Here is a 65,000-nt window from a genome sequence, read left to right as displayed (position 1 = left end):
AAGATGACAGGTGCTTTCTACCCTGCTTCCTTCTGTCGGACTGAATTAGGGCCGCGCGCTCCACTGCAGGGCGACTTTGCGTCTAATCCTGATAAGACAGAATCATGGAAAACTGCTCATTGCGTTTGGAGTGCCATCAGAGTGCTTACAACGTGACCTGAGCTTTTTTTTTTTTTTTTTAAAAAAGAAAATAATTTTTTTATTTTCTTCTACTGCAGGGTCTAGAAATGTTAAATAATTAAAAACGAATAATAAAATGTCAGAGGGTCAAGTAACAGAAGCTACTGTATTCGTACTTTGTTTTCCTGACTTTATTTTCTGTTTTTTATTATGTTATAGCTTCATCATTTTGAAACAGTTCCATACGTACATTAAATCTATAACTTATGTGCTCTGAAATCCCACTTTTGCATTTTTGCATTAACCCTTTCATTCCATAATTACTTTAGTCTGTAAAACTCACACTCCAGCAGTTGGCAATAGTATAATACCCAAAAAACTTCATGAACCGTGTCCATGTAAGGTTTGAATCTTTGGGTTCTACCAAAGCCCTTACATTCTAAAAGAGGAGGAGGCCATTCACTAGTTGAAAATCAGCTTGGTATTTGTTTATTGGGAAAGCCCTTCATTAAAAAAAAGCCAATTGCCTTTCTGGTGAAGCTGCAAATGGGAAACATGGCAACATGAGAGCTTAATTGACTCCGCTACATTTACCTGTGCCGGCTCCAGGAACATCAGCAGGACTTTTTTCTGAGGCAGAGCCTTCCTGATAGCTGATGTCCTGTAAAAGTACATTTCATGCAATTGGCTGCAAATGGACGCACACAGGTGAAAGTCTACAAAGTCTACATCACGGCTGTGGTTGTATTAAGCCTGTCTAAGTTGAACCGGGATCTTTAAACAGACCCCAGATCCATTACTTCTTATTGTCCAACTAGAAGCCAAAACAATTGGAATAACATCAACACCAAACAGTTATGATTTTTCCCTCACTCAAGCATCTTTGACAACACAATGGCATTAATAATAGTCCAAAAGTTGTTAGAGGGCCCAGTAGCCACCCGCAGAGGCCTAAGCAGCTGCTCATGTCACTTGTCAAGTAGAGCGGCCACTAATCAGCTGGCCACTTTTACGTAAAGGCAAAGCTAGGAAATGCCTTTTAAAGTGTTAGCAGCACTAAAACCAGCTCTTAACTCTAATTACATCTAAAATGAGTAAAAACATCACTAAACTCTGGTTTAGCTCTTCTTGTGGAGGAGAAATCGTCACTTGTGGATTCAGAAAGCTCATTTGAACTTTACCGTTCTTCTAAGGTCTGTCATGGTTTCCTGCTTGGCATCTGTTATGATATGGCACAACTTTGCTGACTGAGTCAGAAGCTTGAAATGGAGTGAAAGCCACACCCGCATGGCACATGTGTGGGGGTGGATTTTTGGCTTTCATACTCACATTTTAGTGATATTACATTAGATCTATTACCCTCTCCCATTACACAGCCTCCCCCCTTCCTTTAGGTCCGTTCCCAAATCCGTTTCCAGCCCGTGCGCTCTGCGCTGTATTACAGGCGGAACGTCCCATGTTAGATTAGCGGCCCCTGACACTCTCTGGCCCCGTAAATCACCTTTGGATTTGGATGATCACTCAGCTGCTCCCCGTCACCCCTCCCCATTGCCCTGCTGTCCCAGACCCCCCCGACACCCCCCCTACCCCACGACCCTCCAGGGCCTGGCTGGGTGAGAGGAGGTTGGGCCAAGTGTTATTAAGCCTCAATCGTCCCTCGGCTAGCTCACTCTCTCCTCCCATTCCCCAGTGAGCGGTAGAAGCATCTCAGCTCGGGCCGCGTCTCTGCTTTCATGTCTGAGATCAGGGTGGTGGGGGTGGTGTTGGTGGGGTTTCGGGGGGGTCGTGGTTCTCTCTTTCTCACCGAATATGTAATAAGTGGAAGGGCCCTCAGGGGAAAGAGAGCGCAGCAGAGAGAGGAGGACGTGGTGGCTTTTTTCAGTGGTGGAGGGTGTGGTGGGGGGACTTGGGGGGGTGCTAGTAGGACTCGGAGAACCAAACTAGGCCAGAAATGGCAGTGAGTATATGTCTCCTGCTTAGTATTGCATTAAGTAGGCTGGGATTCTGAAGGGAAACACACTCATTGCTCAGATAGCAACCTAACCAGACCAGTTCAGCAATAAAATGGTAGCCTGACAAGAGATTTTCTCCCTCATCCCAAATGCAGCCAATGTGTCAAGACATGGTCTCCAAAGTTGGCTTCTTTAGTTTTACACTGGAGAGACAAGGTTAATGTACAGTACTCTGCAAAAGTCTTAGGCACCAAAGCTGGTTTAACTGTCTAAAACCATTTCTTTGGATGAATACATTGAAATAAATATCTTGTAGATGTTCTGATGATACATTACTTACGTTAAGTAGCTGTTTTGTTAGTTACTTCCATTATGCAAAACCTAATCTTACCCAATGCCTAATCCTCACCCTGTCCCTAATCCTAACTTTAATCTCAACCTAAAACCTAATCCTAACCCTCACCGTGGCCCTAATCCTAACCTTAACCATAACCTGAGCCCAAAACCTAATCCTAACCCTCACCCTGGCCCTAATCCTAATATTAACCATAACCTCGACCTAGAACCTCACCCTGGCCCTAATGTTAACCCTCACCTTAACCTCAACACAAAACCTAATCCTAACCCTCACCCTGGCCCTAATCCTAACCTTAACCATAACCTCAACCCAAAACCTAATCTTAACCCTCACCTTAACCTTAACTCAAAACCTAATGCTCACCCTGGCCCTAATCCAACCTCAAGCTTAACTCAAAACCTAATCCTAACCCTCACCCTGGCCCTAATCCTAATCCTAACCTTAACCATAACCTCAACCCAAAACTTAATCTTAACCCTCATCTTGCTCCTAATCCTAACCATAACCTCAACCCAAAACCTAATCCTAACCCTCATATGTTTGGGACTATGAGAGTCCAGACTATGCATGTGAGAGTCCATTGAGTGTTTCATCTAAAAAGGTCCACTCAAAATAAAGTGTCGGTCATTTATTTATTTATTTATTTTTATTTGATTGAAAAGAGGAGCATTCAGGGCTGAACTGAAGGACATACAGAGCAGACCTGAACTGCATTTTATGGAATCAATAATCATGTTTTGATTTACAGTAGGTGGGACCAACTGCATGAAACAAATGTCCTCAGTCCTAAACCTGGAGATCTACCTCCCAGCAGGATTTAGGTCCAGTCCTAATCTGACACACTTAATCCAGGTAATGAAGACCTTCTGGGACATCTGAATATTTGAGGCAGGTGAGGCTGGTAGATCTCCAGAACCAGAAGTGCTCTAGGCCATCTGAAAGCCATAGATACATTAATGTTTGCAAATATGAATGGTAACCTAACCAGGTTGTGGTGAGAAATGGAAAACAGCAGCACCTCCACACCAGGACTACTTACTGAAACTACAAAGTAAAATATAGATATAAAATATAAAATATACGTCTTTTGCAAGTTCAAATAAAAATATAGAGGCTTTTACAAGCGTCAAATATTCGTAGTAGTAGAATGTTCATTCGCAGCACCAGTGTTAGCTTAGCACTAACATACAACTATAAATCCAATAGAGGCGCTAGCAGAGGTGGGTTTTTCACGTTTTTTGACATTTAAAGCTTTGAAACAAGAGCTGCTCAAATGTTCACCGAGCTATTTGGAAAGAAATAACTATGAAGCAGCACATTTGTTGGCTGAAGTGTGGATCGGCCAAAAGAATTCAGTCCAGGGTGGATTACTGTCAACCAGTAGCTTAACTCTGCAACCTCAATTTCCTTCTCTCCTCAATTTTCCCTCTTTATTTATTCCTTAATTTATTTCGCGTCGTATTGGATGAAGTGAATTTACACCTTACACACACTTCACCTCATTCACATTCCCACTGAACTCAGCTCCAGGGACATTAGCACACCAGCTTGTTATTACTCATATTTATAATATCATTTTTCGCTGCAAATAAGTATTGGCATGATGATGTGCTCTGTCAGTTCCAGCCCTCCAGCATGTTTTGGTTGAAACGTGTCATCTGGCATATTGTCACTTTTTTTCCCCAAATGGCTCAGTGCATTTTTTTCTTAATGTTAATTGCTTCAGCAGAGAGGACGGCGCAGTATCACACACCTAATCACACTCTTTCATCTGCGATATTACAGAAACCTGCCGGTGTTCGGAGATACTAAACCACTTTGGCTTCAGTTAAAATCAGACTTACTGTCATTTCACCTGTACAGCACAAGCTTTCTCACGTATTCTCACTGGGACAGCAGGCAGGGTCATCACAACAACAGAACAAAACAGAGCAGACCAGAGGTCTGCAAGTTCATGAGGGTGTGCATTTTAATGGCTGTCACATTACTGAGGAATCAGGTTATATTTCAAAAATATAAAAAAAAAAACAAATATTCAGTTAAGAAATTAAATCAAAACATGTCATGGAACCAAAAACTTCGCCATAAAATTCACTATTTCGGTATGGTGTTCTCAAGACTGATGCTTTGGAATTAACTAGAAAACAATGAGCCTACTTTTAGTAGCCTTAATGCTAAATAAAAGTACAGCAAACATCCCCATTCGCAACTTCTTTTTCAGTATCTGATAAAATTGTTAATGATGTAGGCTTAAAAATGTATCACATTAGTAATGCAGGCATTATAGGCTTACAGTGATATTTTCAGTGATTATGTCTGAAAAGGCCTGGCAAATACTTATGAAAGTGCAAAAGAAAAAAAAACAAGAAAATGCAATATCACATAAAGCTAATTGTAACGTGTGGGAGCTATAATGAGGCGGACGCATATGCGAAGAAAAAAAGTGAGATTTATTTGGGGCAAATCCATAATCAGGGTCAAGACAGTTCACGGTCAGAGAGCCAACACGGATAGAACGAGGGACAGACGTAAGCAAAAGAAACACAGACACAGTGAAATATAACAGAGACCAGAAGAACAAACACCAAACAATACCATACAAAGACCAAACAATATACTACAAAGACCAGCAAACAGCTAGGGAAAAACACAGGGCTTAAATACAGCAGCGTCAACAAGACACAGGTGGTAAACACAGGTGAGAACAATCAGGGGCAGGGTCTGGAAACATGGGGGCAGGACTGGGAAGAAACAAAACAAAAGCACATGGACAAGACTAAAAGGTAAACACAAGCACATGGACAGGACTAGGAGGAGCCAATCGTGACACTAATGAAATATTATGTTAAACATCAATGTATTAAATGCACAGTGCCTGATTTCCTCTATTTTATGTATTTGCCATGCTAAATAGTTTCAGATCCTTACACAAAATGTAAATAGACTAGGAGAACATGATGAAACACAACAGTTTTAAATGATCTTTTCTTTTACTGAAGGAAAGATCAGACTTTGAGATCACTGTGAAACCTTTGGCTCAGTCCTCTTTGCAGAATTGCTTGAATCCTGTCACATTTAGGGGTTTTTGAGTATGAACTGCCCATTGAGGGTCCTGCCACAGCATCTCAATGGGGTTCAAGTCAGCCACTCCAAAACCTTAATTTAGCTTCTTTTGAGCCCTTCAGATGTGAACTTGCTCTTGCTCTTCAAATTGTTGTCTTGCTGTATAACCCGACTGTGCTTGAGCTTCAGATCACAGACGGAGTACTGGACATTCTCCTGCAGAATTTTCTGGTAGGTAGCAGAATGTATGGTTCTGTTAATTATGGCAAGTCATACAGGTGCTGAGGCAGCAAAGGATCCCCACACCATCACACTACCAGCATCCTGTTTCACAGTCGGTGTGATGTTCACATTGTGGGATGCTATGTTAGCTTTTTACCAGATAATTGGACCACAGTGTCTACCAAAAGGTCCCACTTTTGACTCATCAGCCCACAGAACACTATTCCAAAAGCCTTGGGGGCCATCAAGGTGTTTCTTTGGGAAATTTGAGTTGAGTCTTTTGGTTAGCAGTGGTGTTTGGCTTGCAGCTTTTGCCTGAGTGTGACTTTTGACTAGGCTATTTGCTAATGGTGAAATCATGAGCACTGACCTTATCTGAGGTGAGTGAGACCTGCAGTTCCTGAGATGTCTGGGCTCTTTTGTGACCACCTTGGGGGAATTTTGGTAGGCCGGACACGTCTGATAATATTCACGGTTTCTCCATTTGGAGATAATGGCTCTCACTGTCATTCACTGGAACCCTTTAGAAATTGCTTTCACTTGACATATTTGATTACTTTGGTCTTATTAAAATTTATCCTAAAGATTATTTTTATGTAACTGGATCAAATAAGCTGCATATAAAATTATATGTAATAGGTCCAAAATAATCAAAGTGCACTTTAACTATTTCAATAATAACTTTTCTCATGTGAAGGCTCACATGAACATGAAAATCTCCATATAGTGAAGTGTTTCAGGTTTTCATCATCAGCATCCAGTAAGAGCAACAATGGCTGAATGTTCCAATCAATAAGCATATATATTATTTGTCATATATACAGTCAATGGTTCCTACAGCTGGTGGATTCTCGAGGAGAAAAGAGCAGTTGCTTTTGTTAGTTTGCTGCTCATTCATTTATTCATGACTGAAGAAGTATATACTGTGAAATGTGTCGTGTTTTGCCCCTGTGCTTTTTATATTTCTCCACAGTGCACTTATAAGGGCCTTTATGAAGGCATCATGCATTTCAACAGATTTTTAAGGCATGCAAAACCAAAATGCAACCGGCACTTAAGCAGTTCCTTTCTCAGTGCCATACCTCTGCTCAACCAGCATCCTTCAGTAAGAACAATGCATTGAGGCAGACAAATGCTGAAACTTTAAACACGGCTGATGTGCCTCACACAGGCTGCACAACTGAACTGAAGTGTCTGTGATGTTTTGCACATTTGATTTTGCGTACAGAAATCACTGTCGTATCAAAGCCTTCATCTTTTTTTTTATTTCTTAACACCATTTAAAAATTCCTGATGAATGGATCAATAGAAATGCTCCAAAATTGAAATAGAATCTTATTATCTTCAGAAGTGACCAGCGTAGACAAGGCTTTATTAAGTTTTGTTGTCTGCCTGGTCCTTGTATACAGTCGTATGACACCTCCAATCAAATGACATGTTTTGTTGATCTTCTAAGTGAAAATTGGTAAAAAATAAAACATAAAATATTTTTCCAGTATGTTAATCTCAGCAAATAAATGGTAATTGTGCATTTAAATATACAGAAATGTGAGGATATATAAGTTATTTTTCATTAGAAAATCAATTTTGGGGCAGCCAAACTTTTGCATATGGCTTTATGTATCCGATCAGTATTTTATGGTCCAGTGAGTGAAGATATTTCTGTTGTGCAGGTTTTCAAGATGCCAAACCAAACTGCTGTGCCTGATGTGTTCTGGTCAACAGTGATTCTCATTCTGATGATGATACTGGACGAATTGGAACAGCGGACAACACTATCAGTACAGAATGTATAAAAAGCATTATACCAGCAGAGATGCAGTCTACATGATAAGCAGATTTACACCTCATAACCAGAGGCAACAGCAGGATTTCTCACTCAAAAACAGACAGTGATTTTAAAAAATATCATGTACTTCACTCTTACTACCCTCCTACTACGATTTTGATGCAAGAAAGATATAACAAATTAACACTGAGGCCTAATTATGATCTGCCCTTACACGTTAATCCAGCTGCTGATTAATTAAAAACAAGACAAATTTGACTCACATAGGACACAAAAAGCTGATCCCCCTCTAAAACCTTGATATCTCCCATCATATCAGAGTTTAACACAAATCACTTTCTGACTCCAAGTGAGTTAACATTGCACAGTCACAAAAAAGCAAGAAAAATGTTTAATTTTGGTTAATGTTAGACTATACTGTCTAACTGGGAAGGTTTACAAGACAGTAGTGCGTCCTGCTATGATGTGTGGTTTGGAGACTGTGGCTCTGTCTAAAAGACAGGAGGCTGAGCTGGAGGTGGCGGAGATGAAGATGCTGAGATTTTTCTTGGGAGTGACAAGGATGGACAAGATTAGAAATGAGCAGATCAGAGGGACAGTGAAGGTGGAGCAGTTTGGAGATAAAGCCAGAGAGGCCAGGTTGAGATGGTTTGGACATGTGTTGAGGAGGAATAGTGGATATATTGGTCAAAGAATGTTGGAGATGGAGCTGCTGGGCAGAAGGAGAAGAGGTACATCTCAGAGAAGGTTTATGGATGTAGTGAAGGTGGACATGGTTGGTGTGAAAGTAGAGGAGGCAGTGGATAGGGCAAGATGGAAGCAGATGATCCGCTGTAGTGACCCCTAAAGGGAGCAGCCGAAAGAAGAAGAAGAAGTTAGACTATACTGACTTTACATTAATTAATTACAGCTACATAAGTGTGTTACCAGCTGGAGCTTTAGTTATTTTGCTAAGTGTCATAGTTACTTTGTCATTTACTTGCTAGACTAATCTTGTTAACTGTGATCAAAGTTCTGCTATGTAAATGAATGTTAATGTTAACTACTAATAGCTTTTATAAGTAGCCTTTTATGTTGTGGTTGAATTTTAACTAACCTTGTAAATAAGTGATACTTTTTTATTCCCACAAATGGGGAAATTCCACCTCTGCATTTAACCCATCCATGAAGTGAAACACTACATACACACTAGGGGGCAGTGAGCACACTTGCCCGGAGCGCTGGGCAGCCCTATCCACGGAACCCGGGGAGCAATTGGGGGTTAGGTGTCTTGCCCAAGGACACTCAGTCATGGACTGTCGGCACTGGGGATCGAACTAGCAACCTTCCAGTCACAGGGCCAGTTCCCTACCCTCCAGCCCACGACTGCCCCAACCGCAGCACCCCGGGTTGGCGAGGATTGGCTGGACCGCCTACGATCCATCATGTAAATAAATATTCATAGAAAATAGAAAAGTAAGCAAAATACTTAATGTTAGTTTCACTAAATGAAAACATTCAGGACTATATTGACTTTACACTATAAATGTAACCTTAATTAGTTACTGCTACATAAGTATTTATACAAAAGTATTTATGTTGCCAGCTGGTGTTTCTGTTACTTTGCCTTGTTACTATGATCACAGTTCTGCTATATAAATGTTATATGAATGTTAATGTTATCTACTAATATCTATTATGAGTTGCTTTTCATGTTGTGGTTGAATTTTGCCCATAATAGACCATATTAATTAATCTATTACTAAATGGAAAACATTCGGAATCCTATTTTAAGTGTAAAGAAATGAGCCTAAAGTTAATATAGACATACTAGCCCAAGTGTTTTACTTTACTCTGCGCTGATCCTGCTAATGATCAGGCAAGTCACTGTACACTCACAACTTCAGACGACTTCCACTGCATCCCAACAGCATGCGCTGCTGTTTTTGTAAGTCTCTTGCCTAAGCTTCTTGCTGTCTGTACACTTAATCCTGTGCAAGTCCCCCAGAATTATTAGGGGCATCAATATCTTTAGCATATTGGCTACGGCTCTGAGACACTATCTGGTTTCATTATTGGTGTCAGCTCAATTATAGCTCACACTCGAGTGTTTTTCGACCATCTAATAGCATCAATCGACAAGACTGGTTGACGAGACGCCACCCCACCTCTTAAACCCTCCTCCCCCCAAACACTGCCGTGCGTGTGTGTGCTAATGTAGCGGGCCGTAGGACAGCGGCATGTGTAATGGAGGCAGCAGCTGATGCAGCCGTGCCCATTTTCATCAAATATTAATGAAATGGAAGCACACACTAAGGGCCGAGGGCTGGAGCAACACTCTACTACTGCCACTGCTGCAGAGAGAGAGAGAGAGAGAGAGAGAGAGAGAGAGAGGGGGAAGAAAAAGAAGTGGAATGTGTTTGGAAGTGCTGTCTGATGACCGTAATTAGGACCTCTCTCCAATTAAAAATTCAGCAGCTCCCAGTTTATTTGAGAGCATGAATCTTTCTCCTTGCTGCAGCATTTATTTCCTTTTACAAAGTATTTTCTTTTACGACGCTAATTGAACCAGGCTTTTTAGTACCCCCCCCTCCCCTACTCACTCACTCGTTCACTTTCTATCCATTTCTCCCTCCTTTTTCCTTCCCTCCGTGATCATCATGACTTTGGCTGGCTGCTTTGTTGCTTTAGTTCAGCCACACTCCCTTTCTCTCTCTGCACTTTCTCCTCTGTTTCATTTCATTTCTGTATCTCTCCATTGTTGGTTTGCTGTTCTGCTTGTGTCTCATGACCTCTGGCCTGCAGATTTGTGATAGTTTGCCAAAATTTAATCTACACAACAACCCCCCCCCCCCCCCAAACCACCACACCCTACCCCACCCCACCTTAAATCAGTCGTGCTTGGTGTCTGAAGTTTGCTTCTTGAGTTTTACACTGGAGATACAAAGCGAATGTAGCTATAAAGTAAAGGGAGCTTAGTATCGCACCAGTTAGCATCATTCAAACTTACCATAGACTTACCTCAGATACTGTTGAGTTGTTAAGTGATCTCAAATAGGCTAAATTATGTGGTTTCTGACACCAAATGACATAATATTATATATATAGATAGACAAAAGCACATCATATAGCTAAAAGCAGTAGTAGTTGCTTGATAGCTGCTACTACTGGGTCTAGCTAAGGTCTAAAAGGTCGCAATACTGCGGCCAAAGGTTTTGCAAAGGGAAGCAGCACCTCCTCATGTTAAATGAGGGGTTATACTTTCATATCGATTCCCCCATAAAGAACCACTCAGCCTCCCCGTCTCTCCTGCTCATCAGCACCAGCCTGGTATTAGTGTAAGAACCGTCTGAACCAGCTGAGCAGGAAACCGTGTTTATCTAGAATAAAGAGCCGGACGGACTCGGAGGAAACCACCTGTCTGTGTTGTTGAAGGAGAATCTCAGGCAGGGTGGTCTACACGGCTATCGGGGGCTTCATCTCCCCCCATTCAAAAAGGGCATGAAGTTTCACGGACAGTGAGGATGAAGATCAAAATGATCCACAGAGACCCCAATGCGTTATGCCAGCCCCCTACAGTACAGCAGCCCACTCTATCCTCCAAATATTAGACTTTATTATCACAATATTATGACTTTATTCTCTAAATATTACAACTTTATTCTCTAAATATTACAACTTTATTCTTGAAATATTACAACTTTATTCTCTAAATATTACGACTTTATTCTCTAAATATTACAAATTTATTCTCGAAATATTACGACTTTGTTCTCGAAATATTACGACTTTATTCTCGAAATATTACAACTTTGTTCTCTAAATATTACGACTTTGTTCTCTAAATATTACGACTTTGTTCTCAAAATATTACAACTTTATTCTCTAAATATTACGACTTTATTCTCTAAATATTACAACTTTATTCTCTAAATATTACGACTTTATTCTTGAAATATTACGACTTTATTCTCTAAATATTACAACTTTATTCTCTAAATATTACAACTTTATTCTCTAAATATTACGACTTTATTCTTGAAATATTACGACTTTATTCTCTAAATATTACGACTTTATTCTCTAAATATTATGACTTTATTCTCGAAATATTACGACTTTATTCTCGAAATATTACGACTTTATTCTCGAAATATTACAATTTTGTTCTCAAAATATTACGACTTTATTCTCTAAATATTACGACTTTATTCTCTAAATATTATGACTTTATTCTCGAAATATTACGACTTTATTCTCGAAATATTACAACTTTATTCTCTAAATATTACGACTTTATTCTTGAAATATTACAACTTTATTCTCTAAATATTACGACTTTATTCTCGAAATATTACGACTTTATTCTCTAAATATTACGACTTTATTCTCTAAATATTATGACTTTATTCTCGAAATATTACGACTTTATTCTCGAAATATTACGACTTTATTCTCTAAATATTACAATTTTGTTCTCAAAATATTACGACTGTTTTTATTTTTTATCAACAGTGGCCCTAAAATTCCGTTGTACTATCTTGGCACCTTGGCACTCTACCTGTGCTCCTATTTTGATCCTGGTATCGTTTTTTTAAAGCACAGTAATTCTTTTAATGTGCAGCTCTGTGTAAACACACATTCGCCTGTGTGTTTGTATGTGTACTTTGTTTTATAGGAGCAGTGTGTATTTGAAGATCTATTAGCATTATAAAAGAAGTCCATTTTTATTAGTGTATAATGACCTGTAACTCTGAATTGTTGTGTTTTTGTTAGCTAAGAAAGCCCTTTAAATCTATATAGGAGTGGGAGGCTGCTGTGCATGGTCCTACAGTATCTCAGAATGGACAAACCAAGCACTGGCATCTAGAGAGCCTTTGCATTTTGCGAAGACATAGAAAAATGAAGAGTCTTTGTGGAAATGTACTTTCAACAGTGGGAGGGAACACACACTGATACAAGGAGAACATGCAGACTCCACAGAGAAAGAACCCCTTGCTGTGAGGCAACATCGCTACCCACTGAAACCAGCTTCTTACTTGCCAACATCTTGTTCGAACTTTCCTGTTCCACCTTAAATGGTGCAGCAGTTACTTTCTGGTGCTGACATTCAGCTTCTTATTCTCCAGTTCTTTCTTCAATGGTGCAGTAGTTATGATAACACATCAGGTACCACGTAACTTAAGGACCATTTAAGGTGGAACAGGAAAGTTCGAACAAGAAACCAGCAAATGTCCTTATTAGAAAATGTTACAAAAGAAAAATTTGTATATTTTGATAGCCTAAGTCACCTTATAGGGTGGTAAGTAGTGATATTAATTGAGTCTGTACTGAATTAAAATTACAAACACAGTAGTTCCCACACTGTACTAATCATATATGGCTGCTCCGTAGGGTGAATTGTTAGAACCCCGGTGCAGGCTATCTATTACGTATTGTGAAGTTTGAGAACCCAAATTTTGACAAATGGAGGATCTTACTTATTATTTAGCACACGACAAAGCAAACGAGACTGAAGCCGTCAAACAAGCGAAGACACACAAAAACGAAACTAAACTGAGGCAACGGTGACAGAAAACGTGACAGCCACCATAGGCTTTTAGAAAGGGAGGGGTTGGGGTTGCAATTTGCAGCCTCACCACTAGAGGTTACACGCTGCTCCTTTAAAGTCTTTAAAGAGCCCAAGTTTCCTCACAATCAGAGTAAAATATACAAATGTGGATTTCTTTGGAATATTTTGCAGGTGAGGATTTTTTAGAAAAAAGATTAGAGTATTTTAGGTCTAGTAGTATGTATTCATTTGTTTTAGGATCCTATACACATTTCAATCTGCCATAAACAGGTAACGTGTGTGTGTGTGTGTGTGTGTGAAGTTAGACCAGTCACAGCTTCAGTCTGTGCTGAGTTTGAGTGCACTGTGATGCAGTTATTAGTGTCTTCATTTCCCCTGTCTCTCTCTCTGTCTCTCTCTCTCCTCTCCATCACTCTGTCCTGTCTTGCTCTCTACTTTTCCTCCCTCTCACTCCATCACTGTGTCATCAGTCTTTCTCCTTTTACCCTTTTCTCCCTCTCCATTGATCTGTCCTCTGTTTTTCCCCCTTTCCTCTTTTCCTCTCACTCACTCTCTTTTTCTCTTCTCCATTGCTTCTCTGCCCTCTGTCTTTTCCCTTCTTTTCCTCCTCTCTCTCTCTCTCTCTCTCTCTCTCTCTCTCTTTCCCCTGAGTGTAACAATATCTCCATGTAATAGGAGATTCTTCTCTGTCTCATCTCTCTCTGCCACCTCCTCTCCTCCTGCACCATTTCACATCTGTGTGTGTGTGTGTGTGTGTGTGTGTGTGTGTGTGTGTGGTTCTATAATAACTGGTATTCCTTTCATTGAAGTACAATGTTTAATAGAGTGATCTCTGCTGTTTCTATATATACTGTATATACTTTTAAGAAGGAATAGGAGGAAAAATAAAACAACTGGTAAAATCAATCGAATCAATTTAATAACAAATAAAATAAGACAATGGCATAATAGGCTGACGTTCAATCAGCATCATTGTGTTTTTCATTGCATGCAATCGCTCAACAAACAAATCAAATCTCATCTTAAAATATTTGACATAATAAATATTATGGCTATCCCATTTGAGTTGGTAGGCCGGTAACCAATCTGGGCAGGCCCAGGCCGACCCAAGACCACCTGGACCACTATCTTAAGGACCACCTTAAGGCCCTGATCTGAAGCACATGATCAGAACTCACTGAAAAGGGATTGTAATATAAAATACATATTTTTGAGTAATAATGCAAAAGCCGCCTAAACCTTGCATTGTACCCACTATATTAAGTTCCTGTTTTGCTGTAATAGATGTGCGGGTAGAGGTGGGAAATTCAGCTCCAGAAAGTGGGAAAAAATGTTCCAGCTGCCTGGACACACCTAAACTAGAGAAGCCAGACGATTTGAACAGAAGTTTGGGGGCATTTTCATTTTCTGGAAGTGGACCACCAACCTCAGCTAACAGCAGACTACAGCTAGAAGCAGCAACGCAAACACATGAAAAATAGCAATTCAGCTGCTGTTATCAATGCTTCACCGTTATGATCATGGATGCCAACACATTAACATTGTTTTAACAGTCCCTTTTATCTTCAGAGTGATAATGATAGCAGAAACATCCATTACATAACAGAAAGAACCATTCATAACCTAAACGCACATTAATGTAATTATCAATATCATTATTCCAAGTACTTTCGCACATTTCTCTTGGTCCATTTATCAGAGATTGTTCACAGAATGTTACAAGGTTTTGATATAACAGTGATGAAAGGCATGTGTGTGTGTTTACATATAGAATAAAGTCAGAGCGCTGTGTTAGTCGAGCTCTATGGAGATCAGAGCTGAGAAACACTTCACGTTTGATCTGCTAATCGTGGTAGTTTCATCTTTAACATCATGTAGGGAAACGAACAACTGTTTAGAAGCAGCTTCTGCACACCTCCACACACACACACACACACACACACACACACACAAGCTCAAACAGTTTCAGTTCTTTCAAATACAGCTTTCATATGCCTTTCTCTGTTTCCTCTCTCTCTCGCTCTTTCTATCTTTCTCTCTCCTCTTCTCTTTCCCCCTCTCTTTCCCCCCTCTCTTTTCTCTTTCCCCCTCTCCCTCTTCCTCTCCGCTCTCTCAGCTTGAAACACACACAGAGAATGGAAGTATAAGGCAGATGCCAAAGGCTCAGTGAGAGTTGCTCTTTGATGTCATTCAGACAACAAGAAAAGAAAGGGGAAAAAACAAACACACACACACACACACACACACACACGCACATACACATACACACGCACACACAGACATACAGTGCAGGCTCTGTACTGTACCCAGTGTCTCACTATCTGTGTTCTGATCCTTCACTTTAAAGCCCCAAAGTCTACCCACAATGCTTTGGATCTAAACACAATCCCCTATTTGAACCGTCACCGTGATGATCTAAACCAGCGCTGCGCAACCGCTCTTGCCTCAGGACCCTTTCCTCCTTTATCATTAAAGTGATACTTTGGTCCAAGATCAACTTTACACAGTTTCCCCCACTTATGCCAAATTTAGTCAATCGGTCTGGTTCGTTTGTTGTTGTTCACAGCTAAAGCTATGAGGCTCATGTTGTATCAGTAGATGCACATGCCTAGCAAATCAGCAGGAAGTAAACGGTAACGGTATCACACACGGCCTCAAACTGTAATGGAGCTCTGTAGAGAGCTGAGGTGACAGTATGTTACCGATGAGAGTCCAAGGCTATGTTTACACAGCGGGTAAACGTGGCCAAAATCCAGTCTTCTTCTTCATATGTGACACAGATGTTTCATCTTTTTGTCAGTGTGAACAGCAAAAAAAACACATTTATGCTGCGTTCACATTTCCAGGCTGAAGTGGCTCAAATCAGATTTTCTGCCTTGATGTGACTCGGATCTGGTGTTTTCAGGGCTGTGGACTTTACGTGGTCCTAGATCGGATACGTATCCGATTCATGGCCATGTGACCTTCATGTGACGCTCAGATCAGAATTCATGTGCTTTTTCTCCATCATTCAGCGTTACCATGGCAACAGCGCCAAACAGACGTTAAAGCCTGTAAACGGTGGAAAAGCAGCTCATCTCACCTTTTTCTCCTCCGTCTGGCTCTAATAACGAAACTGAGAGCTGATCAGAGTTAATGATCTTCTCAGCGAAGCTCGTTCTGCTCGTTAGTTTGTGCTGATGATGCAGTGATTCAGTCACGTGACGTCACTGAGCAGGAGGAGCTCATGAGGGTCAGTTCAGGACGCAGGTTCATCACATTAATGACAGATTTGAATCTCTTATCTACATCCAAAAACTTGGATTTGAGAAACGAGGCTTTCAATGTGAACGTAGCCTCTGACGGTGTCCGATACGCGGCAGTGCGACTCAGACTGAGCAGCCAGATTGGAATTCATGCGACTTTCACATCAATCAAACTTGACATTCATCATAATTTGATGCTGCTGAGACTCATAAACATTTGGGCTCATGTTTCTGTACAAAAATTAGAAGAGACTCATCACAGCCACTCAGTGTTCCAAGAGATTTTGAAAGAAATGGCCAAACACAGCTGTAGGAGAACGAGGCTGCAGTGTCACAGAAAAGTTTGAAAGCAAAGTTTAAAAGTTCTAAAATTTAGAATCCAAGGACACGAACCAAAAAAGAGGCCACGCCCATTTTACGGCTCACGTTCTGGGTGCTGAGCCCAGCTGTCAGTCAGTGAAGTTTCATGATGGCTCCTGTGATGCTGGTGAAGATGAAGCTGGAACCTTCGGGAGCGACAGGCGTGATTATTTACCTCTGGATGAGCCGTGTGAAGCAGCGTGACGCTCAGTTCTTTCGCATTCAGAATAATGTTGCAATGAGATCTCATTTAAAAGACAATCTGAACATCCAAACCAAAAAATCGGATTTGATGAGAAAATCTGACTTGTGCTGCTTTTGCCTGCTGTGTGAATGCAGCCTATTTGTGTCTATACTATGTTCATTTGTACAGTTGTGTACTCATCTCTGCATTTGTAACTCAAATATAAGACTAAAGTAGCAAATGTCACACACTATGTGGAGTTATGGAGTAATTGAAATCAGGAGGCCCTACAAATTCCCATCTCTACCTTATGTTTCTCAGATGTTATTCAATAACTACAGGGGCTTCTCTTCAAACTGGCTGAGCTATTCTGAAGTTAGAGAAGGGTGTAATAAAACTTTGGGCCTGGCCATTTAAGGGGACAAGGGGGTGGTCTGGTGTTCGAGGTTAACCCGTGTGTGGTGTTCAGATCTGTGGTACCCATTTCATTTTCATTGTTTACCAAAAGAAAAAATGATGTGATTTATTTTTATTTCACCCTCAGATTTTGCTAAGTGTCTTCTCTCTGTTCACCCCCCACACATTTATATTACACACGTGGTGCTGGGCTGAATCCGCAGGGAGTAAAAGTGTGGAGGTGCTGTGTCCTTCACTCTGTTCTCCTCCTACATGGCCTGCTGTTAGTGTGTGTGTGTGTGTGTGTGTGTGTGTGTGTGTGTGTGTGTATGTGTGAGGATGGACAGCACGGACAGGCTGCTGACTGGCTACAGCTGCTAAAGGAGAACCCTATGACTGTATTGATTTAGAAAACAATAATGTGGTGGGTCCAGCAGACCACTGAGTAACAACATCAACATCATACGGGTTAAGGCAGACATCACCCAGAACTCCAGCTGAAGTTCTCAGAGTTCTCCCCTCTCCTTCAGTCAGTCTTCCCTGATACTACCACTAATTTAGTGTTGATTGCAGGTCTGTTGCTGCTTAGCATCAGGCTGCCAGTGATATTTAAGTGGGAAACACTGCATGCCATTCAAACTAAAAGAGCAAAACTAAAAGTTTTACTAACTGCCTGAGTTTTTTTAAACACAAAGGCTGGTTGATATTTTGATCTCAAATACTTTACCCAGTTCCCTAAATCAAGCCATCAGCATCCGTCAGGATCATAGCGCGTAATTTTCTCTCGGATGTGTGTGTTTAAGTCGTCTGATCTGTACATGATAATTACTTTCAGCCCATGATGAACACACACACACACACACACACACACACACACACACACACAGTGATTGCTCTGTGATCCCTCTGCCTGTGTGTAATGAGGTTACAGGCGTCGGCGGGTCGCGGCTTCATCGCAATGATGATCTGTTTAAACAGAGTTTATTCAGGACAAAAATGGCCTTGAGACCATTTTCTGTGCAAATTTGTCCAGTCACGTCTGAGATATTGAGAGTGATCCTCTCAGGCCGGGGCTAAATGGTGGGGATTGGGCTTTCAACTCAACAAACATTATCAGTGCCCGCCACACACACACACACACACAGTCCACAGCTGTGGTTCAGAAGCCAAACACTGCCAGTGAGGGCTACTATTGATCAGCGGAATATTTAGTCTACATTAAAGTGGTAGTTCAGCAAAAACAATAATAAAAAAAACAAATTTATGCAATTATCCCCTGGTGTCTGAAGTCTTTCTTCAGTTTTGCGCTCCAAGTTGTTTAGTGATATAAAGTAGACTTGCTTTATGGCTCTGGACACTGTATCATACTCTTATCTCTAAAAACAGACAAAAGTACAAAAAAAAAAAGATAAAAACGGTATTAAAGGCTTAAATTTCCATCCTTTATCAGTGCAAATCTAACTTCAGACAACAAACATGTCTTGTCTGATTGAGTATGTTTGAGGTAAGGGGGGAAATCTGGGTAAATTTTTATCCAAACTATTCCTCTAACTCTGGCTCACAGATGTGAAAGTCACAGATGGCTCTGCTCGGTGCGATTTGTGTGCTGTATTAGTTAATATTCATCTGTAACTAGCTTAGTACTCCTTTAATTCAACATCAGTATTAACCCATTTTTACAGTAGACATAAAACTCAATGTCCAGCGATATTTGAAGTCCATCAGCTCAGCTATACGTTTTTTCTTCAATAAAACTGATGGAATATATCTGTATGATGTCTGATTTACAATACCGGAAGCAAACTGGATTTACATGTATGTCAAGAATTGTTTAGTCGAGCGAGCTGCGAATGTGCTGTCCATTTTATTTCAGCACCTTTGTGGAGAGGTGTGAACTGTTTTAACAGCAGGGAGTTCCCACCCACCCATGTCACCACGCATTGCTCACTAGCAGCTCAACACAGAGTCTCTGCAGATCACGCAGAGAGAACAGTGCCCTAGTTACTCTGATAACAGAGTTATGGGGAAATATATACACAGGGCCTCCAATGAGAGACCACTGCTGAAGTGTTGTGTCCCATATCTCCAAAAATGGTAACTTTACCATACTTTACTTTTAATGTAAGTCAATGGAACCAGACATTTTTCCAAGTCATGGGTCGTTGCTTTTGGTCCTTTCATCATGAAATTCACAGCCAATGTAAAGGTTAACAGTTGTTATTAAAATTATGTCAAACAACAAATATGGAACAAAAAGGTTTTGGTCTGATCTGTCTGTCTGTCTATTTATCTATCTTTCTATCTGTCTGTCTGTCTGTCTGTCTGTCTATCTATCTATGACAGATAATGACACATTTTCACCGGTTTAAGTATTTTCAAGCAACACTGTGAGGATCTACAATTTCTATCCACTCTAAACAATTAAAGCTAAAGTATTCATATAATATAGTAAAGTATTTTGTATTGTATTTCCATAAGGTTACATCATCCAGGATGTCACAGACTCAATTATTTTTCCGGCCCACTCCCTATTTTTCTCCCACATCCAGCCTCTATCAGTGGAACTTCCTTCAATGTTAGGTTCTTTATCAGGCCTTAAATGGTTGATTTATACTTCAGATGTCCCTTTTTTCTGGGTTTTTATTCATTAATTTAACATCCTTTTCTCATCTGAACTTCATGGCACATTATGAGAATAACACACCGCAGGGGTGTGAGGCTGTGAGTATGGCTCAGTGAGGCGTTGCGTGTGTGTGTGTGTGTGTGTGTGTGTGTATGATATATGAATGAAGCGTGCATGTGATCAGAGGTAGACCCATATGTTCATTAGCCGTGATCACATGCAGGTCCAGCCCATGGCACACACACAGAAAAGAAATGTGGCTGCAGGGGGAAAGGGGGCGAAAAGAGAGAGCGAGAGGGGGAACACTACTGGTGTGTGTGTGTGTGTGTGTGTGTGTGTGTGTGTGTGTGTGCATGTGTGTGCATGTGCTCCACCTAACCCAATCAAATCTTAAATGATTCAATGATTTAAAAAAAAAGGGTACCTGATCACTACTTACACTCATATACAAGACATTTAATCTTTTAACATTCGTGCAAACATTACAACCTTCCTATATACATATACATATATACAACAAACACACAGCTGATATTTGGGGGCAGAGTAGAAGAGAGGAAAAGAATGGGAGAGAGAGAGAGACAGACAGAGAGAGATACTCTCATACTCTCTCTCTCTCGCTCTCACTCTTATGCCTGCCTAATGTCTGTCACTCTCAGACTCCCAGTGTGTGAGAGAGAGAGAGAAAGAGGAAAGTGTGTGTGTGTGTGTGTGTGTGTGTGTGTGTGTGTGCTGCAGGGTCTCTCTCTCATCTCCTCTTTCGCCTCCAGCGCTCAGCCATGAGCACATTGATTTCCATGTACCGTCTAATTACAGCTCATAATCTATTCATTCAGGAACTGACAGTGAACAGCAGCTACCCTCATGCACACACACACACACACACACACACACACACACACACTGTGATATACATACAGACCTGCCCCACACTAATGGACAGACACACACAGTGTTGTGTCATACAAACTCACTCACACGCAAAGAGACACAGTGACACACAAACACACAGCGTCTCCCATCAGTACTGCAATGACAGCGGACCACCAGAGTGGCCCACTGTGGGGTAACCTGGGTGTGTATGTCACTGGACGAACATTCACTCACTCATACACACACAGTGAGGAAGATGAGGTGTATCTCTCTTCACTGCTTTTGTCTTTTTTTCCTCTACTTTCTCATTGTCTTGCTCTTTCTCAATCTTTTCTCTCTCTTTCTCCATCTGTTGTCTCATTCTTCACTGTCTCATTCTCGTCTTTCCCATTCTCTTCTCTCTCTCTCTCTCTCTCTCTCTCTCTCTCTCACTGCACTCTTGCTGTCTCTCATTGTTCTCTCTCGCTTCTCTTTCTCTTCTTTCTCCATCCTCTTTCTCGATTTTTTCTCTCTTTCTCACGGTCATCTCTCACACACTCTCTCTTTCTTATTCTCTCCTCTCTCTCCTCTTTCTTTTCGTCCTCTCCCTCTTTCTCTCTGTTTTTGTCATACTCTACTCTTGCTGTCTCTCTTACTGTTTTCTTTCTATCTCCTCTTTTTTCATCATCGTCTCGCTTTTTCTCACTGACCTATATCTTTCTCTCTGTTTCACCAAACTGTTCCTTTAAATCCCTTCAGAACTCCTCCTCTGTCAGTACCTGATCATTTCTATTGATCAACAAAAATGAAAAATTACCCGCTACATATACAGTATTATATATGAAAAATTGCGAGGTGTGTATTTATTTATAGTTCTGTACTTTTGACTCAAACTACATGTTACACCTGAGCTGAACGCTAAGGCAGACTGAGCTCCAGGTCTTGAACATAGGTAATCAATAGCGCAGCAGTGTGAATAACTGGTAAATAATACATTAACTGGGTTATATGATCTGGGCCGTGTGTACCTGCTCAACATCATCCTATTTTCAGCAACAATCCTGAACATGATTCCACAACAGCAACCATTCAATAAAGACCAAGCCGATCGCCAAGGCCGAGAGAAAAGAGGGCGAGAGATAAAACAACGATTGTGTGCAGATGTGAGCTGCTCTGGGCTCATGACAGTTCAGTGAAAAATCAAATTTACACAGTTTCCCTCTTTACCCCACAAGCAGTCGATCAGCCGAGACGTGTTTGATGTCTGAAGTCTGATTCTTGTACTGGAGCTAAAAGGCTAATGTAGCTAAAGAGTAATGGAAGCATACCTGACCACACAGCCCTGTGCCAGCTGCATGCCTGACTGACAGACTGTTGTCCATAAGAACAGATAAAGGCCTGAATTTTGTCTGGACCATTTTCTGTTTTTTACAGGGAATCATACGATATCTCCTCGGCACGGCAACTTGGGATTAATTCAAAGGGGAATTCCACCTTTATTTTCTGCATCATTCAATCGTTGACAGTGGTTTGATTCTTGGTTCACTGAAGAGACATTTAGTGATTCTGACAGTGTCTAAAACACAAATAAGGCCATTTCATTTACTCTGTAAACCCCCCAGTGAATCTACTGTGTCTTCTGACTTTTTATATGTAGTGTTAATGGTTAAAAAAAAAAGTTACGCACTTTAGACCAAAAACATGAAGCAAAACTATCATGAAACAGTGTCTCTTGCATCTGACAGTGTTTTCATAACCATTTCATACAATAATGAGTTCGGAGGTGGGCGTCTGGTTCCTATCACCACCACTGTGAACAATTCTGACTTGACTAGAACGGCGCATTTCACATCAGACCACTCTGAACGACTTTGGTCCCATCTGACCCATTTAATTATCCAGAAACTGGAAAATTGAACAGTGAACAGTGAACTTTCACTGTAACAACCAAAACGCTTTGAGGCCTTTGCGTGATGATTTAGTGCTAATTCCACGACAGCAGCCTCTTAGTTCCAATGCAAAACTGAAGAAGCAAACTAAACATGTATTGGCTGATCATCTACGTTCAGAACAAAATGGGAAAAACATCGATTTCTTTCACCAAACCATTCATTAATAGAAAGCTACTGCGTGGATAATTTTTCTAAGGGCTGCAGTCTTGGCATTCTGCGTCAGACCTTGGCTTCAGGTCCACCTTTAATTAGCGTTAAGTATCTTCTCCGGTGACATGACACTCAATACCTTTGTGAAAAGGGTCACACTGACTGTGGCATCAAAAGGAAACCGTCTCATAAACATGATCCTAATCAGAGAGCTGTGGATTAATACAGCACATATCATATAGTCCGATACGGGGTTGGCGTGGGGGTTTGAAAATCGATGCAGACAGTGGTGTCACGTGTTGTTAGCCTGCGTGGTGTTTCAGTTAATAAGCCCACAGAAAAGAACAAAGCGCCGTGTCTTCTTTGAATGCAAACGAGCTGCTCTCCACCGCCGCAATCTCACGTATCAAATATTAATGTGGGAAAAATGAATCTACATCGCCGATTGTTTTTCTAATTTGCTGTATAATGGGTGGAGGCTCGTTCTGGACTTCGTCTTTACTATTTTATCTCTAGATTGAAAAGAAATAGAAAGGAGAAACTGTTTTTACAGAAAATATTGGAGATATTATGAAGTGTCACCACTGTTTGATTTTAATTTTCATCATGACCGACTGAATGACTGTTTAAAACTCGGCAGGCTGGGAGAGTCGGGCTCGGACAGTGTCACTGACAGTGTAAAGCCTCTTCAATTAAGACGATTTGCTGTGGGTGATTTTGATGAATGTCATAAGAAAAGCTTTGACCTAGTGTTCAGAACTACTTGTGGGTTTGTGGGAATTTCAAAGACTTTGTACTGTTCCCACCACAGCAGCACCACTGAGGCTGACTTTATGTCCTGCAATTGACCCTTAAAATGCGTTTCCGCATAGTACAACTTTACTTGGACCCTGTGCCATAAACATGTCATAGCAGATGTCACATGCTGCTATGAGCTGTGTTGTGTTAACATTATTGGTAATTGTGACAGATGCCGTATGTCATGACAATCATGATGTGCTCATTTTTGCAGTAATACTTAACTGTGGGGTACTGTTCATAAGGCTACATAACACCTACATAAGCTTGTCATGAAAACTGACATAACCATGTTTATTCTGATAGGTGTCATTTGCTGTAAAGGTTATATTTGTCCATTTTGATCCAAGTTAGCTAAAGTAGCCTTTATGAGAGATGACACCTGTTGGAATAAGCTTTTATAAACATTTATGCAGGTTTATGTCAGTTGTCATGAAAAGCTTATGTAGGTATTATGTACACTTACTGTTATTATGTACATGTTACTGGTAATACTAACATGACACTGCTATATTGCTGGAAGAGAAAGAAAGGAATCCCAGACATTTTAGTTTATTTTTATGATTGTTATGCTTATTAGTACAAGAAAAGAGCAGGTACACCCCACTATTATTATTCCCTACTTGTTTTCAATTGTACAATTTGACTTCCAATGGAAATAACTTCATAAGTAGGAGTTTTAAGCAGGAACAAGACCCGCCACAACATTTTTTTTTACCTTTTATCTCAAAATAATGACTTCTCAAGATTTTGATTATACCAACATAATGTCTTATTTTCTCAAGATTTTGACTGTCAAAATAGTTTATTTCCTCAAGATTTTGACTGATGTTGAAATAATGTCTTATTTGCAACAACAAACTTAGAGTTTTATATGAAATAAATGTAACACTGGTCTAATTACACCCATATACTATTAAACACACATGTACAAATGTTTTAATTATATTTTATAGCTGTGTACCTTCATTCAACCCCCTCACCCCCCTAAAACATGCTCCTCCACTTTAACTCAACATGAACTAGTTGAATTACTGTAAAATGCAGTATTTCTAAGTATTTAAGTGTAAATTGAGTACTTTCAAAATCAAAGTGATTGTAATTTAACAAACAAATTTACAGTCAATAAGAATTAAACATTATTTTTACTTTTAATTAACAGGATTTTAATGGACTTTTACTGTTTATTCACAGATTTTTAGTTTTTTTCATAAAGGCTCACTTAGACTTTCAGACTCAACCCAAGTGTCTATTTTTCTTCCTCCCATAAAACTGTTTATCTGTCAGCGTTTGTCTTCTGTTCCTCTGTGTGTGCCCTGTGTTAACCATCCCCTGTTTGTTTAATTCTTTTAATCATCTGCCAGGCTGAGAAGGGAGGCGGAAACTGATTTGTATAATTAATTTGCTGAGCCATTAGAAATAGCAGAGGTGGGTTTAACGAAGCATAGGACAAGTTTGTGTAAATTGAACTCAATTTGCTGGTCGTTTCAATTAAAAAAAAAAAAAATTCCCACATTCCGAGGGACTTTCCTATCCACTCGCTCATTCTTAATCATCTGCATATGCATAGAACACACCCAATCACCCCCAACCCCCCCCCCCCAATCATAACTACACTAATAAGGGGCGTTGCACTCGAGATAATTACAGCAAAGAGGTGTTATCTGGTATTTCAATTAAAGCCACATGCTCAGAACGCTCCGGAAGCATCTCTGCCCAAACCCCCCCCCCCCAACACACAAAGCTGGTTGGGGGTGGGGTGTGGGGTAATTAGGGCGCCTCATGCCAGGCCTGTTTAAGGGTTAATGAGGCTGGGGCCGCCCCCCAGCCGTGAATAGGGTGGGGGTCCTGCCCCGCTTCAATAGGAGAACCACCCATAGGCTTTCCTTTGAAGTGTCAGAAAGGTCCCCTTGTTCTGGGTGGCTTGTGTTTCATTTGTCTGAGTGGCAAATAAAAAATTGATGAAGCTGCTAGCTAGACACTCCAACCCTCCCCCTCCTCTTTTCCCCTCTCCGACTCTCTCTCTCTCTCACACACACACACACCCCTAACATTATTCACAGATTATCAGATCCCTCCCTTTCACCCTTTAATGACCTCCATAGAATCAGACTGGGGTGACAATGGAGATTATGTGAGCGTCTCCAGAGAAAGACAGAAACCCTCTCACCATCTCACCCTTTGCAAGTTCATCAAATGCAGCTTTAAAAGGCACCCATGAACATGGCTGGGCAAACGTTGCACAGCTAAATGAACATTAGCACCCGGATCTCAGCCGTACTTTTGTCTGTTTGTAGAAGGTGACAGAATATCATACGGTCAGAAGCCACTTAAGCAACGACTACTCAACAGCACTGAAATGAATGAATTCATTACATTAGTGTCATAACTCCAGTGTCAAACTAAGGAAGCAAACGGTTGACGTCCCATAGACTACATTTGGGATAAGGGTTGAGGGAGTTGAGGGTTGAGGGAGTTGAGGGTTGAGGGAGTTGAGGATTGAGGGAGTTGAGGATTGGGGGAGTTGAGGATTGAGGGAATTGTTCCAATTAGATTTTTTTGCCAAACAATTGCTTCAAACTATCATCCATTTCCCAGCATGCTAACGCTGAATGGCATTCTGTCATGAGATGAAGTGATACTCTAACTCTGGCTCTCTGGGGAGTCGTCTTTATTGGCTCTATTGTAGCGCTGCTGCATTATATGTGTCTGGGCCTCTGGAGATTTCCCATGGTCCATCTGGCCTCGGCCAGTAGGGAGGCTCCACATTGGGCCATAACATAAACCTGATCTGCTGCAGCCAGCCGGTTCTCTGAAGAGCGCCTATAAAAACGAGTTTAAGCCGAGGATGGGAGCCATACGAGGAAATATCGACCGCCTATTTTTAACCCTTAGAAATCTAGAGGTGTTGTCATTTTGCTGTACATTCCATTTACATTACATACTCGTAAAAAAAAAGGATTTTGTCTGTCAAAGTAGGGTAAAATGTTCAATACCCCTTTTTGGGGGCGAACGGTTAAATGCATGCAAATAAACCATACATAATACCGCATTTTAACATTGCTGTACAATTTACAGAAATCGACAGTAAATTCACAAAATCAAATGAGACATTTGCATTTGTTTTAATGGTTGTTACCTTTTTTATTATGGTGAAATATTGTATGTCAGAGAAACTAGTTGATCTAGTGAAACTGGCAAATGAGAGTAAAAAGCTTTGTACGAAATTAAATGCTTAACATTTTACAGATTTTTATGATCTTTGAGAAAACATACTTTACTGTTAATTAACTGTATTTTTAACTGATGTTTTACCTTTTTTAGGATTGGAACACATTTAGTTTTGTTTTACCACTACTGCTGACAGACTGTTTAACATTTTAAACTTTGTTTTAAGTGATCAAATTTAAAATTGCATTACAAAGTTACTTGCGTAATGAATTATATTTACATTTAATTTACATGCTGTATCGAGTTCATGGTTCGAGTCTGCACTGACCTTTCTTCATCCAAAAAATATTTGCTTTTGTTATGCATTGAAAGTTTAGAACCTGCACTTTCGACAGCATTCCTGCCCTTTTTTCAGTGCTTATAGTGAAAAAGCAAAATGTAAAAGCAAAAAATAGGAGATCTAAAAGGGTTAATCCTGAAACAGAATCATTCATCTTTGTGCACTTTTTCCCACCAAAACAGTAAAAAACAAGAGTTTTATTGATATTACAACAAATTTATGCCCATGCTTTATAAAGTAACTATCTGCAGTTGATGTAATATGAATGTTTTTCTCTTGTCTTTGCCATCGATTGGTGTCCAGAGGTTTTTGATTCATGTTATTGTGTCCTGCCATAATCCATTACCCTCCAAATCAAGCAGCCTTTGCTTTTCATTAGATGCACACGGGACGTCCTAATCTCATTGCAGTCCACTTTGTGGAAATCCTGAAATGTTATTACGTTTGAGCTGTATTAAATGTCTCGTAGTGTCTATTTATTTCTACGTCATATGCTTAAGTGATACATGGCCTGCTGACTGTAATTATTTTAGGGCTGCATTTGTACTTGATATTAATAAATCATCCATCCTTTATGCTTTATTTTCAGAATGTACGCTCCCTGTAGATGCTTCAGTAGTATTGAATGGTGGAGTGTGACTGATATTGTAATGTACACAGCATCAAAACCTTCTATTGAAACTTTGTGGCTGATGTTTGTTGCTCTTAAATCGTCTGTCCATGCTCTTGGCTAATGTTAAGAGGTTGAACAAGCTTTGGAGAGCGCTGGTAAAAATCGCATTCAATTGAATGAGGAACTCTGGAACATGACTCAAAATACGGAAAAGTGGAGTGTGCTATTAATTTCAAATGGAAAGCCACATTGTTTTGATTAGGTGAAGTTTTTTGCTGAAGCGATGTTTCCAACCTCAAGTTTTGATTAGCTACAATGACAAAGTCTAGTTCAGTAGAATAGCATCTTAAACTGCCAAAGTTAAGCAGCAAATTGAACTACAACTAGAATTCAAATAAGATTTTTAAGTGTTCAACTTCACAACAGAGCAGGTTTTACCATTTACCATCATAATTGTAGTTAACCATTTAAAATTCAGAAGGTTTGTCACTTTATCTTTATGGTTCTACATATAACCTTTTCATTTACATCCTTTAAGAACCTTAAAAAAACGTTTTTATTAAGTGCCGGCGTCCTTAAATGTTTTGTCAGGCAGTGTAGAGCTACGGTGACTATTGGAAAAACTTTGTGGCCTCAACTTCTCTAAGTAACGTTTCCATGTTGTTTGTTGGAGAAAAGGGAAGAAAATTGGTTTTGCCCTCAGGAACAGTTCACTTGGCAACTTCAAATGGCTTTTTCTGTACCACATGAGCTTCTGATCACATTCGATTTAATTACACAATTCAATCTGAATCAGAGGAACTTTGTCGTGTCTCTTGCCGACACATATCAGCGATGCAAATCCACCTTTGTGGAGAGAGACCTCTTTGTACTATGTAATTTATGAGCCGCAGCATCGTAAGATCATCAGGTAAGTGTGACACTGGAGAAAAAAATGGGAAGCGGGAGCACAATGATGTCTGAAAATGATCTCTTTTGATAAAGGCGGGAATATAATAGAAATTAATCGCAAATCTCTTTCGGTGTGCGTTCAGGAAGCGCTGATTTGTTTTGGACGCTTGCGTGAGAGATGGATTATTTGTGGCCTTTGCCTGGAAAAGCTGTGAGCAATTACAAATCAAAAAATTACAATATCGAGTTCTAGCTTGAACTGGTCAGAATGAGGCAGAAACTGAGGCTAGATGTGTGTGAAGCAGTCAGAAGTTTTCTTTTCTAATCTCTGGGTTATTATCCGTGGATGGCTGGCCTGCGCGAGGCTCGTCCGATTCCCCTGGCCGATAATTGCAGCCGGCTGGTGTGTTTGATCTGCGTGATGAATAGATGATGAGTTTTTCATGAAATCACTCAAGCACGGTCTGAGTACTCACATCCTTTCGAATGCCTCTGCTAGGCTCTGTCCCATTGGGAGAGAAGAGGGTCACTGAAGGTCAAGTTTATGGGTAATGACATATCAGCCGGCCGTATTTAAGACTTTGCTAATTCTCCTCTCAATTACGGGCGCTCCTACGCCCTCTGGCCCGTGAAGCGATGAAGCCGCACAATCAATTTGGAGGGTGCAGTGTACTTCAGCAGCAAATCAGATTCACTCTGCTCCAGCTGCATCTCCATCCCTGATACCATTTCATTTCTGCACAAACAGATATGATTACGCGTCAGGCAGGTGTAAGAGAAAGGAACGGTGGTGGTGGTGGGCTGGTGGTGCACATGAGCAGTGCAAATGATGTAAATGAAGTAAATGCAATAAGCATTTCTCAAATTCAGCTGGGAAGTGCTTTATCTGTGCTCGGCCCACAAATGCATTCTTTCCAGTGGTGAACAGTGGTGAACTGTGACTGGCTAGGCTTTCAGTTTGGTCTATAAACGTCAAATCCCAAAAAAAGAAAAAAAAAAACACCTTTATGATAATGCTCACTTCTTCTCTCTCATTCCTTTAGCTTATGGGATCTCAAGTAGTGTAGTAGCTCTAAGCTAACACTGGTGCACATTTTCAAGACATATTTTAGATTAAGCACAGACATTTGGAGCTTGTCGAAACATACATTAGCATATATTTGACCAGAGGGGAACCCTCAGGGCCTTCTAGGCCTTCAGAGAAAGCCTAATGTTTTCTGGGAACTAAAAAAATGCATGTCTGTAATTTCTGGTTAAGTTTTATTCAATAGAATCATTCTTGCATTTAAACTATGCAAGTATTACAGTACTAGTCCTGTTTCGTTGCAAAGTTTAGATGGAAACAAAAGGGTTAAGTTCTTGAGATGCCATGCAAAAAATTGGCCAATCAGGATTTGTGTTCTCAGTGGTGTCTATGTAGGCACAGCTGAGTGAGCTCTCTTATCTGTTGTGACTTCAAGAGCTGAAGAGAAGCCCTAAGGTGTTAGATAAACTATCAGCATCATAACCAAGTGACCGCGACATCAACTCATCGTGTTTTGATTTCCAACAGGTGGCACCACCAATTAATGAGAAAATCACCAATCTAGGCCTTCTGTAAGTGCCAGCTCAGAAGTCGGCAAGACAAATGCTGAGAAGAGCCATTTTGTCCTTTCAACAAAATCAAGCCACCTTGGGAGCCACGACGTTTCATGTCCATTTTACCATCTTGGCTGTGAATACGTTTCAATGCATGTTAATGTGATAGTATAGACTGAAAATATAATATAAACAAAAACACAGACTGGGTTTGCCCTGCTTTAAGCTTTAGCTCAGCTATAGCTGCATTTCTCGCATCTCCAGCAGGAAACTTTTCCTCAAATGTAGAACTGTTTCTTGTAAAATGTCTCTGAACGTTCGACTTTTTACAAGGCTGAAGTTTCTTCTCGTTCACCAGCTTCTTATTCTAATTTTCCCGTTCCACCTTAAATTTTGCCTGAGACACTAAAATGTAACTGCTCTGCCATTTAAGGTGGAACGGGACAATTCAAACAACTGTTTGTCAGTTTCTTGTTGCAGATTAAACGTATCAGGAAACCAGCTGGAGTGATTTATAAACACTAATCAGTCCATTCGTCTCCAAATTATCGATGCCCGTCTTAAATCTCTCTCTTTGCCGTTTCGTAGCTACTAGCTGGGTGAGACTGTTGTCTGTGTTGCTATGGTGACCAGTCGTCTGCGCTGATCTTCAGGGTTAAAGGGTGAATCAGCAGTTCTACATTAACTCCACCATTAAGACCATTTGCTGTTAAACTGTGTTGAAGGATCAGCAGAGCAAAACAATAGTCACAACAGCTCAATACCAGGCCTCACTACCTACAGAGTCACAATGAAATTACCAAAAGGTAAATTTATGCTAATATGTCTGTCACAAGCTTTAAGTAAATCATGTAGAAGCTTCAAACGTCTCTGTTTAATTTAGAACTGCCTTTTTTAAAATGTCCCATCCCACCTTCAATGGTGCAGCAGTTACATTCTATTGCTAACAAATGTTCCAATTTTCACACATTTGAGTAAGAAGCTGATTTCAGCCTCGTCAGAAAGTCTTAACAGACGACTACCATTCTACAGGGAAGCTAACATAAGGTAGCATTATCACAGAAGTGGGGTTTTTCCACATGTTTTGACCAAGTTTTGACATTTATGGCCCAAACTGAGGACCTAGCTCCAATACTCACAGTTAACTGCTGTATTTTAACTGTATGTAGTAGTTGTATGGTGACTCTTTCAGAGCCCTGGCAAACAGCTGCCGCCGCTGCTTCCGTTTCTGACTAGAACCTAGTTCTGAACGGTTCTGACGCCCCAGCCACTTCCAGACTGGCACTTGTTATTTCAAATACAGAAGCTGAGGAAGTGTTAAAGATGAACATCCTGAACCCAAAACTTGTCTGAATTCATAAAAAGCGAAACGTTGACAGTCACCCTGACTCTACACACCACCCAGTCTGCTCTCAGCATAGAAACGTCTCTAGCACTTCTGCAGCCACAAAGACAGACAGCAGAAAGTATGTGCATGTGAGAAAGAAGAGAGAAAGGAGAAATGGTGGGAGATAAAGGAGTGTGTGTGTGTGTGTGTGTGCGCGAAAGAGAGAGAGAGAGAGAGAGAGAGAGGTGGTTTGAGGAGGTGCCTGACAGCCTGACAGTCGTGAGGTGTGTGTGATGAAAGAGTCTCTAATGGAGGGATTAAGTAGAGGAGAGCAGCTCTGCAGGGGGCTTCTGTTCATCACTCACTCTTTGTTCTCTTCAGGAGAAGAGGGGTCCCTTTCACTCGGAAACCCTCACCTACACCACCCAAACTGCACATTGTGCTTATATACATTATGTGTATATATACAACATTCTGACCACCTCCTTGTTTCTGCGCTCACTGTCCACTTTATCAGCTCCACTTACTGTATAACTGCACTCTGTAGTTCTACAGTTACAGACTGTAGTCCATTTGTTTCTCTGATACTCTGTTACCCTGTTCTTCAGTGGTCAGGACCCCCATGGACCCTCACAGAGCAGGTACTGGTGGTGGTTCGTTAGTGTGTGTTGTGCTGGTGTGAGTGGATCAGACACAGCAGTGTTGCTGGAGTTTTTAAACACCGTGTCCATTCACTGTCCACTCTATTAGACACTCCTACCTTGTCAGTCCACCTTTTAGATGTAAAGACAGAGATGGCTGAATTCTACAGTGCCTCTGCTTTGATGATAGAAACTGTATTGTTTTTGTAGATGTGAAGCACACAGATCTTTTTTTGGCAAGAAAATACAGCGATAATTACTCTGTAGATTTCTTCATAGCCCTAATGTAATTAGCAAGTTGTGATTTGATTAAACTAGTTTTAAATTATTCCCGTCTACCTTTTCTATTTTTCTTTCTCATTTCTTGTTCTTCATTTGGGGGGAGGACCTTTTGCACTGTGTACTGCAGAGTGTGCGCTGCTGGTGATTAGGGCAGGGAGGCATCAGGCAGCAACCAATAAGCAACATGGTTTAAATGCAGCACATAAACAACATGATCACAAGAAGCCTGTAAGAAAACGGACCTTCACCCTGGGCAATTGCCCGTAACCTGTACCAGGGACTATTGTGCATTTTTAAGTAAACTGTATTATCAATAAAACTGTTGATTAATCATAATGATTCCATCCTTCTCACTGTATACAGGTGAAGTGTACTTTGCGTGTTTATTCAGACTTACTCTACTTTGTAGCTTTTCACCTTGCAATGAAAGTTATCTTTCATCCTATAACAATCTGCGCTATTCCTAAAATAAAAACATGGTTGGCATGAAGTTGGCACTGCAGCTGTAAACTTGGGTTGGCCTCATTTCTAATTTGCTTTGCATAAAAGCATCTTACAATCAGTGGTGGACAATAACTGAGTAACTGAGTAAATGTAATTACTTTCTGTACTTTAGTATTTTTGGTGTATCTGTACTGAAGTTTCTCCGTTCTGGGCGACTTTTTCCTTTCACTCCACTACATTTCAGAGTCTAATATCCGACTTTTTCCTCCTACATTTTGAGAAATCTGTCGTTCCTTTTGGTTTCTGTGTGTATAAAAACGTAACATGTCAAAACGAAAGAAGCGCAAAGCCAGAGCACCAATCAGGGCCCAGCGGTCACTTTGTTTAGAGCTGGTTTTGACCTGTTGGTCATACCGACCCAGTGCAGCACGCGGTTCAACGTCAGCGCAGCAGCGTAAAACTTTGGGAGAGTCTGTTCAACATAAATGATGAACTAACCTAACTTTGTGTAAATAGAGCACAATATAGAAATATGTCCACATATGCAGTCGAGACTGACGCGGCTTTTTTCTGAATTTCTACAAACACCATTTCATTTTATAGTAAATTAGTTTGGGCTGGTTTATGTTTATGAACAGACGCCTACAGATCAACATAGTAAAGGAGCTCATCTGTGATCCTGAGTTTAAAGCCAGTTTTTATTCAACTTAAACTTGGAACTAAGTTGTAAATAAATCTGAAACTGAAACTTTGCTTGTGTGTAAAAAGGGATTTCAGAGCCACTCGGTTCTCCCTGATGGAAACTGTTTACCTTCAGTGTTTTGTGCTTCTGATCATTTTAATAGATGTCAGCGTCACTAATTAATGACGTTCTATTAAAAGACTGGTTTACCAAGAGAGACGAGAGAGAAGAAACCATAGTTTTAGGCTGTTACCTTGTTTTTTATCAGCAGGACCTTTGGGTCAAAAAGTATATTTCTGTTTGCTTGTTTAGGACATGGATGTGTGGAACAGGAAACATGTCCACGGTGACTTAACTCACAGTGTCTCATGGTGCTCCATCCAGCCAAAGAGAGAAACCTGAATGTGAGAAAGAAGGAAGAGAGAGAGAGAGAGAGAGAGAGAGAGAGAGAGAGAGAGAGAGAGAGAGAGAGGGAGAGAGAGAACATAACAAGCAGTTGTCAGTTTTCAGTCCTCAGTCTGACAGGCCTCCTCTGGACGCTGTCTTATCAGGATCTTTCAGTCGGAGGAGGCGATGAACCTCAGAAGAGTTTCTATAATCCTCCTGGCAAAGTCCAGCTGAACTCACTAGGTGTTGTTGTGCACGTTGTTCAATTTTTCAATTTTCTGTATGTGTGTGTGTGTGTGTTTTCACTGCATTGATTTCTGTCTGCGTGTATTTTGATCTACAATGTGTGTGTGTGTGTGTGTGTGTGTATATGTGTGTGTGAGTTGTCTGCGGCTGAAGCTTTGGATCAGCAGATATCTTGGCTGTGAATGTGACAGTAGACCCAAGACTAGATCTACAGAGAAACAACCAGAGAATCAGAAAACCCCAAACCAGCTCAAATCAGTCAGAACCCTGACTCAAACAAAATCAACCCAACCCCATCCAAACAAATCCAACTCAAACCAATCCAATCAAAATCAAACCAAATCAGCCCAACCCCATCACACACAAACCAAACCCAAACAAACCCAAACCAAACACAACCTAAGCCAACCCAAATTAAACCAACCTAAACCAAACCAAAACCCCAACCCATTCCAACTTAAACCAATCCAAATAACTGAACCTATCCCAACCTAACACACAACAATCCAAACCAATCAGATCCAACCCAAACTAATCTAAACTTACCCAATTCAAACAAAACCCAATAAAACTGAGCACAAACCATCCAAACCAAACCAACCCAACCAAAACAAACCCAACTCAGTCCAATCCAACCCAATGCACACCAAACCAACCCAATCCACTCCAAACCAGACCAAACCCTACATAACTCAAATCAACCCGACAATCCAAACATGCCATGTTCTCTGCCTTTATTTATTTATTTGTTTATTATTCATTTAAGCCATAGCTTAATGCTTTCTTCAACCCAAATCAACCCAAGCCATATTTTGAACTGCTTTTTTCCCCACTAAAAAAATAGTCTCAAACCAGTCTATTTCAAACCAACCCAACTCAACCTAAACCAAATCAATCCAACTTAAACCATCTGCAGCCAACCCAACTGTCTGTAGGAAGTAACTGTTGGCCCATATGTTTCATAGCATTCTACCAGAGAGGAGGAGTGTGGGCAGTCCAGGGAAAGATAGGAGGAAAGATTTTCCTCATAACTCAGGCCTTCATTTTATATTATTCAGAGTGTCCTTACTGGCAAGAAAACTTGGACTGTCTTCATTTCCTGTGCTTTCCTGTCTGCAGCAATTCCTATACTAGACAGGTGTGCTGCAGTTCAGGATCTCTAGACGTACTTTAGGGTTGGTGTGCTTATACTGGCCTTCTTTGGTTTTTAGGATGTAGAGGCACTGTTTTGCCTTGTGCATTAATGGGGATGCATTCTGGGACCAGGAGATGTCACAGTGTGTGATCCCAGGGACTTGAGAGTCTGCACTGTTTCCGCTGACATGCAGAGTTGAAATCATCTTTTTTGTCTGGCTGATATTGAGAGAGTTATCTTTACGCTGGACCTCTAGCTGTAAGCTCTGAAGTCTCATCACTGTGGGAATGAGCCCATCATCAGCAAACTTGATCTGATAGCTGAAATGTTTAGGCAATGGGTGAGCAAGGTGTAGAACATTTGTATTTGGTACACAGCCCTGGATCAGGATGACTCTCTATCTGAGGCCTGTTGCTCAATGAGTCTAGAACTCAGCTAAACTCAGCTAAGAACCTCACTCCAAGTGAGTGGAGATTGTTGACTAGTATCTGGATTACAATGGTGTTGAATGCTAAGCTGAAGTCATTAAGCAGTATTCTGCCATGTGTCATCCTCCATGTAGGTTAAGGCTAGGTGGATGTGGGGGGTTATGGTATCCTCAGTTGCGGAGTTTGTCAGTAGTTGTTGAAGTGGGGGTCCAGTGAAGCGGGGATGGAGACTATAATGTGCATCAAGGCTCCATCCTTCAAGACAACTGAAGTGACTGTGACAGGACGGTAGTCCTTAAGACACGTGACTGAGGACTTGATGCTTCAAAACTCACACAGATACTAGTTAGAGCATTTACCATAAGCACTGCCTGGGTATCGTCAAGGACGTTTCTCACCCTAATCAGAGACTTTTTACCCTCCTCCCAACTGGCAGGCGTTACAGAAGCCTCCACTCCTGCACCAGCAGGCTCAGGAAGAGCTTCTTCCCTGAGGCTGTGACCCTGATGACCTCCACACCATCACTTTAACAGAATCTTTGCACTCCCTGCACTGTATTGCACTTTATATCCTAGTATTACTGCACTACTCATATTTACACCAGCAATTACTGTACAAGTTTACTCTGCATAGCACATACTACCTTCATTGTATGCTCTCCACTCACTCTATATGTATATTATATTTACACTTGCATATCTATATATTTTTACCACTATATATCATCCTTCTGCACTTTATATGTAAATAATACTGTATTTTGCACTTCTGGTTAATTGCATTTCATTGGCTACGTACCTGTAACTCTGCACACTGACAATAATGTTAAATCTAATCTAATCTAGAAGAGTTTAGGATATCTAGCAGGGTGGTGTCATTGTAGGTGATGGTGCCTTGGAGGCCTTGGGTTTCCTGAGGTCAGAGTGCTACTCTGTCACCTGATCTGAATGGGCTTTGTATGGGGAACAGACCTCAGGTTTCAGCGACTGTTTGCATGATCAGTGCATCATGATCACCTTCGTTTGTCTCCAGGGATGTACAATGTACATCTGTGCGATCCTGGCGTGTGGCTGTGCTCAGTATGTCCCAGTTCAAACAGTTTTGCAGAGGTTTTGTTACTGTGTGGATCAGCAGCACATAGGTAAGGTCTGATGTCTGAATTGGGGGTGGTGCCTGGCCTGGTATGCTCCCAAATCAACAAAAATCCATATTTCCGGTCTTTTACTTTTAAGCCAAATCATATTTGCTTGCTTATTCAATGCAAACCAACTCAAAGTAACCCAAACCAATGCAACTTAGCCCATCCTAACATAGCCCAAATCTAACAGAGTGGTTTTTATTGCTTTCTTTAGCCCAATCCATGGTCAGGTTTGACCAGTTTGGTTTGGGTTATGTTGGGCTGGTTTGGATTGGATCGGAGCAAGTTTGGTTGAAGAGAGCAAAGACATGGCTTGGCTAAAATATAAGCTGAAATGACCTAGCCCACCAAGCCAAATCTGACCAGGCCAACACAACCCAACTCAACCTTGTTTATTCAACACAAGCCACATTTACTGCCGTCGTCCACCCAAATCAGCCAAACCCAAACACATCCGAGTCCTTGGATTCATTGGCTTTTTTTTTTTTTTTTTAAACTAAACCATGTTACACCAACCCAAATTTACTGCATGTCTTCTACAGCCCAAACTAGCCCAACTTAATCCAGACCACACTGGTCCAGCGCAGCCAAAACCAAACTGACCCAGCTGTTTTAAAGTGTATCCAATACAGCAACACAAAAAAATCCTGGAAAAAAAACTCCCAGCTGCATTCTCCACCCTTTGGCACTTACATGCCTTGCATTTGAAATGTTCCCCTAATCATTATTCCTTACTTAAGCAAGTCAGGAACATTATATGGAACACCACTATAGGGAAAAGTAATGACCTCCTACTTCCTGTTCCATATATTGGAAAAACAAGGGCACTTTAAGACTATTAAAGGGAAGTGAAATTCATATGTTAATGTAACAGATTTGCTCAGCGCTCTGCAACAGTAGTCCCATTCTGTCACATATGCACAGTGCATATGACACAAGTCTGCTAGGGCACATCGAGTGTGACTAAAATTGATCCCTATGTTTAAGGGAACTGTTTCATATTTTTCTCTTAGTATCAGAATAGTGGCTCACCATGAATCACTATGAACATGTACCAAAACGCATGGCAGGTCTCTTGTTACTAAGCAATCTACTTAACTAGCTAAAGATAATGGATAATGTCAGCTCATGTGTCCCATTCATCAGCCTGCAGACCAAAATCGACCTCATCTTTCCACAAATTAAATAGTTTTCTGATAAACAGTTTTCTGATGATGTTTACCAGAATATAGTCATATATATATATATATATATATATATATATATATATATATATATACACAGTACTGTGCGAAAATCTTAGGCACCCAAGACACATTCTCAAAATCTATTTATTTGTGTAGTTTGTGTTTGAATAAACAACATTTATAGAATATTAATTAATAACGATTTATATATATATATATATATATATATATATATGTATATATAAAATAAACAGTGATTTTCTGGATGTCAGTGTGTTTGTTTACCCATCTCCAAGCCTCTCCTCGAGGAAGCCCAGTATTATATGTAGTTAAAAAGCAGCTCCTGATAAGTGCTCAGTAAATTGAGCTCATGATGTAATTGATGATATTAACGAGTCTCTGTGGCGGCTGTGAAGGTGTCCAGGAAAAATATGGACCCGAGAAATTCTTGTTACTTTTTATTGTTTTTCTGTTTATTTGAATTATGAATACGACTTTATTCTAATGTAGAATGTGATAAACTCACTGCTGAGGTACATCGTTTAAAAATTTGCTTAGATGCCTAAAACTTTCACACAGTACTGTATATATATATATATATATATATATATATATATATATATATATGTATATGTATATATATATATATATATATATATATATATATATATATATATATATATATATATATATATATATATATATGTATGTATATAGTATATTTTGAATGTTGTGTGTCCACTGCAAATGGCCAGGTTGTGGTCATAGCTCAGTGCTGCAGATCAGTGAGGAAGATTTATTAGTTGCCCTTAGTGTTGTTGTTCCTTTCTGTTTGTATGATCAGCAGGTTAAGCATGCCAATCAGTTCTGATATTAATATTAGACATAGGGAAAATAAATCTAAATGTTTAACTCTCCTAAAGGGAGGTGTTTATAAGGCTACATGGCTCCTCCATAAGCTTTTAATGACAACTGACATAAGCCTTTGCAGACGTTTGTAAACGTCACACACGCTGCAGTGAAATGACAACAAAATAGACGAAAGCAGCCTCATGCACAGTGACGCTTGCCGCAATAGGCCTTTATAAAAGGTTATGTAGGTGTTATGTAGTGAATGTGTATGAACGCTGCCCTTCACTAACACATATGACCCAAAGACAGAGTTATAACTGACTGTGTGAACTGCACTCCCAACCAGCCTGTAGGACGTTAAACGAGGATGTTAAAACGTCAAATCCTACATATTCTCATGCGTAAAGGTTGAATCTCGAAATGAGAAACCAGTTTGTTGACGATAAAAGATATTAAATTTGTTTATTTTTATTTGGCTGGTGTATGCTGATGCAGGCTGAAGATCAGAAGTCAATTAAGTTATCAATCCATAAGTTTTTAACAACTGATTAGTCAATTAAATAATTCCCAATGATGAAACTGAGGAACGAGAGATCAGTGACAGCCCAAGACTTTCTGGTGGCAGGAAATGTGGACTATTTGGAAAACTATGGAATTGAATAGAGGATTGAATAGACTGAATGAGAGAAGATTTTAACTCTGGAATTATTTCTCAGCAGGTGGTCTCACCTTTACCACCATGTCCGCTCCTCAGTCAAGCCCCTCTAGCGGTCAGCGTTAGCCTCAGCTAGGACAGCTTGTCTTGCTTTAAAGATAATGAATTTGAAGCAGACGTATGCCGGGTTCACTCGACTGTCTTCATGACAATGATTTAATGCCTTTGCTTGTGGTTACTGGTCTCCAGACAGGACATCATTTCATGTTTACTTTTGAATTGGCACTTCTTTATCGCTTTATTAATTGATGTATAAGGCTGGACTTTTGCAGACATCTCTCAAAAAAGAGGGCTTCTTCCACAGCAGTGACCATGAATATAGGCCACATTATATCACTTGCAGTTCTACACTAGTATAGTAGCTATTGCAGTGTATTGTGGGATTGTAAGTTTGCAGTGGATATTCGGCACTGTTTTTTTTTTAGACCTATATGCCAGACTCTCTAAATAGTTCACTCCACTGTGGAAAGGGCACATTTTAAGATATATCCATGCATTTGAAAAGCTGATGTAAGAACCCAAGAATTTTCTATGAGGCTCCTCAGACGAAAGGAGGAGAAAATGCTCTGGTGACATTTCAGTGGAAAAAGCCTGGGGTTCCTCCTCCCTCTCTCTGCTTAAGGATATATTGTTATCGCAGGCAGTAACCCACCCTGCGATAATTATCTTCAATAATTTATGCAGACGAGAGCTTGCTGGTGTGTGTTGAGCGGAGAGTGTGTGAGGGGGCTGCAGTAGTTCAGCCGGTCCAAATAATTCTGCCCCCTTTAATGTGCCACCCTGCATTATCTTTATGAGTGTTGCTGCGTTTGCTGTTTGCTCTGCAAACAGCCAAATCACTCTGTGGAAGAGTCGCAGAATATAGAACTTGCTATAGGAATCCTATGTATTTACATTTTTTCAGAGTGTATTATGAGCACAGATGTTTAGAAGAAAACTGGTCTCAAACAAATGTTTTAACATTTCAATGAACCTCTCTCTCTCTCTCTCTCTCTCTCTCTCTCTATCTGCTCTTCTCTGTTAATCACATCAAACTCAGTGATGTTCAATTTATTTGATCATTAAAGAATGTGATCTAATAAAGTCAGAGATTTTTATTAAGTTGGCTTGATTCAAAAGCTGTGTTTGTATGACATTTGTTAAAATATATATACATATATATATATATATATATATATATATATATATATATATATATATATCCTCCTGAGACCCAGCAATTCAATTTTGTCCACTGTAGTGGACATTATGTTTTTTCTCATATCTTCCATACTATACTTTTCACTCTACTTAGTCCTGTTGTTCCTTAAAGAGGACCACTGTGGCTTTAAAATGACATCACATTTCAGGGGTGTGACTTTGCCAGGTTCTTGTTGCTGTCTTTTCAAAATGGCTGCCATCACAAAAAGCACATTTTATGGAAAAAAGAAAGGTAAGCATGATTTTCATAATTAACGAGTTTTTTTACTCTACTAAGTTGATTGTTTCAAGGATGTAAACATCTCAGGAATATTTGAGTGAGTTTTCAGAGCTGAGCTTAAGTATTTTCATAGGAAAAACAGCTAATTTATAAATGTACTCTGTAGTGGACGCCAGGACCTCGTGCTTATATTTGTTTCACAATTTTTAGTAGACAGCTCAATGACAGAGGCAGAGAGGATTCTTAACAGAATCATTGAGGGAGATTCAGAAATAGATCTTTCTGAGCATGACAGTCCATTGAGAGAGCATGAGACAGGAGAGAGTGAAAGCTCAGATGACACAGATGAGGAGGACCCAGATCAGGTGGACCAAGATGCAGAGCTGGATGAAGCGTCCCATCGTCCTCTATGGGCAAAAACCAGCACGTAGGGATCTGAGGTTTTTAATCAATGCAAAAATGAGAGGATAATCTGCAGGGTTAGGGTTATGTCATGATATATATCCCAATATTTTATATTTGAATCTAATGAAAAATTTTAAGACATTTATTAGAAGGATGAATGAATGTGTTGAAAACACAAAAGTGTTCAAGTGAACTATCCCTTTAACATTTTTACGGCATGTTAATTATGCTAAATTATCAAGCATGTTTTGTCTTTCTTCTAAGGTTCATGCCCATGTTGGAGGAATGTGGAATTACATCAGCTGATGATTCCCTATAACGAAGAGACTGGAGCCCACTGCAGTACTTCCAGCAGTACATTGATGATCAGTTAATTCGGAATCTGTCTTTCTTCACCAACCAGCGCATGGTACAGGATTCAGGCTGTAGCTTGAACACAACACCAGAAGAGATCAAGACCTTTTTAGGGATCTCAGTGTACGTGGCATGCCTCGGATATCCAAGAATGAAAATGTACTGGGCACTTCACTGATTTGGCCATCACCAACTCCTGGATTCAATACAGACAAGACAGTCAGACCTTGCAACGACCTGCAAAGAAAACCTCCCAGTACCTGGAGTTCAAACTTCTCTTGGCTGAAGAACTGATATCCCAGGCCCAAGTAGGTCAACGAGATGACACTGACTCAAGTGATCAAGAATTCTTTCTGGAAATTAAGAAAAGGAAGCCCCATCCAGATACAAGAATAAGGAAATATGGTGCAATTAATTTGCCCCAAATGCTCAACATTCCAAATGCTTCCAGATGCAGAATGCCTGGATGCAAAAAAAAACCTGGAAAAACCTTTGTGAGATGCATAAAATGCAGCATGTTCCTCTGTGTCTCCAAACAGTCAGATTGTTTCATGAAATACCATCTAGAGTCAAATATCTAATGAAATTATAAAGAATTTTAGGTGAAATGTTGTAGATGTTCCATTATTCTGGGTTAATTACATTTGCTATTGTTTTTGTACATGGTATTCTATTTTCCTAGATGATTTCAGTGGATATTTCCATATACATACTCGGCTCTTAAAAGTTTAACACTTGAGAACCATGAAATCCCATTGTCCACTACAGTGGACATGTTGTAAAATTTTAATAAAAATAAGTTTTAATATTTTTTTCTTTGCAATGTATTTTTTATCACCACGACACTTAATTTATATTAAAAAAATAAATAAATTAAAACTTATTTTTCCCTGGGTCTCAGGAGGATATATATATATGTATGTTTTTCCATAAGTCATTCCACTTATATAATATATAATCCACTACACTCAGCTTATACCCTGGAGCTCTTCTTATGTCATCATCATATAAATATGCTAGCAACACCTTGGGGGACTATAGCAATGGCATAACACCTTAGCAACAGTCAAGCCACACCTTAGCAGCCACCTGGAATAGCAAAGTAATGGCCTAGCAGCACCTTGGTAACCATCTGGGATACCAGACTAATGCCCTAGCAACACTTTAGCAACCGCTTGGGAAACCATAGCAATGGTCTAGCAGCACCTTAGTAACTGATTGGGATACCAGAACACTGGCATAACAATACCTTAGCAACAGTCAAGCTACACCTTAGCAGCCACCTGGAATTGCATACTCATGCACTAGCAGCACCTTGCTAACCACCTGGGATACCATAGTCACAGTCTAGCAACACCTTAGCAACCACCTGGAATAACATTGCAATGGCTTGGCAATATCTTAGCAACCACATAACAACGACCAAGCATTGCCCTAAGAGCAAGCTGGAATACCATGACAACTTAATAACAACACCATAGCAACTGCCTGAATTTGCAACATGAACCCAATTAAAGTTAAAAGTAAGATTAGCTGCCTTTGTCCAAAGCCAACTCAAAGTGATGATGAGAAAATGCATGAACAGGAATATAGAAAAAAATCATAAATAGGTATTTCAGTCACACACCAGCAATGTTTTATCACTACTCATATTCAACAAAATAACAATAACTGCAATAATAAAGCATCATTGATCTTTTGATCTTTTCGCTTAAAACAAGTTCAAAGGACCATCGCCACATTCTAAGAGTGGATAGAGCAGCTAAAAACTAACTAGCATCGTTTAAGCTGTGGACTCAAATCCACACACGTGTGTCGAGTTGGTAGGAAATCTCAAACTAACAGCAAAATTATATAACACAGCTAAAAAGTGTTGCTATAGTATCGCAGGTGGTTGTTAAGGTGTTGATAGGCCAGTGCTAAGGTGTTCCAGGTGATTGCTAAGGTGTTATTAACATTTTTTCGTGATGGTGACACAAGAGCGGTGTCCAAAAACATTTGGCTAGAGGGTGGCAGTATAAACATTGTATAAACACGCTATATAAGTGGAATAAGTTATGAAAAAAATAACGTATTTGAATGCAGACTGTATAAACACCCTTAAGTCAAATTGTAGGCCTAAATTTTGTCCGTCTGGGTCAGAAGCCACGTAAGCAAGTCTATTTGAGTGGCGTGCTTTGAAGAAAGTGTGATTTAGACACAGGCGTCCAGTTTGCATAGTGCTAACTACTGGCTAATAAGCTTCCATAACTCGTTAGCTACATTAGCCTCGTAGCTCCAGAGCAAAACTAAAGAAGCAAACTTCAGACATCAAATGCTGTACGTCTCGGCCGATCAGCTCCATTTGGGATAAGGAGCAAATTGCGTAAATTTGATTTCTGGCTGAAGTATTGCTCGGAAACGTGAAGGTGTCGTCCTGCATGATCTTCAGCAGCGCCGCTGCGCTCACTGTTCTTCTGGAAAGAGCCAGAGCACTGTAATGTTTGCCTAAGTTTACTAAGCCTCTTTCATTTTCTTCTCTCTCTCTCTTTCTTGCTCCTTGCTCTCCTCTTTGTTCTTGTCTCTCATTATAAGCTTTTTCCTCCTTTCTCCTTCTCCTCTCCTCCTTTGCTCCCCACACACACGTCGAGCGGTGAAAGTCGTCATTTGCTCTTTTTCTCCTGCTTTTGTTTTCTCTCTCATTTCGCCCCTCTCTGTTTTTTGACGTTGAAGAAGCAGAGGCTGTTATAATGACAGGCTCTTTGCAGCTGGTTAAGCATACGCACACATACAGAGTGACTCATAGGCCTTGAAAAGCGTAAAAGACGTGCAGGCTGGAAATGCGCGGCTAATTATATCAGACACACACTTATCTCCCGTCAGCATCTTTCGCCTTTGCGTTCAGCAGTATTTTTTCCACTGCTGTAAACACACACGCACTCACTCTCGGGCTCGGCCTGTTTTGTAGCTGCCGTTCCCCGTAGTGCTTTATTTCCTTCAGTAATGTCGCTCGTGTTTGGTGTCTGAGGCCTGTGTCTCTCTTTATTGTTGTTTTTGTCGTTTTTCGTGTGTAAATACGGCCTGATCCTTTTACCTGTAGCTTTCAGGAAACACAGGGCTGTGAAGGGAATGAAGGCAGAAGAAAGGAAAGAAAGGAATGCTGCATTTTTTCCCGTAGTCAGGCGGGTTTATTTGAGCTGCCGCAGCTTCTCGGTGCAGATGTGCTGAGATTTTCCTGCTTGGATGCGTTTCAGTGGCTAAATGAGAAGCATTCTGTCAGCTAGTGCTGACAAAGACTTTCTATAACAAAAGCTACAGATTTTAGCTGCCTAAGAGTTACAGTAGCTGGAGGGAAGCTGAGAGAGAGTGTATGTGGGTATGAAAGAGAGGGAGAGAGAGAGAGAGAAACATGCAAGCTTGTGTTTTTTGTGTAATACTAGTTGCAGAATTTAGACACTGTTACAACGAACTGTACTGGCACTTTTTAATATTTTTCACACTGTACTGTAATCAGAGCCTGAAATTAAAATCACAGCGGATGTTTCTTTCTCTCTCGCACTGACATGACAAGTTTACATTTGCATTGTCAAAGCATTGCAACTGTCACATAATGATAATAACCCCTTTTGTTTATTCAGTTTCCCAAAAAAAAGAAACGTATCGCAGTGTAGGCAGAAGAACAAACACAATGATAGCCAAGATCGGCTGCAAGAACACACCAGAAAGGAACAGAACAGAAAGGGCCACAAACTCCAGGGGGAGGTCACTTCTAGCTACTGGCTTCACCCTGACAGTGACACAAAGCCCACATTAGCCCACTTCCCAACACATAAAACACATAGCTATAACTAATACACAACAACATGAAACAACTCAGCACGTCCCTTTGTTGGAGGGTGCACTCTACCATGAGCTTTAGATGACCCCTGTGGTCATCTGCCTGGCCACACCTCCAGAGTCTCTTGGCTCAAGCCACCAGCCAGTAGTGGGACGCTACAGTATACTAGACAGAAATTAATACGAAAGCCTCCAACACTAAGTTGCATGAAGTGCCCTCCAACTTATTTGAAACTCCGCAACAGTTGCAAGCATCTCAACTTTGTGAAACAAGTTTCGTGAAACAGCCAATGAAAACACTGATAACCCATCATGTGATTACATCAAATGACTGATTTCACCAAATCAATCTTACATCAAAGCTCATGTGATCTGCGTGGCTAGATCTTTTTTCCTCTCTGTTGATGCTCTGTGTGATTTGATCTGAGTTCAGATTCATTTGGGATCTAAAGGATGAAAATTGCTACAGAAGAGGAAATGGAGATGCACTCCTCAATGGACTCGCTGTGCTTCTGGGACAGGATGAGCAAGACTGTAGAAAACTATAGCCATAATGGCTACTTGAGGATTTATTTCCCTCAGCTTAACAGGATTACAACAGCCAAAAAAACAAATATGTGGTAAAATATATAGTAAAGAATCTTAGACAGATAAAAGACACACACAGACACCGGATCAAGCTACAGTCAGAGTTCAAAACATATTTCAAACTTTTAACCCACTTGGACTGAAATCCTTTAGACCTCACACCTTAATTATGTTCATTTTATTCAAATAAATGATTAAACATTGCATTCTGAGACAGTCATTACACTACCGAAACGCTACAAGTCAGCGGTGACAATTTTTATATATATATATATGAGATGTGAACTAAGGTTTTGTGGATTGATGAGTGTAATTTGAGATCTTTGTAAATAGGAGAAGGCGGTTTGTTCGCCGCCGAGGCAATGAATGACTTTAAACCATGTCTACAGTCATCGGTCAGACACAGTGGAGGATCAGTGCAAGTTTGGGGATGTATAACATCTGAAGATGGTGATTTGTTTTTAATTGAAGGCATCATGAATGACAGTAAGTACAAATTTCAATACATCATGCAATGCGCTCTGGAAAACATTTGATTCATTCATTCTACAGCAAGATAATGACCCCAAGGCCAACACTAAGATTAACCCCTTAATACCAGAGGTATTACACACCAAGGCTTAATACTCAGTAACTACAGGCACTCCAGTGCAAACTGGCTGAGCTACTCGCAGGTTATAGAAGCATGTAATAAAACTTTGCTCTTGCTGGTGGGATGACGGCAATTTAAGGGGTTAAGACATATTTATCAATCAGAGAAGCTATAATGGACTGACCACCCCAGAGTCCAGACCTCAACGCTTTATTTAAAAACCTGAAATCAGTTCTGAAAAGATTGGCAGCTGTATTAAACTTAGAGTGAATAGTATATTCATTCACTGAGGCTTTTGTGTGATTTTGATTCTCAAAAATAAACAACTTAAACCTTAACTGCCCAGCAGTGACCACACACTCTTTCCTTTGTCCATAGCTGGGACATGTTGAACCAGCCTTCTTCATGACAGGTTATGGTTGCAGGGCTTGTATTTGGTAAGAATGTGTCTCCACTTCTGGTCTTGGGTCGTAACAAGATAGTTCACTAAGCTGTGTTCTTGTTTTAGGAGCAGAAAGCAATCCAGTCTGTTTAATGATTTCATTAGGATTTTGGGTTATGCTTTATTTGGATGCTGCACTGTAGAAGCTCAGTATATCTCATTCAAGTGAACTTGAAGTTGTGTGTAGATTTCATTAAATCTGACCCTAAACTAAAACTAATCGTTGATAATCAAAGTGTCACGACAGTTTGATAGTAGTTTAAGTAGCTGTAGATCTTCTGTAGACCATCCAAATAAAGTGTGACCATTTTTTGCCCAGTGTTTGAGGAAAGTGGTTCTGCTTTGTTTACTAATACATTTTTCATGATAAGTGTTTTGGGAAGAGGTGCTGGTTGTACAGTTGTGGGATACACTGTACCCATCAAGCTGAGACTGATGAGGACTCTCATCAGCGTTCAGTTCCTGGGATTGTTCCCCTCTCTCTCTCTCTCTCTCTCTTTCTCCAATCTCTACCTTTTCCTCTTACCTCTCTTTTTTGTCTCAGTCCATTTCTTTCTCTCTTTCTTCTCTCCCTCTTTCTTCATTCTCATGTTCATTCTCATCTATGTCTCATTCTTGCCTCAGCCTTTCTCTATCTCTTCACTATCTCTCTCTCTTTCCTCTCTTTCTTTCTTTTGTTGTTTATCAAATAAGGATGATGTGAAGATGATGAAGGAATCTCTGCTGACACTGTCTTACTTGTATATAAAAAGGTTTATTGCAAAGAGGTCCAGCATCAAATCAAGCACCATGGTTTGCTTGAGAGAGGAGGGATTGAAGCCATATATTAATCTCCTCTGAATAGCAGCTCTGACTACCCGTTCTATACGTTGGTGTTTTGTGAAACTAAGGAAATGATCTCATCTGTCTGGAACTGAAAGAGAAACAGAGACAGAGAGAGAGAGAGAGAGAGAGAGAGAGAAAGAGAGAGAGAGAGAGACAGAGAGACAGAGAGAGACAGAGAGAGAGAGAGAGAGAGAGAGAGAGAGACAGAGAGAGAGAGAGACAGAGAGAGAGAGAGAGAGAGAGAGAGAGAGAGAGAGAGAGACAGAGAGAGAGAGAGAGAGAGAGACAGAGAGAGAGAGAGAGAGAGAGAGAGACAGAGAGAGAGAGAGAGAGAGAGACAGAGAGAGAGAGAGAGAGAGAGAGAGACAGAGAGAGAGAGAGAGAGAGAGAGAGAGAGAGAGAGAGACAGAGAGAGACAGAGAGAGAGAGACAGAGAGAGACAGAGAGAGAGAGAGAGAGAGAGAGAGACAGAGAGAGAGAGAGAGAGAGACAGAGAGAGAGAGAGAGACCCATCGCCTGTGGGACCTTCATCCTTGGACCAGGGGACCCTTAACTTAAACATACCAAACCCCTACAGCCAGACACCATATAGAACCCCAGAACCCCAGTATGATGAAAATCTGCCATCAGGGTACCAGTGATCCATAAGAGCCTGATGATGCTGAGAGATGATGATCTTTATAAACTTTATCTCTCTTTGTGTCTCATCCTCTTTCTCCTCTTTCCCATTCTCATTTTTCTTCCTCTCTCTTGCCCTGTCTTCTTCTCTCTCTCTGTCTCTCTCTCTCTCTCTCTCTCTCTCTCACAGTCCACTCTTAACCATGAAAGTGTTGCGCTCAGATCGTTTTGCTTTCTCCGGCACAATGAAAGTTCAGGGTCAGCATTGATTGAAAATGATACACATCCCCGGGGGAATCTGTGCACTTTCCAAAATGTAAATCGCACTTCGGAAAAAGAAAGGCGAGCGCGTACGGTGTGTGTGCACGCTCCTGTGTGTGTGTTTGCTCCCCTGCTGTTTTCTAAGCCAGCGCTGCTCACCTTTAAACAGCAGAACAATAATCAATGGGGCGTTATTAATGATAAAAATCGTTTATGTGCATGGCTGTGGCCTCCTGTGGAGCTCAATATGGCTTTGTAGTTTGGCTGCAGTGTTTCTGCTTGATCTCCAGTGTGTATTGGATTCTCCTTTTCTAGCGTACAGTGCAGCCTATCGGCCCAATTTCAGAGCAGCATTGATTCAACCTTTCAAAAAAATATAGATGCATTTGATGCCAGATGAATTCAGCATGAGGCCAGTAATGTGATCATTGCATATCAGCGCCGGCTCCACAGCGGAGGGTATGAAAGAGTGTGATTATATCGATGGAGAAGTGTTGATGCTCAGTCATTGATACCCACGCTGCTGGGTGAGTGTATAGCATGAGAGAGACTGAAACGTGGCTAATTTATTACAGGGAAGTGAGCTTTATTCTCTTTACTGTACAAAACATCAAACATGATTCTATATGAAATTAATTGGTTTTATTTTTAATTGTGAGGAAATTGCTCCAAAAATAACATTAACAGATGATGTTTTTCCACCAGGTGGTTCAGTACAGTTAGAAATCCAAGCCCAGAGTTATCTGAACCCTGCTCGAGTACCTGTGTCTGTTTCCTACTGAAAAACAGAACAGTGGAAGTAGGTGGAGATCTCTTTAGCTTGTGTGGTCACATGACTTTTTAAACGAATCGAATGTTAACAGTAGCAACAAGTTCTGAAGCTCAGTTTTGAGGGAGACAAAAAGAACAATCTAGCATGGCTAATTAGGTGCAGCAGAGCTCATTTGGCAGCAAAATGCATCATTCGTAATTGAACCATAATGAACCGCATGGTGCGTTGGAAGAACAGCTGCCTGAGCTCATATATAGTAAAACTATACACACGTCAATGTTTGATGTTGTTTACCTTGAGAGACACAGTCATAACTGTATCTGGTGCTAATTTCCATGGAAAATGGTTGTGTATGTTAACATTTTATAGCAGTTTTCATTTTGCAAGTATAGTCCCACTAGTGCGGTTTGTCAGGGCTGGTCCCACGATAGTACGTCCCTCTGGTGGGATTCGAACACTCGGCTGGAGTGTTGACTTTTTAATGCTGACGCAGAAACCAGCTTTAGTTCTACACGTTCATCAAATCGGTCTGCTGATTTCTTGTCACCCAACATTCAGTGTATCAGTAAAACAAATGCAGCCAAATCATGGAAACGTTGCCAACACACATTTAAAACGTAGTCTTAGCCGGCAACATGAAGCCTGCAAGCGTAGTCTGAGTGTTTTAGAATGTGGAAAAAATAAACTCCTCATTTTACTCACAAAAAAATTGGGGGAATGTTTTGCCATGTCTGGTACTTCTGGTTCCTAACCAGCTTGCCTTATTTGTGCTGTTGATATTTTATGCACTGTGATGTGTGTCAGATTCTAACTGCCTATTGAATCACATTTTCTGTGCAGTCACACAAAGTTTCACAAAAAACTGTTTAAAAAGTGTTCAGATCTTAATTGAGACAGTAAAGAGTTACTTAATACATAACATCACCTTTTATAAGGTACTTTCTGTTGGTAGGTGGGTACTTTCTGTTGGTAGGAGGGTACTTTCTGTTGGTAGGTGTGTACTTTCTGTTGGTAGGTGTGTACTTTCTGTTGGTAGGTGGGTACTTTCTGTTGGTAGGAGGGTACTTTCTGTTGGTAGGAGGGTACTTTCTGATTGGTATGTGGGTACTTTCTGTTGGTAGGAGGGTACTTTCTGTTGGTAGGTGTGTATTTTCTGTTGGTAGGTGTGTATTTTCTGTTGGTAGGAGGGTACTTTCTGTTGGTAGGAGGGTACTTTCTGTTGGTAGGTGTGTACCCCTGTTACGATGTGACTGAAGCCCAGACGCTCGCGGATGAAAGGTTACACTATTTATTCGTTTAGATAGCAGCCAAAGAAACAAAAAGGGGCAAAACACAACAGAGTAGTCAAAGTACAGTCCAAAAGTCCGATAACAAATCCACACAATCAGCAAAAGTACCAAAAGGCAGAGGCAACAGACATAGTCGAAAACAGGATTCTAAACGGTCAAAAATCACGGTAAGACAAACAATCACAAGAATGCACTCAGTAAGTTTACAAGAAAACAACACCTCGCACTGACTGACTGTCAGAGCCAGGCTTAAATGCTCAGCTCTAATGAGGCACAGGTGACATTCCTCAAAAGTCTGGGGATTGTGAGCGCAGATAGGTGCGTGTGCCTGAGTCCAGAGTCACATGATCTCCCAGGGTGTTCTGGGAGTTGGAGTTCACTCGACGAGCTGAATGAGTGACACCCCTTAAATTTCAATTTCTGAAAATAATGTTTAAGTACATTTTTTTCAATGTTGTTTTTTGTATGATCTTTTTTATTTGTTTTAATCTGAATGCGTACAATTTACACTTACACAATTCACACTAAAAAAAAAAAAGTCTCTTGAAAAAATGCTGTCCCACATTTTCATGTCAGCTCCGAAACACAGCGTTAGTTTGAGTCCTGAGGTGAGGGCTAATTTTTAGTGAAGCTGCTTCCCTGTCCCTCATGGCCACATGGTGAGCAGTTAGATCCCATTATTTTGAAGTAAACTTGTCCCAAAGTCTGAAAATCAGTGTGTAACATTAAGAATCGTCTCTGTGGAAACATCTATTTTGTGCAATGAAGTAAACTGTGCAGCTGATTAAAGCCGTGTTTGCTAGTTGTGCACTGATACCTTAATAATGTTCATTTTATAAAACAAATGATTAGACATTCAGTTCTGTCACTACCAAAACATTCACCACTACAGCATTTGGTAAAGTGTCAGTAGTGTTATGATTGTTTTGGTAGTGACCAAACTGAATATACGTTTAATGCATATATAGAGCCACTGGAAGCAAAAGGGTTTTAGTCTAAAGTCCAATTCAGTTAAAAATCCTAAATATATGATTTCAGAAGATCCTGCCCTGTATCTTTTGGGAACAGGAGCAGAGCATATTTTTGATTCTGATAGCAAGTTTTCATGTCTGGCAAAAAATTGTATCCTAATTCAATGGGCCAGTTCCTCTCCACCAACTGCTGAGCAATGGCTTTTCCAAGCTGCAACGAAAAACTGACCTACGACCTGTGTCACCAAACAAACATTGGACCCCCCCCCGGTGGACTAATTCTTTGTATGTTGGCCAGTTGTGTAAGATTTAAATGTATGGTTGTCAATACTGAATAGAGTGCAATCTTCTTCTTTCGGCTGCTCCCTTTAGGGGTCGCCACAGCAGATCATCTGCCTCCATCTTGCCCTATCCACTGCCTCATCTACTTTCACACCAACCATCTCCATGTCCACCTTCACTACATCCATAAACCTTCTCTGGGGCCTACCTCTTCTCCTTCTACCCGGCAGCTCCATCTCCAACATTCTTTGCCCAATACACATGTCCAAACCATCTCAACCTGGCCTCTCTGGCTTTATCTCCAAACTGCTCCACCTTCACTGTCCACTGAATAGAGTTCAATAAAAAATGCAATTATAAAGCCACATAACGTGTGAAAACAAGTCACAAGCTTCTTTTTAGTTGCTTTCAGTTCCTCAGTTGCGCTGATGTTCAGATTTGAGAGAGAGAGAGACAGCGAGAGAGGGAGAGAGAGTTCTGTTCATAACAGTGGCCGAGCATAAATCACATTAATTATGGAAGCCTCTCAGTATTGAGGACTCGTGGAGAGAAAATGAAATGATCAGGTCCATCAGTGAGGAGAGTTAATGAAAATACTAATTACCTCATGATGAACTGCGTAGAGAGAGAGAGAGAGAGAGAGAGATCACATTCGTGTTTAATTGAGATGTTGAGAGAGCTCTAATAACGCTGCCATTTTGCGCTGAGTCATACTGTTTGACTGCTTAATTGACCAATAAAGACAGGGTGGTGATGGACACTGAAGAGTCAGCATCTGTGAGCTTTAATTAGCCTGTAATGCTCGGCCATTCGTTTAATGTATGTGTGTCTTTTTAATCCCTGGTCTAGACGTCTATTTTCAGCTCAGCATATGCACTTCATATGTTAAATGAGACATTATTGACATGTACTGGCTGAGAAATGATTACCATGTCAGTTCGTAGTTAAAGGGCCCATATCATGAAGAACTTGGTTGTATTTGAAATAAGCGCTTAGTGTAGTTCATAAACACTGTAAATGTTTCAATTTGGACCTTTTACTGTCCAGCCAATATGATCTGTATATGAAAATGAGCTCATTGCTATGTTTCAGTGAACTACATTGGCTAAAGTTACGTGACTTATTGAATTCAATTTTAATCAGTACACAAACACAGTAATCAATGTTTTATCCGATAGACTAACCACTATGTCTGTATGGGGTCTTTGTTGTCATGTTATGTGCTTAATGTTGCACCACACATTTTCAACATGAGAGACAGGTCTGGAATATTTAAGCACTATAGATTATATATTATTAAATAGATCACGCAGCCGTGCTGTTGTAACACTGCAGCATGTGGTATGGACATCCTTGAAAAAGACATCTAGAATGCAGCACATGTTGCTCCAAAATGTGCACATCAGCACTGATGGTGCCTTCACATATGTTCTCACTGTACTCACTAATACACCCCCCATACCTCGACAGATCCTTTTCACCGTTAAGCTGTTTCCACTGTGCACCAGTCCACTTCCAACGAGCTTAAGCCCAGAGAAGTCGGCGACGTTTCTGTTTCACGTGACAATCTCAACTTATTTTTGTCAGTACAGTGACGAATGGTGCTTATCGACAATGGTTTGACAAAGTATTTCCAGGCCCTTGTGATGATCTCCATCACAGAGGCCTGTTGGATTTTAGAGCAGTGCTGTCGGAGGGGTCGAAAGTCACAGGCATTCAGTTTTGATATTTGGCTTTGCTTTTTACACACAGAGACAAACGGCAGTTTAGTCCTGGTCATTTATGTTGAAGTTATGAGGAGTGTTTTGACCTGGACACAGGTTTTTGAACGAGGCACCAGAACAATGACGGTCATTCATGTACATCAGTCCTGAAGATGAAGTAACAAAAGCAGTCTGCTTAATTCTTAAAGAGAGGTCATAAAGTGGTCATGTACAAAGGAATTATAATTGTTTTCATACATAAAACCACACAAATGTAATAAAAATAACCTCAGGGGGAAAAAATACGCTACAAAATAATGTAGATATATAAGTTTCAGTTATGGCTTGAGTTGATGGCAGTGACCCTCTCTCTCTCTCTCTCTCTCTCACATACACACACATTGACACACATTCACACATTTCATAACACCAACACATACTGTAGGAGATCCCCTAGTTCTCAGTTTAATTCGCAGTTAATATCAGATTTTGTCCCCATTGATTTCCTCTCTGGGTTCAGGGTTTTCACTCTGAATTATTCATCTCTCTCGCTCTCTGTACTGAGTGATCAGTGGGGCAGGTTTGGATGATAATCAATGGAGCAGGTTATGAGGTGTGGACTGAGAAGTGGTGAAAATGAGTGTGTGTGTGTGTGTATGTGTGTGTGGAGATGGACAAAACCCAACCACAGTCAATCAAGGCAATCAAGAAGAACATCAACAGCAGTTTTCCTGTTTGAAAAGAGTAACGAAACAACACCGATTACTCCTCATCCAGGTGCTAATAGAAATAGAAAGCAGTGATTAATAAATACAGTTTCACCTGTAGTAAATGACACAGTGCTCGATGAAACTGTATGGGGTCTTTTCAGCATGAGAGACAGGTCTGAAATAGTTTAGCACTACAGATAACATATTATTAAATAGATCACGCAGCCATGCAGAATGTGACTTCCCCCTCGATCTAGAATGCAGCACATGGTGCTCCAAATTCTGTACCTGTCTTTCAGCATTAATAGGCCTTCAAAGATGTGCAGATTACTCCCTAATACACACCCAACCCCCCCCCCCCCCCCCCCCCCGCCCTGAACTTTATGCTGGTAACAAGCAATCTGAAAGTTTGATTTGACAGACCACAGCATATGTTTCCACTGTGCCCCAGCCCATTTCAGATGAGCTAAAGCCCAGAGAAGTCGGCGACGTTTCTGTATGTTGTGAATATATGTCTTCATGTGACGTGTGGTACAATCTCAACTTATTTTTGTTGATACAGTGACAAATGGTGTTTACTGACAACCGTTCAACAAAGTATTTTCATGCCCTTGTAGTGATCTGCATTAGAGGCATGTCGGGTTTCAGAGCAGATTGTCTTATATTATTGTGCTCTGTAGAAGGTGAAACACCTAAAATTCTTGCAATCACTGGTTGAGCACTGTTGCTGTGAAACAGCTGGACTTTCTATTGATGCATTTTTTGGGAAAGTGTTGAGCTTTGACCAATCCTTGCTCATAAACGACTCTGCCTCATAAACGACTCTGCCTGAATCACCTCAGTTTCATAATGAGTGTATATTTATTACAGTCAATGAAGCTGATCAGGTAAAACAAACAAATAATAATATGTTCAATCAATAATAATATAATTCTTATCAATAATCATAATGAATAATTCTTTCAGCAGTCAGTAGGCTATGGTTGCTGGTTGTCTGGTCTCATGTGTGTATATTGAGTATTTTACAGTGGCTTTGAAAGCGGCTCAGCCGGAATTGCTTCTTTAGATCATATGAAGTTTTGTAGTCTTCCTCAAATCAAATCACTCCTGTCTCACTCTCTCACTCCACTATTTTCACTCCACCTTTTACTTTAACTCTCCTTCTTCCTCCTTTACAGTATCAGAAAGTACTTAAGCAGGTCAGTTTACCCAACAGCTTGATGCAGTTTGAGGCGACTGTGATGATTTAGACGTGCAGTCTAAATGATGCTAAGTTAGCAGCATTAGCCTCACAGCTAAAATGCAAAACTAAAGAAGCGAACTTTGGCTGGCTGACTTGAGGCAAGGGGGAAATTTTTGGTTATGTGTGTGTGTGTATATATATATATATATATATATATATATATATATATATATATATATATATATAGTGTGTGTGTGTGTGTGTGTGTATTGTTTGTTTTGTTTTGTTTTTTTTTCTCCAAGCTTTCACTTTAAATGCATCTTTCCGTGTAAACAGCAAGAACTGGAATAATTTTGGTGATGTTTTTCATGCCTCCTCCTTCACCACCCATTCTTACCCCAGACTCAGCCGTTGCCCCTCCAGATCTTCCCTGATTTATTCCATTTACTTTTTGTCAGTTACATTATCCTCATAGAACTGTCTGTCTATCTATCTGTCTATCTCTCTGTCTGTATCTATCTATCTATCTATCTATCTATCTATCTATCTATGTGTCCGTCCGTCCGTCTATCTATCCATCCATCAAGTCATTCATTCAATCATTTCTTTGGCCAAACGTTTGATTTTAACAGCTTGACATTTTTGGATGCCAGTATGTGACGGTTTAGACATGCGGTTTAATAAGCTTCCATTTCCATTCAGCTACATTAGCCTCACAGATTTATTTGGTGTAAGGATATTATGATTATTTGTTTGTTTGTTTGTTTATCTGACATTGTTGTATGTATTTGAGGGTATGCGGTTTGCATGTTGATAATTGTTTGCTACATTAGTCTCGTAGCGCCGGCGTAAAATTAAAGCAAACTTCAGACGCCAGACGTCTTAACTGATCGCCTACCATTCCAGTAAGAGGGCGAAATGTGTGTAAATTAGCTTTTCAGCAAACCATCGCTTCAAATGTGACTGGCTGGTGTGTACGCATGTCTTGGGGATGATGTTTTCCATGCCCCCTCCTTCCTCACCCTCTTTTTGCCCCAGACTCCACTTCTGCCCCTCCAGATCCCGCCTGATATCCAGCATTCACTCTGACAGCTTGATCGTGTTAGCGCGAGCTGGGGGAGCACAGGCGTCTCTCACTAACACACACTGCTCTCTCACCTGTCAGCTTTCACTTCGTTCACATAGGCTTGGGGGGGTCCCTGGTGGGCCGCCAGTGTCTCTCCCGGTGACCCGCGGCCTCAGCGTCCAGACGGCGGTAATCAATGAGCGGCTGTCAGGGTGCCAGGCTGATGAAGGCAGGCGGAAATGAGTGGAAACGAAGTTCAGCTCCAGCTTTCACGCTCTTACACCGGCCTGGGAGCTTTGCTCCGGCAGGGTGATGTAGATGTAATATTGTGTTTGCTCTGGCTGGGTTTCACTTGCAGTTTGTTGGCCCACGTTAGACTAAACTGATGTGTGCGACTGTCCGTGTGAGAGAAAAACTGAGTCCTTATGGATGATATTTCAGTGCTGCTCCATGATGTTGAAATGCCTCCACGCACATAGGTGCCCTTTTTAGTGTATGGGGTCATGCATATGTATGTACATGCATAGGAAACGATATACAGAGTCATGTGAATAAGTAAGTGCATGAAATGTTTTTGTATCAGTATTTTATTCGGTTAAACAGAATGTACAGATAAACCTTAGTTGACTGAGCAAAAACAATGGAAATTTGACTTTGCAATCATTTATTTAAAAAATAATTTACTGAGATGTAATTTAAGTACACCCCTGACTTCAATAACTGGTACTGCCCCCTTTGGCAGGCACAACTTCATGTGGCCATTTTCTGTAAGTGTCCAACTGTTTCTGGCGTCTACTGGGAGAAATTTCTGCCCATTTCTCAATGCAGAATTCTTTCAACCGTTTAATGTTTGAGGAGTTCCTTGCATGTACAGCCTGTTTCAAATCCCCACAGCTTTCAATTGGATATTCTTTGGTGGGTTTACTCGTATGTTTGGGGTCTTTATCCTAATGGAAGGTCCACTTCTTCAGCTTCAACTTTTTTACAGATGGTGTAATATTCTCCTCAAACTCTCTATGAAAGGGAAATCATAGTTGATTTTATAAGTGTAAGTTGTTCAGGCCCTGAGGCAGCAAAGTAGCCCAAACCATTATATTTCCACCACTACGCATTACAGTTGATATGAGGTTCCTCTGATCAAATGCTGCCGTAGGTTTTCTCCAAATATGCCTTCTGGTACTGTGGACTAACAACTCTATACCTGACTCATTTGTTTGTAGCACATTGTTCCAGAAGGAATTGGAACCCCAATTCCAGTGAAGTTGGGACGTTGTGTAAAACATAAATAAACACAGAATACGATGATTTGCAAATCCTTTTCAACCTATATTCAATCGAATCCACTACAAAGACAAGATATTTAATGTTCAAACGGATAAACTTTGTTTTTTGCAAATATTCACTCATTTTGAATTTGATGCCTGCAACACGTTCCAAAGAAGTTGGGACAGGGGCGTGTTTACCACTGAGTTACATCACCTTTCCTTTTAACAACACTCAATAAACGTTTGGGAACTGAGGACAGTAATTGTTGAAGCTTTGTAGGTGGAATTCTTTCCCATTCTTGCTTGATGTCCAGCTTCAGTTGCTCAGCAGTCCGGGGTCTCCGCTGTCGTATTTTGTGCTTCATAATGTGCCACACATTTTCAATGGGAGACAGGTCTGGACTGCAGGCAGGTCAGTCTAGTACCCGCAGTCTTTTACTACGAAGCCACGCTGCTGTAACACGTGCAGAATGTGGCTTGGCATCGTCTTGCTGAAATAAGCAGGACGTCCCTGAAAAAGACGCTGATTGGATGGCAGCAGATGTTGCTCCAAAACCTGTATGTACCTTTCAGCATTAATGGGGCCTTCACAGATGTGCCAGTTACCCCTGCCATGGGCACTAACACACCCCCACACCAGCAGAGATGCTGGCTTTTGAACTTTGCGCTGAAAACAATCCGGACAGTCCTTTTCCTCTTTGGCCCGGAGGACACGACGTCCATGATTTCCAAAAACAGTGTGAAATGTGGACGCGTCAGACCACAGGACACTTTTCCACTCTGCGTCAGTCCATCTCAGATGAGCTCGGCCCAGAGAAGCCGGCGGCGTTTCTGGGTGGTGTTGATATGTGGCTTCGCTTTGCATGGCAGAGTTTTAACTTGCACTTGTAGACGGAGCGACGAACTGTGTTCACTGACAGTGGTTTTCTGAAGTGTTCCTGAGCCCATGTGGTAATATCCGTTACAGAATGATGTGGGTTTTTAATGCAGCGCCGCCTGAGGGGTTGAAGGTCACGGGCGTTCAGTGTTGGTTTTCTGCCTTGCTGCTTACTTGCAGAGATTTCTCCAGATTCTCTGAATCTTTTGATGATATTATGGACTGTAGATGATGAAATCCCTAAATTCCTTGCAATTGCACGTTGAGAAACGTTGTTCTTAAACTGTTGGACTATTTGCTCACGCAGTTGTTCACTAAGTGGTGAACCTCACCATCCTTGCTTGTGAACGACTGAGCCTTTCAGGGATGCTCCCTTTATACCCAATCATGACACTCACCTGTTTCCAATTAACCTGTTCACCTGTGGAATGTTCCAAACAGATGTTTTTTGAGCATTCCTCAACTTTCCCAGTGTTTTGTTGCCCCTGTCCCAACTTCTTTGGAACGTGTTGCAAGCATCAAATTCATAATGAGTGAATATTCGCAAAAAACAAAGTTTATCCGTTTGAACATTAAATATCTCGTCTTTGTAGTGTGTTCAATTGAATGTAGGTTTAAAAGGATTTGCAAATCATCATATTCTGTTTTTATTTATGTTTTACACAACGTCCCAACTTCACTGGAATTGGGGTTGTATATTCATTAGCAAACTAGTACTGCCCTAATTTTGTTTTTAGACAGCAGTCTTCCTCCTGGCTTCACTTACATGTAGATCAAATTTGCACAATCTTTTTTCAAAATCAATGCATGCACTTTTACTTTAACGGTGGCAAGAGATACCCTTAGACCCTTTGATGAAATTTTAGGGTTCTTAGAGACTTCCTCTGGCATCTTTTAGTCTATGCTTGGGTTAAATGTGCTGAGACAACCTGGTACTGGTTTTAAAACTTCTCCACTTGTAGGTGATCTTGCAGACAGTGGAATGATTGATTTCAAATATTTTGGATATCTTCTTAAACCCCTTCTGAGACACATAGGCATCTGCCACTTTCTTTCTGAAGGCCTCAGAGAGCTCTTTTGATCTACGCATGATGATAACCCAAACTCCAACAACAAAGGGAAAAGCAGACCAGATATCTGAGGTTTAAATAAGACAAATTCCTTCAAGATATTCTCTAACAGTCTTCTAATCATTAACACCTGATCAGGGGCACCTGAATTCATTTTTACATTTAAAGTCAATGCAATTAAATAAAGAATAACAACAATTTTAAGTGCCTAAATTATTTTGCCTTGATCTAGCAAAACTGTTTAACTGAAGTCTTAATATCTGCATCTCCAAATATGCTGAAAAGGGCAAATTACACGTTTGATGATTTCCTACGACAAAGTAAATGAACTCGTTCTCCAGGCCAGAGGTGCTCAGTCCTGGACCTGGAGATGTACCATCCTGCAGAGTTTAGCTCCAACCCTAATCTGGCACACCTGATCCAGGCAACGAAGGCTTTCTGGGGCATCTGAGAGTTAGAGCAAGGTGTCACAGGTACATGGTCCAGGGCCAGGATTGGGCACCCTTCTGTACAGGAAACACAGATCTGCGTATGAGAGAAAGCTTTTGTTATAAAGTTCTTTAGAAGGTCAGGGTAATTTCTTTGGCCCTCACTTTGTTTAACTCTGGTTTTATTCCAATTAGAACATTTTTGTATTTAAAAAATATGAATATATGGATGATTCTACCAAATTAGTTCAAAGTCAGAGTTGAAAACATATGTTGGACTTTTAACCGAACTGGACGTTAGACTCAAATCAAAAAACAAATGTTTGTTTTTTTCTAACCAATGATGGGACATTCCATTTGGTCAATAACAAAACAATCATAACATTACTAAAACTTGACCAAATGTTTCAGTGCTGACATTTTAGTTCATTTAGTTAAAACACTAGCCAGTGCATAACTAGCAAGCAGTGGTTTGAACAGTTCACATATAAAATCATAATATTTTCATTTAAATGTGGTTGGGATGGCGTAGCGGGTAACACCTCTGCCTTCTACACTGTAGACTGGGGTTCAATCCCCACCTGAGCAAAACACCCTACACTATACTAATAAGAGTCCTTGGGCAAGACTCCTAACACAGCCTTGGCCTCCCTGTGTAACAATAATCAAATTGTAAGTCGCTCTGGATAAGAGCGTCAGCCAAATGCTGTAAAATGTAACTGTAAATATATTTGCAGAAAATTTGCAGTTTCACTAGTAACAATTCTTAACATTACACACAGATTTTCAGAATTTAGGACACATTTACTTCAAAACAATGAGAACCAAATGCTCGCCATGTGGTCATGAGGGACAGGGATGCAGCCTCGCTTCCCTGCCTATGGGTTAAAACTCTTGTGTTTCTGTAGTGGGGATTATGGTTTGGAATAGTCTCCCTTAGGAAGTACCCTATAAATGATGATTTTGTATAGATTTAGCTGAGGGTCTGAATACGGAGTCTGAGGTCTATTTAAAAGAGTTGTTTTTGCTGTGGAACTAATTCGGCAGAACTGGTCCAAACACACAGACAATCACAAGGGGGTGTGAGAGGGAGACGGAAAGAAACTGTAACTCAATCTTGTGGATGATATTTCACACTTGCAGTGTGATGCTAAAACACACACACACACACACACACATACATTCACATGCATACATACACACACACACACACACACACACCTACCAGGCATGAAGTTCATAAGTCAATGAGGAACATTATGTGTGTGTGTGTGTGATCACCAAAGGACGAGTTAGGCATTTATCATTAATCATTAATTGTGTAGACTGGAGCTTTAGTGTGTTCATTGTAAATCCCTTTTGTTAAAGAGGGACTGCCGAGTCTCTAAAGGGAAAAATTCCCTTTAATTTATATTCATTCATGATATTTTACTCAGTGTTTCATACACAGAACACGGTTCTCTTCATTTAGGCCTGTGTTGACAGCGCATACATTGTCGTATCTTTTCAATGAGTTTGACTACAGAGGCATCAAAGAGCTCATTCTGAAACAATTCATCATTTCCTCCATACACACAATGTAGTCTGTCGGGACGTTTTCTGTGTTTGCGTCATTGAGACAGACAAAACAAACAAAAATACATGTTTGGGGACAAGTTGTTAAAGTTTTGCTATCTCTTTCCAGCCGTGCTTACATTACATCCCAGGGCTAACAGAAGATTGGTCGTCCATTGGACAGTGTTGACGAGCCCGTTGCCCCTCTACTTGAAATCCACCTGCATAATCAGTAGCACTGGTTCACATTCCCACCCTCATTTAGCCAACGGCGCTCGAGGTTGTCCGTAGACATTCTAATTATCTAAGATTCTACCAATCTAAGGTTTTTTTCAGTGAAGCTATGAGGCTAAAGTATCTAACAAGTAAAGGAAGCTTATGTGCCAGACAAGACTCAGGGCAAAACTCAGGATTCAACACAGTTGCTACACCATTTTTAGCTAAGTGAGGCACTTATGTCCATTTCTATAAATACCAGGGTGCCGTATGGTGTCGGAAACCACATTAGCAGGTCAACGTGAGATTACAGTAACAACGAGACACAGTTTGAGGTTTGCATTTGCACAGTGTTAAACGGTGCTGTATCAGCTCCTGTTACTCGTTAGCTACATTAGCCCCAAAACTCCAGCGCAAAACTAAAGAAGCAAACTTCAAACAAGCCTCAGCTGATCGATTTCTTTTGGGTAGTGGGGAAAAACCAAAATCTTGCTTTAAATGAGAAAGTTTGCTGAATTCCCCGCTGCAGTGTGGCTCTCTGTGGCTGTCAGCCTGAATCAGTCGGGACTTTGATGTTTGTGCCTTTTTGCTGATGGAGTACATTTTTCCCCCTTGATCAGAAAGAGAGTGAGCTAAACTGTTCACTCACTGAAAACACTGTAAACCTGACACAGACTCACGTCCGATTCAGCCGTACTGCTCCAGTCTGATTCAGCCGTACTGCTCCAGTCCGATTCAGCCTTACTACTCACGCCCGATTCAGCCTCACTACTCACGCCCGATTCAGTCTTACTACTCACGCCCGATTCAGCCGTACTGCTCACGCTTGATTCAGCCGTACTGCTCCAGTCCGATTCAGCCGTACTGCTCCAGTCCGATTCAGCCTTACTACTCACGCCCGATTCAGCCGTACTGCTCCAGTCCGATTCAGCCTTACTACTCACGCTTGATTCAGCCGTACTGCTCCAGTCCGATTCAGCCGTACTGCTCCAGTCCGATTCAGCCTTACTACTCACGCCCGATTCAGCCTCACTACTCACGCCCGATTCAGTCTTACTACTCACGCCCGATTCAGCCGTACTGCTCCAGTCCGATTCAGCCGTACTGCTCCAGTCCGATTCAGCCTTACTACTCACGCCCGATTCAGCCTTACTACTCACGCCCGATTCAGCCTTACTACTCACGCCCGATTCAGCCTTAGTGCTCCAGTCTGATTCAGCCTTACTACTCACGCCCGATTCAGCCTCACTACTCACGCCCGATTCAGTCTTACTACTCACGCCCGATTCAGCCGTACTGCTCCAGTCCGATTCAGCCTTACTACTCACGCCCGATTCAGCCTTACTACTCACGCCCGATTCAGCCTTACTACTCACGCCCGATTCAGCCTTACTACTCACGCCCGATTCAGCCTTAGTGCTCCAGTCTGATTCAGCCTTACTACTCACGCCCGATTCAGCCTTACTACTCACGCCCGATTCAGCCTTACTGCTCCAGTCCGATTCAGCCTTACTGCTCCAGTCCGATTCAGCCTTACTACTCACGCCCGATTCAGCCTTACTACTCACGCCCGATTCAGCCTTACTACTCACGCCCGATTCAGCCTTACTGCTCCAGTCCGATTCAGCCGTACTGCTCACGCCCGATTCAGCCTTAGTGCTCCAGTCTGATTCAGCCTTACTACTCACGCCCGATTCAGCCTTACTGCTCACGCCCGATTCAGCCTTACTGCTCACGCCCGATTCAGCCTTACTGCTCACGCCCGATTCAGCCTTACTGCTCACGCCCGATTCAGCCTTACTACTCACGTCCGATTCAGCCTTACTACTCACGTCCGATTCAGCCTTACTACTACTCACGCCTGATTCAGCCTTACTACTACTCACGCCCGATTCAGCCTTACTACTCATGCCCGATTCAGCCTTACTACTCATGCCCGATTCAGCCTTACTGCTCCAGTCTGATTCAGCCTTACTACTCACGCCCGATTCAGCCTTAGTGCTCCAGTCTGATTCAGCCTTACTACTCACGCCCGATTCAGCCTTACTGCTCCAGTCCGATTCAGCCTTACTACTCACGCCCGATTCAGCCTTACTGCTCACGCCCGATTCAGCCTTACTGCTCCAGTCTGATTCAGCCTTACTACTCACGCCCGATTCAGCCTTACTACTCACGCCCGATTCAGCCTTACTACTCACGCCCGATTCAGCCTTACTACTCACGCCCGATTCAGCCTTACTACTCACGCCCGATTCAGCCTTACTACTACTCACGCCTGATTCAGCCTTACTACTACTCACGCCTGATTCAGCCTTACTACTCACGCCGATTCAGCCTTACTACTCACGCCGATTCAGCCTTACTACTACTCACGCCCGATTCAGCCTTACTACTACTCACGCCCGATTCAGCCTTACTACTACTCACGCCCGATTCAGCCTTACTACTACTCACGCCCGATTCAGCCTTACTACTCACGCCCGATTCAGCCTTACTACTACTCACGCCCGATTCAGCCTTACTACTACTCACGCCCGATTCAGCCTTACTACTAACGTCTGATTCAGCCTTACTACTCACGTCTGATTCTGCTTCCTCTCTCAAACCTCCTCCTCCAGACA

The 65,000-nt window shown here is 41.0% G+C and overlaps 1 long non-coding RNA gene across 1 annotated transcript; it reads left to right on the top strand.

Annotated features, from left to right (window-relative positions):
* Positions 1 to 40,917: 40,917 nt before the first annotated feature.
* On the top strand, positions 40,918 to 42,662 carry LOC119262923. Its single transcript, XR_005129984.1, has 2 exons — positions 40,918 to 41,104; positions 41,762 to 42,662. It is a non-coding gene; the product is annotated as an uncharacterized LOC119262923 (long non-coding RNA).
* The last annotated feature ends 22,338 nt before the right edge of the window (positions 42,663 to 65,000 follow it).

This window comes from Pygocentrus nattereri, chromosome 30 (assembly GCF_015220715.1).
Source record: "Pygocentrus nattereri isolate fPygNat1 chromosome 30, fPygNat1.pri, whole genome shotgun sequence".
Lineage (NCBI taxonomy): Eukaryota > Metazoa > Chordata > Actinopteri > Characiformes > Serrasalmidae > Pygocentrus > Pygocentrus nattereri.
This window is presented reverse-complemented; position numbering and strand designations above follow the sequence as displayed.